Consider the following 72089-nt stretch of genomic DNA (forward strand, 5'->3'; position numbering starts at 1 on the left):
TGGGAATGATTGCTAGAGATAGGCCTGAGCTAAAAGCCTCTGGAGCCTGGGACTGAACAAGGTTGAGAGAGTTAGACCCCAGTGCTGGGAGCCAGAACACACTCGGATCCTGTTCTTGCTGTGAAAGGTGGAGCATAGCAACACCTTAGGTTTGGAGTCTCTCCTTCCTCCTCTCCAAGCAGGACAAACCTAGACCCAAAAGCCCTTTGCAAGCATCTTCCTTTCCACAGAATTAATCAGTTCTGCTTCACTTTCATACACCATACTTGAGGTAATGGGTTTATAAGCCTTAGGAAGAGCAAAGCTTAAGTTTAGTGCCAAAGAAAAATGTCTCTATGCTTTCTAGAGGTGCACTCCATCAGCCTGGGTCATCCTTACCTCAAAGCAGAAACTGAACCCTATTTGATGGTGTAAGTGTGGCCTTAGTTTCCCTGAAAGGTTTTTTGTAGCCAATTGAATCAGTTTATTCACAAGTACTGAACACTGGAAGACCCTAATTCAGCCTTTGCAAATATGTTTGAGTGGCAGCCCTTGGATTCAGTGGTCAGCAACCTGTTTGAAAGGCAGATGTTTAATCTTGATAAAGGATTCATGTGCCAGAAGTCAAAATCACTTCTGTTCCATGCTTAATGGCGTGGCAGAAAAGCGAATCAGTGAAGTCCCTGCTCTGTTCTGTCTGGGAGTGAAGTGTCGTGATTAATGGCTTTCCTAGGAGCAAGTGACAGCATATAGAAGTTTAGAGTTGAAATCTCACGTTCCAGGTGTCTAGAATCTTCTACCATTGAGGACATGACAATTACTATTGACTAAAAGATGTCACAGCTCTGAGATCTCTACTCCAAGATATTCAATACTTCTCACAACTAAAGCATGGATTTTCAAAGCTGTTTATGCAAGTGCCCAGGTACCTGGAAGTTAGGGCCTTGTACCTTAAAATACACTGTCATCTCTTGAGATTGTATCTCCAATTTTCTGGGCTTTAGTTGCATCATCTGCAGAGAACTAGAGACTGCTTTGGCCAAGCCTAAGAGGTGGCCAGAGAGCCACCTTAGAGCTTCAGAAAGTTAGTGGAGCTTTTTTAGGGTAAGACAACAATCAGCACATTAACTGTGCCTGGAGAAACACATTAAGATTTGCTACAGGTGTTTTAACTAATGAGGAAAGTAGCAGCGTGCCTTCATGCATTCAAGGAGTTTGCTAAAGCAGGACAAGCGAGGAGCCCACAGACCTCTACAATGGTACAAGATACAGAGAACTAGCAGTCCCCTAGGCAGAAGAGGTGTCTGCAGTTACAGTACCTCCCCCGAGCTGGACTTCTAACCTTTCCTATGACACAGAAACTATCCGTGAATGAAGTCTAAAATCACTAGGGAAATATAAAATTTTATAATGATATGTATAGGCCTAGCGAGATTTGAGAAGATTGCTTTTTCACAAGCTCACAGCCCTCAAGTGCCCCAAATGCAACACAGATCTCATCCTGTGAGAAGAACAGGAAAGCGTATTAAACCTCAGGCCTAGTTTTCATTCTTGCAAGTATAGGATTCATTCACATGGTGGCCTATCTGAATGTAGTCATCTAGTAGTTCATCAGGTATTGTTCAAGACACTCTTACCAGGACAATCTACAGCAAAGCTTCAGTTATTTGAAAAGTCTCTCCAAAGATGTGGTACAACTAAAAAAACTTAAGCAAAAATAAACAATAGCAAAATAAAATTCCTATATTTAATTTCCTTCTTAGCTACTAGTTACCCAAGATATCAAAAGAGTTTTCCCCTCCACCTCCCTCAAAAAAAAAAAAAATTTAAGCCCTGCAGAGCCACTTATATAGCCAGATACCTGATGCTGCATTAGTGATTACTTGTGCTTGGCTGTAAGCACACCCAGGGAATGTATAAAAGGTGGGTTCCAGGAGCTTCTCTCTTATAAAAGGACTGAGATGGGGAAAAAGGATGAGAGGAAGATAAATGGGCTGTATAAGTCTTATTCTTTTCTGAATAATAATCTTTTTTATATGAGTCTGAGAAGAGTCTTTCTATTGTTTCTAAGAGGCTTTGTGGTTTTTTTCCCTCATTCTATCTCCAGAGTTTCCCCATGTCTTTGCAAGTTTCTGTTTTAGCACAGAATGGGTTAGTGTTCTCTAAAGCCAAGTGGTGGCTCTCCTTGCTGAACTTCCTTCCAGAAGGAAAATGCAGTGGGGTTACCAGGAGGGCTGGCAGCAATTTCTTAAACAGTCTTTTCAAAGTTTTTTTTAAAAATAAAAGTCATAGCAAATAACACATACAAAGATCTTCAGTACTCCCGTCTCCTTGTACAGGCTGTCAGAAATGCTGGCAGCTGCTGCGAGGAGCTGAAAAAATCATCATTATACTGTAGGCGGCTTAAAATCAAATAATATGTGCACACAAAAGGTTTTCATTTTGGAGCTATTGTGCCTGGCCTGTTTTGGAGGAGGGGAGAAAGAGACCTATTGTCTCTTAAAAAGCAAAATAGTGGCCTGGTTTTAGTTCTGCAGGAATGGAGTGATCTGTGTGCTATTAGCTGACAGTAAAGACATCCTCTTTGCAGAGCTTGCTCACTGCTCCACTTAGTTTGCAACTGGTAACTGCCAAATCCCCACAGGGTAAGAGGCCTTGCACTCCAGCTGTTGGAGAAGTAATATCCCCCCCTGCTCAGCATGATAGGAGAGTAATAAAAACATCATTTCTAATAGGAAAATGATGCTTGCAGAAGCAAATAGAGGCTGGCTTGCTTCACAGAGAGGGGGCTTTGGGAAGGACAAAGCCATCCTTAGCAAGCTTGTGGATGAAGCTGTGAAGAAGGCATGAAGTGTCACAGAATCCCTCAAATCTAGGCAGATAGTGAAACTTTACAGGCATTTGTAATTGCTATCTAAAGGCCTGTTAAACTTTTAACAGACTCTACAATTCTTTATGAAAAAGATGTTTAGGAGCTTTCGAGAAGAAAAATACTCCTGTTTTCAAGCAATTACTGCAACTTTTCTCAGAGCCTCCCTTTTGTTCCTGACTCTACTTTTCTAAACAAAAGCAATTATCAGAACTACTGGCTGCGGGCACAAAGTATCCCCAGTATTTGAGTTCTGTCTTTGTCAAGGACTTAACACTGATCACAGCTATGAATACAGAGCAGTTGAATGACACTTTTATAAGTCAATTTTTCATTACACAATCTTGCTCGGGTGCTCTTAAAAATATATAGGAAAGATTGTACCAACACTGTAAACTTCATAATTATTTCATCATGGCCTATCTTGCGCAAGCCTGTTCATAGAAGCTCTCGTCAGGTTCCAAAGAAATGGATTTGTTAGGGAAAAAATTCCCGGAGAAGGGAGAAAATTGAGTTTGTTGCATGTGCTTGGTACAAAAGCTCGAGGTGCTAATTCTAAAGCAATCTCTCTCCAGCTGCCTCATGCACTGAGCTGGTCTCCAGGAGTTGCTCAACATCCACATGTTTCATCAGTTAGGCTTTGGAATAACACACATACGCAGTAGGCTTCTTTACCCTTATCTGTCCAGGAAGTCCCTTTGCAGAGAATTGCTCTTGGCAGGGAAAGTGTCAGCATAGTTCGTGCTGATGAGATCACTGCGAATTAACCGTTGGCTTTGATGGTATCCCAGGCTGCCTTTTTGCAAGAGAGAGAAGAATTGCGCCCACTGCCATTTCTAGAGTTTTTATACAGATAGGTTAGATAATAATTCTGTATCGATATCTTGGTGAAAAGGAAGGAAGTATTCAGGGGGCCTTGCCGACTCTTTTTTTGGTTAAAATACAGAATTGAAAATCCTTCTTGAGATTTTCCATAACCTAACTCAGAAAACTTGAGATTCAAAGTGTTTTGGAGATTTTGAGTGCACTTTCCTCTTGCAGTAAGTACTGCCTTCTCAAACCTCATTAACTACGAGGTGCCACTAACTATAAACAGAAGTGATTCAAGCTAGTCTGTGAGTCTCTCCGCTTAGACACATTTAGTGCCGAAAGCATTTTTAACATCTTAAAAAGATACTGCCTTTTTTCCCACTTAAATAATCTCAGCTGTACATAGATATTGATCTAATAATTAGGGAACAAAGATATTAATCCCTTCTATTTGTAGTCAGCTGGTTTTAATGAAGGATCTTAAGCATAGTATCAGGAACAGTTTGGACTCCCTAAATGTATAATCACATGGTGTCTCTTTCCAAACAAGGTTCACAGAAGCTGTCTCATTTGAAGCACCAGGACAGCAAAAAAATAATAATCCTAGAAAGAAAAGGAAATAAACTGTAGGATGTTATGTTTTTCATTGGTCAAAACATGGTCATACTAAGAAAATGGACAGGCTGAAAACTAATGTTTTGAACTTCTCAATACCAGGATAGAACTTCTTTCTCTGAAACGCTGGGAATTTGTCCTTTGAAACAGAAACAACTACTTCAGCAATGAGCATTAAAGGATCTATTATGATACTGAAATGAACTGGTCTGCTTCCATTCAGCTGAGCACAATGGTATAGGCATGCACTAGTTGTTCATTGTAATGCCGTCTCTAAACCCGGATTCATGTACAAAGTGGTCTGAAACACCCGCCTCTCTTCCTTCTGGGATACTGATGCAGAGCTGTTTTAGGGAAAGTAAAAGAATCTTGGTGTATTTCTGACATCTGAGAATGATGTGAAAATATCTTTGGGTCAAGCTTGTCACTTACTTGCTTCAGACTGTTTCATATTCAAGTTTTGTGAATCATGGATCAAACGTGTTGCATTTCAGACTATATCTAAGTCAGCATCAAAATCCTTAAAGTTGCATTACAGATCTCATACTCAGGCATCTGTAACGTACCTTCCCTGATGTTCTGAAACGTTCTGCTATGACTGCAAGAACAATGTCGGTAGTAGGGATGGGGCCAGAAGTGTTTCTTAAGTCAGATGTTTTGAAGGATAAAGGACAAATAAAGTGCAGTTAAATACTGAAAAACCCCTCAAACCCCCAAAGAGTCGTTCTATGGATAGAAGACCTACAGAGAGAGGACTGGAATTTGGTAGCGTGGAACTTCTGAGTTGATGTGACCAGAAAGCCTCCAAATTATATGAAATGAGTAAGTCTCATACATAGCCTTGATTGTTTGAAAAACGCATATCTTTTATAAGATATATAATTTTTATAATGCAGGGAAGGGACATTAAGTCAAAGGACTGCACCTCCGTAGTATCCTGTCATTGCATAATTCTCTCCAGAACCATACTGAGTAGTAAAGACTAAAAGCCATGAAATGGGTAAAGTCTTTGTAATGAGTGACAGAGTTCAGAAGTTCTTGATTTTGAAGATATCAGTGAATGTCTCTGTTTTTCAGAATAGAAGGGTAACATACAGTTTGTTTTGATCATCGTAGTGTTTTGTATGAACTTACATTAGAAGCACACGATGAAATTAAAACTGCATTCGATGTGGAATTCAAAAGAATTCTGAATGATCTTCTAATGTCATTAAATACTACAGAGATGAGTTAGTTTTGCAATATCTGACATAGTTGTGAAGAGCACTAGAACATTTGTAAGCTTAAATAGAGCTGATATCAGTCAGCCTGACACTGTATTTATTTATTCAAAGGATAAAGTTATATCCAGAGAGTCTTCAGACTGTTGCTCAGTGTAGTACCTCAAAGAAGCAATGCTGAGAATGACCTAACACAATAAAACGTGTGAGCCCATGAGACAAAACAAAATGCTTGACATATCCAGAAAACCCAGGTATTGCTGATAATAGCTGAGAGCAGATTTGAGGTTTTAGAAACTTGTTGATAGTGAATGAGAGATTTTTTAGAAATATAAGAGAAGAAACTTGCAGCTGAAGCTTTCTGTATAGAAGCTGAGGGCTATTGCAGAGACAATTATTTGTCTTCAGAATGAGAAGCCACCTTATGCTGAGAATTACGAAAAAGCTGAAGGACGAGTTAAATGATGCACCAGATAATAAAACACAGTAGAGATGACAGAAGAGAAGTATTAATAATGTGAATGCATTTTACAAGAATATCCATGTGTGGAGGACTGAGTGAGCATGATTAAGGACAAAAGTGGAAATTATAGTGTAACTATAAAAAGATAGAGAAAATACTGTGATCTCTTTAATAGTGAGGTGGAAAAAAAGGTTTTGACTATAATCCAGACAGCTCAGCTGTTTTGTAGGAATACCACATTTTGAGGAGCTTTGAGAGACAATTACAATTCTCAGGACCAATAAAGCACCAGGGGCCGATAGTGTTCCTGCCGCATTATTGAAAACAGGAGGTCCTACACTAACTCAAAGTCTTTAGAAACTGATTTGGTTTGGAAGCTTGAATAAATTCCAAGTGAATATGCCCAATTCTGAAGAAGGGAGAAACCAGAATGGAAGAAATGTTGCAGCTTTTTCCCTTCTCCGTACAGCCCATTACGTCCAATCTGCTTTATAAAAAAAACATGTTTTTCACAGAGGAGAGAGACTTGATCCATTAGGTGCTCAAGAGAGAGCAGGAATGTGATCAGGAGAGAGAGATCTATATCTGTGCGTATGTATGTATTTTTAGCTGTAAAGCTAAAAGCTCTGTAGCTTTTAGGGAGGTTTAAGAAATCTTGTGTATTTGTCACAAATAGACTTTCAGCAGAAAAAGGATCTCGATAGCTTGAAAAAAGTACTAGAAAGGTGCAAATGTGAACGGGTTGAAATGGCAAAGGTTACACATTCTTCTCTGCTTGACCTCAGTGAAGGATTAAGCTAGAGAGATGCTTAAGTATAATTCCTGATACTTTTAATGTGGCCGTGTAGGGATTAATACGCTCATTGTGAAATTCTCAGAATGGTGTGAATTTAAATGGTCTACGTTTTCTTTTTGACCATGCCAGTGAGTTAACTCTCATGAGAGAGAAGAAATATAGCTCCAAAGAGAGTTGGAGATCAGAAGGTATTGCAAATAAAAAACCAAACTCCAAACAGTGTTAAAATTTGAAGAAAATAAAACTGAGTTGTTAGCTTAAGATCATCTTGGGAAAGCTTTTCTAGCAGTCAGTAAATACACTAGATTATGTTGATGTTAAATGGTTTGAACACCTCAGAGGAAACTAAGGCTTGTTAAAAGCGAGAATGACGTTACTTTTTCTGCAGGTAACTCTTAGGTCCAAAATAGTGAAAGAGACCAAGCTGCAGAGATCCAAGTTGTTGGACCTCTTCATAGATGGAAGAATGACCACTAAATAACTTGAACAAAGCCCTGAGATAGATTTTTGGAGAATGTAAGGGAAAATGTGTGGAGAAGATTTAATAAAGATGAGCTTGAAGTCTATAAAGAACCTAATATAGTAAAGGTAATGAAATCCCTAGCCATTTTGTTGGCAGCGCCTACATTTAGGATGATGGAAGACAGAACAGCTGAACATTTCTTGGAAGGCTGTTCTCATGGTATTTGACCTGGGTGCTGATCAAAGGGACAGCTATTACTGAGCATGATCAAGGGCCCTTAGTGTGAATTAGTAGCAATAGAGAAAAAATGCCTGTGACAGTCTTAGCAAATTATAAAAAGAGCCAGGGATTTTTTGGGTCTGTAAAGCTAGTAAATAAGTAACTAGCACTGCATTAAAAGCTGGCTGTCATAACAGTGTTTCTGTAATAGCACATATGATGCAGTAAAAGTGCACTGAGGATTTTGCATCGAGTAGGTTGGAGGGTAGATCTGACCCAATTATTATGCATCAATGGAGATATGAAAATCAGGGCCAGTATACTTGGGAGGATTTTAAAAAGTTGGACTAACAACTGTGAGAGAAAGCATTTTGGCTGGAAGTCTGGACAGTGATTATTGGATAGGTTCTGATGGCTGCAGTTTTGGTTTTCATGTGAATTCTTAGATAAAAAGTGTCCCTGCTATAGATAAGGAGCTGTAAATGCATGAGGCTTGGATAATTCTGATATCATAGAATCATAGAATCATAGAATGGTTTGGGTTGGAAGGGACCTTAAAGACCATCTAGTTCCAACCTCCTGCCACAGGCAGGGACACCTTCCACTAGACCAGGTTGCTCCAAGCCCCATCCAACCTGGCCTTGAACACTGCCAGGGAGGGGGCAGCCACAGCTTCTCTGGGCAACCTGGGCCAGTGTCTCGCCACCCTCACAGGAAAGAATTTCTTCCTCATATCTAATCTAAATCTCCCCTCTTTCAGTTTAAAACCATTCCCCCTTGTCCTGTCACTACTTGTCCTTGTAAAAAGCCCCTCTCCCGCTTCCCTGTAGCCCCCTTATGACTGTTTGGCCTTAATCTGTTTCTTCACTTGCTTTTGTATTCTAACCTTCTCAACTACTAGCACAATATTTTTATGACTTGGATTTACTCTTCATGCTTTTCACTTGTAAGAGCACTTCTGTCCTTAGCTAGCCTGAAAATAGCTCTTCTGGGATATGAGCCAGAGTTCTCTGATGCTCATGGAAAGACTTGTAGATGAGGCTCTGTCTTATGGCTGGTTCTCAGGACCAAAGATTTTCATGATTCTCTGCTAGGTTCAAACTCTAGATGTTGACATAGTTCGGTAGAACTGACCCCTTTATATTTTTAATTTCTTAAAACTTTTTATTCTACACTGACATGTAGTCAAGTCAACAGTAAGTGATTACTTGGTGTTCCGAGAATATGTGTGATTACATCTTTTGGGAGCTGATATGTAGACATTTCCCAACTCCAGAAATACTTTGGTTTAAATTCCTTGATGTTCTGTGATTGTAGGTCAGTCTCCCTTCCTTAGTATCCTTGCTTGGCAAAAAAAAATTATCATATGTATGTATGTATTTATGCATATATATACATATAGAAAATGTTCATACATATGTATATGCACATATATGTACATGCACATATCCATATGCACACAAGTCTCAGTTCATTACGTTGTGATCTCCCTTTCAGCTCACCCTGGCCCTTTGCTTCTTCTCTGTCACGGTCCCTCTTGCAATGGCTTTTGAACTCAGAACTTTTCTCTGCATCCCACTTCCTCTTTACAGATTTCAAGGACAGGCTGTTCTTCCTCCAATGGCTTTTGTTCCCATGACTCTTTCTCAGACTTTTGCTTTAGCCATTAGTATCCTGTTGCCCCTGATAGCTCATTGAACTTGGGCTTGAGTCAATGGGCTTGTTTTGAACCGATTAGAAAAGATTTCCTTTTCTTTATCAAAGCTAAACAAAAACAAGGAAATTAAATTAAATACAAATCTATGTTTAAATAACAGTAGGGTTGTGACATGAGGCAGGAAGCTCAATGATAAGGCTGGTGATCTGCCCAGAACTTCGGTGTGGAGAGGCACTGTTGCAGGAATGAAGGCCAGAATGTCAACCATCGTATAGCATTTTTGTGGGGTTTAATCAGTTGTCTGTCAGAGCAGTGATTGTCTGGAGTAAGTAAGAAAAAAGCATCTATCAATCAACTGGGCTGGGAGGAAGGGGACATGTAATCTTCCATTGCGCTTAGCGCCGTTGCTCCCCGCACGCTGAGATCTGCATACCTTAATGCAGGGAGTACAGCATATGCACCGTGGGCAAAGATGCAGGAACCATAGTCATGAGATTTAAAAGGGCCTCTGAATGACTGTCCCCACAGTGTTGCTCATTCATGAATTGATAAGATAATGTCTGTTGGGCATTTCAGGCTACTTCTAGGGTAAGAAACATTGCTAAACTGAGCATCTTTTGCTGATGTTGGCCAACAGCTTTATTGCTAATCCTTTCCAGATACTCTTAAAGCCTTGTACAGGGACAGAGGGAAAGCATCAGTTTATTCTATCCTTCCCTTAGTTTCCTTGGTGAAAACTAAAAATTGTGTCTGTACTTGATGTTAAAGGAGTTGGATTATTCCTATGGTTGAAAACCTCTTATGTTAGTAACTTGAGTATGTCTATTGTAGATTAATTCAGATTAGAAATTAGAGTTATGAAGTGACCATTTATCCTGAACCTTATGGAGATTGTTCACACTTCCCCTCCATGCTGGTGTCTGCTGATTTGTCTCTGACAGCCTGATAGAGGAGTAGTCGAATGTGATGGCTTGAAGCGTACTGAACTGTCCTGTAGTTTCACTTGCTGCAACCTCTGTCCTAAGTAGAAGCTATGATGCTCACACGTTCACCAGCAGACTGAGAGACACGTTCAGAGTTGAAGAAGGCCAAAAGAAAACTGTTCTCTCTGCTAGCACATCCTTGGGCACAGAAACATTGGGGGAAAAAAAATGTAAGTAGCGCACAGTAAGCACTGCAGGTCTTTTGACTTCCATCTATTTTCCTAAGGCATATGGTAAATCTTCCTTTTTCAAACCTGAGTCTCTCCATCATCCTTACTTTATGTGAGTTCACTTAAATTGCACTGACTCTAAATATTTCTTTGGATATTTATTTGTTTTTAAATAATGTGTTTAAAATTCTCTGAAGAAACAGAATATAGGATTAAAATTCAAGGGCTGTCCCTCTTTGTTGGAGTACTGCTGACAGACAGCTGTAAGGACAAAAAGGCCCTAGCTCTGGTAATAAAGATAAAAGAAACTGAAAACATGAGCTGACTCCCTCACTTGCTATACATTCAGTGTGGTTTGTTTCTTTCAGATCAGTTGAGCACTGGCAACTTCCAGTGGTTTCTGTTGGGAGGTACTGCAGATATTGTGCCTTGGAAATCTTTTTCTCAATTAACCATTTTGGTAAAATGTATGGACCTGAGAGGACTATGGACAAATTCAAACCTCATATAAATATATATATATAAAAAAATATATATAAAGCATGCTTTAAAAATGTGAAATGTTGCTGGAATGCTGGCTAGTCAGAATACACTGGGGCAGGTTCGGTAAAGAGATGTGTCTGGCACATCTGATGTTCCCATCCAGCATAGTTCAAGGCTCTGGGAGTGGACATAGGAAGAAAAACTCTGCAGCTGACAGCAGAGTGGCAGGGCTTAGCCCTGTGAGTGCTGAACGTGCCCAAAGACAGCCCCGCTTGGAGCTCTAACATCATCCTGTGCAAAGCAGGTGGTGTCAGGAACTAAAGGTTCTTTGCCCTTGTTATCTGTGGCTGTTATCAGGTGAAGCCATTGCCAGAAGGATGGATAGTGTAAAAGAATACATACCAGTGACCCTTAAATTATAAAAATGCCTAAAGCTTGGGACCACCTGGAAGATGATGTTTGGAGAGGAACAGAGATGACTGATTACTTACTTCTTCTTTTTTTCTCTGGTTGCTGTTGTCACTCCAAATGCCAACCCTTCACAGCCTTATCCTGCTCCATCTCAGCATTAGTTTAACAGCATGGATGGTTTCCTTTGCCTCTGGCAATTTAGGGCTCATCCATCTGGAAAGACCTGCCACAATGTGTGTGAGAATTCATCTTGGCAGGAAGGTGTACCAGTTACTTTGCCTTAATGATTGACAGAGTCCCTGTAATTATAGTTACACAAGCTGATATCCTCTGTGCTTCTCCCTCCGACCCCCAACTGGGATACATCCTGTGTGTTTGTATGTGCAGTTTCCCCCCCTCACTGGAACAGAGAAGGGAGTTGTTAAAAACCTTTTTTGATTCACTCTTCTTCCTATGCAAACCACTGTCTTCTCCTTTATGGTATTTGTTCACAGAAGATCTTTTGAGGCTGAAGAGTAGATATGTTTTTTTAGAAGATAAGGCCACCTTGTTTTTGTTTGCTTAGCTGTTTCCCCTGACTACAATACCAGAAGAGGGATCCCTGATCTCTCTCCCTGATCCTTCTTCTGCCAGCATCAGATTTTCTTTGCATGACTTGAAATTCCCTCCTGCTATGCTTCTTTGAGTCTTTATTCTCTTTTGGGCATACAATGCAAAGAAGAGACCAACCATGCAAAAAGGAGACCAACAGCAGAACCACCTGATGGAGAAGTGGAGATGACTGACCCAAGCAGCAAGCATCCTCCTTCTTCTGTCACAGGCAAAAAAAAAAAGAAAAAAAAAGGAATCACGTGGGAAGTATCCCAAAGCAGAAGCAGGGAGTATTTATGAATTAGATTCTCCAGAATACTGTTGCTGTGAGGTGGTGACCAAAAAAGCTCTTTAAACAGCAGTGTCATGTGACAAGCCCAGAGCCTGAGACTGTTCCCCATTTGGTTTTCGTTATTTAGTAGAAGTTAGATTGACAGAAAGCTCTTTAATGAAAGGTCTTAAGAAAGAACATATTGTTGATCTGGAAAAGCCGATAAACAACTGGCAGCCATGCATGGTATTTTCATGCTAAACCAAGATAAAAAGATTCCCTCCCTTTTTTCCCCCTGCCTCCTTGTTTCTTTTGGGGATAATGTGAACATATGTTTTGTCCCCATGAAAGGGACGTGATTTTGATCAAGGCTTTGGCATGTCCAGCGAGCCTAAAGCAATTTTGGTGTTTGCAAATAAAAAAATGATCTTTTTGAGATTGGCAGCCTCCCACCCTCGCACGGAACAAACCACCTCACAGCTTTTACTGTGACACACAGGCTGGCGGTCGGCTTCCCTGTGAGCCAGAGGGAGTCTGCATAGCACCACTGAAACCTGATCATCTCCTCAAAATGAGTTTTGTAACCAAAGCAATGGCTCACTTCCTCAACTGGTGTCTACAGTCAGATCTGGGAAGCTCTAATTCTTTACACCAAGTAATAATCAGCTTGCCATGGCCTGTGTGACACTTAAAAATGTCTGTACCAGTACCTAAAGACTCATCACTGAGTTTCTTTATTTCCAATTAAAATAAATAAACATGTACTAAGCAAATACTCACTGCCGAGTTCTAAATGCATATTATTGCACTGTGCTGTTTGTCAGGCCTTGTTCTGGTGCATGTTGCTTATGATCTGCCCATGCGTTTGTTACATTTTCCTCTGTAAGAGTGTTTAGGATATTTCATCAATCATGCGTGCAGTTCCTTTGTCGTCTTTTGAAAGAGTGATGTGGTTTCATTTATAAGAACCATATTGAGAACATGTTTCCTTTTAAAAAGTGAAACCTCTTCTTACCAGTACTTCATCTGGAACTAGCAGGGACAGAAAACAACTTTAGCTGGTCTTAAGGACTTTTCTCTGCTCCAGAAAGCTTATCAGTTCTTCAGGTAGCCAGCCAAGGCAGCCTTCATGAATGGGTCAGTATAGTAATTAGGTCACTGTATGTGGATGCCACAAACTGTAAGCAACTCTGACAAAGTCCAGGTCTAAACATATGGTTGGATATTTTCCACTATGCAGAGATGGAAAGAAGCATATCAGTGATCTAGAACATGCCCGAAGATACTCAAGTTGATTTTAAGGAGGATGTGAAAGAATTCCAGTGTTAATGCGTCATCCCCACACAGTCTCGGGGTGCCTGCCCCTATGTATTGTGGGGGCAGTTTTGTTCTGCTTTAAGCCTCAGAGAACTTATTCTAGTCTGGTACTTTGCAGCATCGAGGGGTCAAAAGCCAGGGTCTTCTCAGTCAGACCTGTTGCCATCATCTCACTGCACATGCTGCACTCCCATCAAGAAGGTAGTTACCCAGCCTGTCATTCTTTCATGCCCTTTTCCATGCCCAGCATCAAGGGACATGAACTGCTCATGAGACTGGGAATCTCCACACCTCAATTAATTATAAGTGTAGATCACTCTGTAAGACAATGGCAAATAGTTGATCTGTGAAATCTAAAGCAAATCTTACTGACATTGTAGTTTTTCAATTCCAGATCTGCATACATGGTACCTGTGTGGTGAGTGGATTGTAAAGAATGGCTTATACGGAAACTATTGATTAAGAAATGAACTGATCAGGTGCCTTCCCAAGCAATGATTGTGAAGCTTCTCTGAATGTCTGTCTATATTGACTGATACTTCAATCCAGAAATTGATGGGAATCTGGGCAGAACAGAAATAGAAGATAAAAGGTGCTGTGAGATGCCACATGTCTTGGCACATGGCTTTTGATATTGGCATTGAGACTGGGAGGCTGTGGCTCACATCAGTGTAGCTACATGAGCTCATGTCTGTGGTGTTCACATGCTCCCACTTTGCAGTGAAACAGGAGAGGGTGCGTTGGCATCACATGAAGAAGCTTTTTTGTCTCTTTCAAATGTCAGCTTTGCCTCTGGAGACTTGTTAAGCACAAAATGACAGTGTCCCCAGGTCATGCATTACTCAGCAGCAACATGAGGTCCCCAGATGTGCCATGGCTCCAGTTCACAGGATGTTATTTGTCCAGGGGACATTGTTCCAGTTTCTGGGGTTTTTTGTTTTAATGCATCTGGCTAGAAAAGGCAGGAGCCAATGTACCGATTTGACTTGAACTTGAGGCATCATTCTCAAAGACAAAGATCCTCCCATTTCCCATTCTGTCTTCAGCTCCTGAGAAGAATAGGGGTTTTCCCCTTCATATGGGCATTAAAGACATGATCCTGCACTGCTGTCCTTCGTGACTGGAGTGTGCATAGAAGTCAGAATGTATTCCATATCCTAAGTAGTCATTGGCATCTTAGGCTATAGCTGATCCTTAGAGAGCAAATGAGTTACAACAGACCAAATATGTAAAAGCTTAAGGCGTCCTCCATTCTGACAATATCATAGCAATTTCCCATGTTGAGATGGCTTTAAGTTGTCACAGTTTGCAAACAGGGTGAGTGAGGCTGAGATGTGGCAGTTTTACAAAGATCTTCTTTCACTTCAGTTTGAAATTGTTGTAGCAGATGGACATGTTTAGGAATTGCAAGAAGGATCACCGTGTTTTGTAATAATTGTAGATTTAAAAACTGAGTTCCCTTCCAGTTGTACATGTGTGAAAGGCTTCTCAACTTAAAGATTTATCAGGCATGAGAGCACACAAAGGGATATTTGTACTCAATCCAAAACTTCTCATAAAGCATTTTAGTTGCCCAGCTCTGTCTCTTCACTATGAATTCATACGCCTACAGTGCTCTGCAACTTCATACACAATAGTGTGTGCCAGTTTAACTCCATTGATTTCAACAGAGCTTCGTTGCTTTTCCCCACACCAGCACATCCATATGGCATAAGATTTTCTTGCTGTCGCATAAATATAAAATAATGAAGTAAAGCCTAGAAATGTGCCAGTTAAAGCACAGTGTGCCTCATATGAACTCAAGATGTCAGCTGTCTATATGGAAAAAGGAAGATGGATTTTGGCCCAGTTAAAGGTACTCCATTAAAAAAGACATATGAGGGATGTTGCAGAATTGCTCTGGGATGCCAGAGCAAGATAATTTATCTTCTTACTGGGATGCCAGTAAGAAGATAAGTTGATGTCTTCTATAAATGAATCTTTTCTATTAGAGAATGAATCCTGAATTCCTAAAGACCTATGAATTGCTTAGGACTCATTGCGAAGTACCCGCAGTGTTACCATCAGCTGATGGAAATCACTGGCTTCATGTGTGACAGGTTAGCAGCGTGGGCCGTGCGTCTGTCGACACATGAATACTCTAGAATGCGAGCAGTTATTACTCTGTGAGCATCCTTGCAGAACACATCTTTCTGCAAAGGTCTTCAGTTGTAGGCAGAGTTTTATAGGCCCTTCTTCCAACATAGGTGCTATTGTATTGCCTGATTTGGGGGCTCTCTGTAGGCGTGTCTCATTGCTCCTGCTGATCAGCTTTTGAGACTCTCAATCATATGTCTGTGCTGCTGATGGTATGGAGTCTTAATAACTGTACATGGCCAAGTAAAGGGGTAAAGTTGCTTGGCTTGTGGAAAAGATTATGAGATCAGGAAGGAGATACAAAAGTAAGAGGAAAGGACTCAGAATGGAGTTGTTTTCCAAGAATTTTAATAGCTTTAAAAAGTTATTATTTTTTAAAGATACAATAATAGAATATTTTTAGGAAATGTTTCTAGGAGTTCAATAAAATGAGGACAGGAAGGCACTAAAGCTGGAAAGAAAAGGGTCATTTGAGCCAAAAAGCATATTACAATGGAGTGTGTTTCTGTAACAGCTAATAGAGCTGAGAGGATTTATATTAAACTTATGAAGAAATATGTCCCCAGTTCATGTGAGCGTTTTTTATCCTTTTGTAGAGAGAGACGTGGTGAGATCTTGTCTAATAAAGATCACTGATTTGGATAAAATAAACCTTTATGGGGACTACGGTCAGTAGGATCAGTCCATTTATGAAACCTCATTGCAATGTTGACCCAATGAACTGTGCAACAGGTGCAGTATCCAGGCACTCCATCATCAATAGGCTTCGATGTCCTGGCATTGGAAAATGTTCAGCTATCTCAGTGTTCTTGACTGGGTGACAGGCTTGACTTGTGTGAGTAGAAATCTAGAAGACATTTGAAAATCATGTAAGAAAAAACAAAATATTTTCTAGACGTGGGTTCATAAGGAGCGTGGGCTGGGGATCATGTCTTTGTCTTCCATATAGTCCATTTTATCTCTACAGAATGGTATTGCGAGACAGCTTTTCTCTCTCTTTACACATCCCAAATTTGGGGATTAATGGCCAGATGTAAAGTTAGGAAATAAAATGAACTCTTTCCCGTTAAGATTACTTATTACAATTAAAAAAATCATTAGCTTCTCAGCTCTTTCGTATCTGGTCATTAACTGATCAAAGTAGCATGGTATTGTCACAGAACTAATGTCTGCTGTTTCAGAATGTCCAGTCTCAATTGAATTACTGTGCTAGAAGAACCCATGGTTTTGAGTTCTTTTATTATTATCCAAAGTCATGTCTCCCAGCCCTGCAGCATCAGATCCTTTGAACTATGAAATGCTCAGTTGGGCCCAAACTGCTGAATTTTTCCAACCATTTTTATCAGGTTGATTCATGACACTTCTACCCAAGAGGGAGGTAGTAACAGCCGTCTGATGTGTCTGACATGGGCTCCAAAAGGAAATCCCAGGGAAGCAGGCATTCTGTCCTGTCTTGTCTTCTATTTTTCTTTTCAGGACATATGAGGCTACAGGAGCACAGTCTGTATTAGATATGGGGCATTAATAAAGATTTTTCTCTTGGAGAAACTGGTAGTGAGAACTCAGCACAAACTGGTCAAATAAATCCCAGAAGCCACTGATGCAGCCCCTATGAACATTAAAATAGATGTCCTCCACATGAAAGATGGGTAAAACAGAAGGGGCTGGCTCCCTTTTTTATAATGGGTATAATTCTGAATTGAGCTTCTCTTTGAATTTAACGACTATTGGGATATGCTTGTTTTTAGAGGAGTCCCATTCCCTTTCTAGATTTTTTTTTAAAACTTATTCACTAAATTTTATTTTCATCCTTTTGGAAGCTAGATTGGTGTCATGGCAGCCTGCTGTGGGTCCATGATTTCAGTGCTCCTAGAACTGGATTAGGGATGGAAATTGAGAGTCAAGGGTGAAAAACACTGAAATTCAGTATCCTTCTGAGCCTGAGCTCTGGTACTGGTGAAGTCATACACAGAAATTTCTAAGAAATAACTGCTCTATGAGTGTTGGATATGCAAAGAAACTCTGATGGTACGTACCATGAGAAGCAGATTTGAGCCTCCTCAGGCCTGTGTAGACACTGAAGTTTAGTCTGAAATCTATGCTGGTATTTTTTTAAACCTTCTCCAAAACCTACAGGAAAAGTTAGGTATTTTAACAACTATTTTAAAACATTTTAAAGGGAAGAAAAGAGCTTATAATTAACATCTCTGTCGATCTCCTGTTTTTTCTTTTAATTTAAAAACATCTGGACTCCAGTGTTGACAGATAAACTCCTTAATCTCTTTACTTATGCTAAATGTGCTCTCCAAGTTATATTTTTCACTTCTAATTTTGTGGCATCTGAAGGGTGTGGCGGGGGGCAGGGGGAGAAGTGAGCCAAAAGCTGAAATATTTGCAGGAGAATCGGTGCAGTGACTTTATTGTTGAAAACACACCTAAACAACAGATGCCCACAGACCAACCTCCTTTTGGCTACCTACATCTGTCTTGGCATCTGGTGGTGGGTGAAGTCTTCTCCACTCACAGAAATCAGGCTGTAAGCAGGCTGAGCATGCAAGGACTAGTTGTGTCTAACATTGTCGAAGGCACTGAATCCATGGAGTTTGCTCACGTCTGCTTTCCTCCTGAGCCTACCCAGGGCTGGTTTAAAAGCTTTATAACTAGTAGTATGTTCAGCTAATGGTCCTTCTATAGATTCCTGTGCAAAACTAGTTCTGTATGGACAATTCTTCGCTGGCCTTCAGTGAACTTGAGCTGCTGTGGATGAACCCAAAGCAGCTCCATTCTCATGGGAATCACTTGTAACGTTGCCAAGAGAAGCAAACTGTTTGTTTAGTGGCAGTCACTTTTCAAGGGTTTGTGAAAGGCCATTTGGCATATGACGCTATTAGTATCTGAGGTTTAATGGAAGGCTGGATGACAAAAATCTGGCATATAATTGCATTTAGAGCTGTGAAATCCAAGATTACTTGCTGAATATAAGCCTGTTCTCCAAAAAGTTTCTCCCATGACAAGCAAGCAGTGTGCCCTGTTAGGAACCTCCCGCATCTCTTCAGATGGATTTTGTTTAGTCATATTTGCTTTGTGGTGGTCAGAGATGACTTGGTCTGCAGTAAATCTGCTTTCTCACTTAAATGGAGAAAGGGATATAAAGTCCTGATTATGCTGTGAAACGTAACGGACACACCTCAGTACTATGGGTAAAGGTTTGGGTCTGCTTACCACTTCTGGAGTTTTTTCCTTAAAGCACCATCTCCTGGAATCAAGAGATTCTGCGGTGCTTTGGCTTTTGGAATTAAAAGTTTGTTGTTCTCAAAGTAACAGGAAAATGCTTAAAAATACAGGCTCTGTGAGCCATATAAAACAAAAGGAAGAATTAAGAATATGGTGGTTATTGGTTTTGGTTGGTCTGTAAACTGAATGATTTCCTTGGGAGTTGTAAAGGAGAAAGTGTCCTGACTCTTGAGTGCTTGGAGTTTCCAAGGCTGAGGAAGCAATTCTTCATGGAGTGCGGGGATAGCAAAAGCCTTTGTCTGGGATACGTGGTAGAGAATGAAGATCGTGAAGACACCTGCACTGACATTTTTAAGGCAATATCATCTCACTTTTCACTGTTCTGTCTCACACTTCATAAACGAATAATTGCAAGCCATTTTAGAGAGTCTTCATTTCTACTTCAAGTCAGATGGTACGTAAGAAATGGTGACTAGAACTGAGCAAATAGGAAAAAATTGTTATGGATATTATTTCAAATTCCAAAACGAATTTGGTTGGCCTATGTTCAAAAGCGTCACGTTAGCTTTGTGGAAACACTTGGGTACCAGCATTTTTCTAGCAAATAAGTATTTTAATGCTCAAAGACTTCAGTGAGTCATTGGTAATTTGGACTGTCTAATTCAAATTTTGCACTGTGTTAAGCACCACGTTCATTCAGGTAGCAGCGTCATGATCCCGAGTTCTTTGCATTTCTCTCAGAGAACAGTTGAATGTTAGTAAACAGTCGCTGGCACTCAGAGGAAATTCAGAATTCTCTAATTTGAAATAGTGGAAGTTTCAGATAGTGAAGCTATTCCAGGAGACAGTGGGCTACTGTCTGTGTAAAACTTATAATTTAACAGGGTTAAGAAGTGTACCGCTGATGCATCTAAGGCAGTTACCAAGGAGCTGACAGTGAGAATGTTAGAGAAGCTACAGGCAGTTCTTGTTTTTCATAGAAATGTTATGCGTGCAAACATACATCTCTTGCTGGTATCCGTGCAGCTAAGATGTGAAGAACAAAACCCTGCTCATCCAAAGGCACCCTTCTCAAATATTTAGCTCTGGATGGCAGCAGATTCAGTAGGGAAGTTGAAAATTGTGACAACTCCGGTTTTATCAAGCGACTAACACTTAATCCATGCCAGCTGCCTGTGGTTTCCTTCGTACCACTGCCAAACCAATACTAAATATGGGTTTCATATTAGAAATAAATCTTTTAGTATATTACAACATGGTCACGTTTCTTGAAGCATGCAAAAGGATGAGGAATCAGACTAAACTTTGAGTGTTGTGGACAGTTTTCTTTCAGAGTAAAATTTCTGAATTTGGACCTATATTACAGTTATTTGTCACCAGTCATGACTTAATGGGCCATAAACCAGGAGGGAAGAAGACTGGAGTAGAGTCTGCTGTAGTGATAAGAATGTGTATGGAAGGGAGGGAGAAAACATGAGTAGCAGGTATGTAATGATTTTATATCTAGAAACTGGTTGATGTCATGGATGAACAAGGGTGGTTGTGAGAGTTGAGACCATACTCAAGAAGTACCCTCCCCAATCTCATTGCTTTCACTTCCTGCCAACCTGTGTGCCAGGTGGCCTAAGGAGTCCTTTTGTCTCTACATGAAAAGTTTTCTCCCTTGCTGTCTTGGGCTGAACTGAGCTGAGCTGAGTCTAGAGAATCCAGAGCTGAGCACTCTTCCCAAACCATGCAGCTCCATGCTGGCCAGGAGGGACAAGTAGACATGAGGTGAGGAGTTGGAAAGGGTGAGAACTGAGAGTGTGACTAGGCGAGCTACTTCACTCTGGGCTTGTCAGTTATCTGAACTATTGCACTGCCCTTTGTGCAAGGAGACAGTTTTCACTTGTAATTTCAGAAACAACACCACCTGCATTTAGAAGGGGTGGACCCGACACAGGATCTCTATGATGGCACATGGGTGGAGCAGGAGAGCCATGGAGACCGTTGCCTTTTGTAAATCTTTCTGTAAAGCAGCGTAACTGCAGGTTACATAATTGTTGTGAGCAATCCTGGTGTTTACACGATCCATTACGAAGTTCTTTGGCAAGTGCCCACCTGCCACAGCTCAGCCAACGTAACCAGCCAAATTCTGATCTCACATCCCCACAGCCCCACCGAAAAGGCTGTGGATTTATATGGATCTGAATGAGGTCAGGACCTGGCCTGGGATCCACAGGGATGGTCGAAGTTGGTATGTGGAGCTGCACAAAAATCCCTGCCTCTGCGCTGGTCATGCAGGCTGTGAATCCTTTTAAGGCTGCATTGCTGTAACTTTTAAGTTGATCTAGCAATTGAAAAATATTATTTCTAGTTGTCAAAACAGAAAAAAGTATAAGAAATATGGATTTCACATCCTTGCACAGAGCTTCTGGCAGCTAGTATTCTTTCTGCACTTGTAATGACAAATAATATTAACCTTAGCCATTTTGCTTGGCACTTGGGATTGTGTTTTTTACACTCATTATCCCTCCAAGAACAGGGAACAGTTTGTAATCACTGCTTCAGTTTTTCACCAGCCTCATTTCCAAAAACAAGGCTGAAGCCAAGGATTAAATGGTTTTTTTGCATGGGAACAAAACCCACAAAAGTCACAGGATCCTCCAGGTCATAAAACACCTTGCTTCGGAAGACACTAGAAAATATCTCCGTTCTCTCACAAAAATGGCCTGTATTGGGAGCTCTCGCAGATGCCGGTACCAGGGTTTTTGGTCAGCCAGGCACTGTCTTTGGATTTCTTCAAAACTGACTTGTCCTGTGTCGCTCCTTTTCTTCACATCTGATCGTCTGAATTTTGCTCCCCAGAATTTGTTTTGCTGAGGGCTTGCAAACAAATAAAAGGAAAGCAGAATGGAACAGGAAAGATCTTCAGGATCTGCCTGCTGTGATATCAGTGAGATTACAGAAGTTTTAAAAGTAGGCCAGAGAGCTGCTCATATTATGACAGTGACATAAGGCAGGCTATGTTGTCTGCTACTATGTCATTTATCACCTTCCCGAGAGGCCTGAAGTGACCCTTCTATTTCAAAGCTCTTAGTGTGTCCTTTTCCACAGATGCAACCAGACACATCAGTATTGGTTAATCTTTGAGACATGGTCCTTTATGAACTCAGTGGGCAGGTAGGCATGCAGCAATCGAGGGGACCTCCTTGGTCCTTGAGTCCATTCTTTGCATACTCCAGGATAAACACTTGTGCTCTACAGTTTCATTCATAAATTCATTAAGCTGAAGTCCGTGTGCACAGTCAAATGATATCCTGCGTTCTCAGCGCAGGGTGGTCTTTTTAGTTTTTGGAAGAATACTTCAGAGAGCTTTTTAACAAAATGCATGTGATATAAGCAATTACTACATTGAATATTTCATTGCTAGACTTGTAAATATGCAAACCCATCTGGTTGGACCATATTTTAAGAGAGTATGGATACTAGCTTATGTTATTACAAGGAATGGGAGCATTATGCTATGCCGTAAATTCAACAGTGAGATCCTACACAAAGAACTTTCCTTCCCCATCATGTTGTAGGTGATCTCTAGGAATACTTCTTAGAAGGAGAAAATAATACATATGCTGGACCTAGAAAACCTTCACTGAAACTGACCTAACGATCACCCCCCAGCTATCCCATTTTGCGATAACGCAGAAGCTAATCAAATGCCATGGAGCTGTTCAGGGTGCAGGGAAGTCTCCCACGTACCACAGGTATTTATTGAACAACCTTAATATCTTGAATCAAAACAAATGGGACAGCTTTATCAGTAGACTTTCTCTGCTTTTCTAATCCTGTTTCTCATGCAAGCTCATTGTAATAATCCAGGCTGGATGTTGTCCAGGCAGCTGGTGGATGTTGTCATTCTTCCATTGACTTGACAATGGAGGTGCTGGCCAAGAGTGAGAACCTGGAAGAATAATTGCCTTGACCACAGAGGGGTGGGAAAAGGCATCGCTGGCAGTTTTGGAAGTAGTATTACTAAGAGTCATGCAAAATCCTCTCCATCTCTTTCTGGATGATTGGAAGGATTCAGCTCTGCATGCCATCACTGGGTTTTTTTGGCTTGGAGAAGTATGTGGAGGTTCATTCATTACTTGTTATGATCCCTCCCAGTTCATCTGTGCTGAAAGTGGAATATTTACATTAGAAATAACATCATCACATCAGCCAATAACTGAACTGCCCATTGTAGAGCCGGTGAGGGAAATGAAAGCTTTATAGTGCACTTTGCCATTCTCTTGATCACTCAGAGTTTGCTCCCTTGGTACTATAAGGTATGTGTGACCTTCAAAATAAACTATAAGCACAGCCATCTTCTTACGATATAGAATTAGATTTTCAAATGCTTCCCTTTTGAACTACCTACCACTTGGTTCTGTGACCAGTTTTTGGGCCTTCTTGGCTAGGTCTGCTCTCTTCAGACTTTGTCTTACTCTCTGCAGATTTATATTGCCCTGTTAACACGATTCGAGTCCAAACACTACATCACAACTGTGGGCTTTTGGGCAGCTCTCCAGCAATGTGTTGAATCTTTTTCTTTTTCCATGCTTTTAATAATTCTATTATACGTGGACAGAGCTGCTGCTGCTTTTAATGCATGTCTTGTTGAAGCTTTGCAGGCTCCTTCAGATTTACACAGGACTATTATAAAAGGAGAAACTAAATCTCTTATCCATTCCACTCCCAAATCTGTGTGTTTCTCTTATTTCCAAACACTTCATTTAGAAAGCTGGCCAGAGAAGCCTGAGCTAATGCCACGTGCCTCATGCAGTTCAGTTGTTTAGTCCAGACAAGCTTTACTTTTGTAAACTTTTTTTAGAGATATAGAATTAAACGTGAAACATGAGTCAAACAGTTTTTGGATGTGTTTAACTTGGAACACTTTGTAGTAGTGATGTTCTGATTCAATACAGGAGAATGTACTTTTTTGCCCTCAAACAGCTTTGTAAGATGGCTATCAACTGAATAGATATGTACTTACTCATCTTGCTCCTGATTCATTTGCTTTGGTTACTGCATCTCCAGCAGGGCAAACCAAGAAACTTTGCCAAAGAAACTCACGTTTCTGTTTCTGTGATTTCAAAATTAAAAGAAAGCCCAGATCTGTAGGAAATATTCCCATTTTTGAAAGACTTTAGAACAGGCAGGCACAGAATCTCCTTTGGGCTACCACCGTAGCAGAAATGCTTTATGCAGACTAGGTATGAGCGAATGGTTAGGTAATCCCTGAACATATCCATGTTATGAAACTCTCATCTAATCCATAAACCTGTAGGCAAACCCCATTCCTGTTTAATATCTGAAGGGCCACCTGGGGATTTGAAAGACCCTTTAGTCCAGGTTTGAGTAATTCTTTACCCTGATTCTTTCACCTTAAGGGTCCCTTTGTCCCAGACTACTCACATTGATACCCCAGTGGCTGGTATACCATTTTGCAGCCCTGCTGCTAAGTGCTGCCTTTTTATCCCTCTGGATTCATCTGAATGACCTTAGGTTTACTCTTTCACTGCCAGGCCTGGCTTGCAGACCTCAATCCATGCAGCAAGTGAATATCAACAGAGTATGCACATCACTTCTGGTCAGCCCTGCTTGGTATTTAGGGCAAGGGCACATCCTGACTTCTTGGGAGGTTGGTCTAGGCAAAACTTATGCTTCATCAGTCGGTACCCAGTTTGGGGAAAAGAGGCTGTCAATGCAGATCAGACCACGGCGTGCAAAAGCAATTCCTGCCTTCATTTGGTTTCCAGAGACACTCCTTCTGGTGAAAGGCAAACGGACCTCCCCTCCTTGCCCTCCAGCAGGTTTTTTTCCTTTTTGTGTGTGTGCACCTGTTTGCTAGCTGAGCTCTCCAGTGCAGCTTCAGCCCACGGCCAGTTTAACCCTCTGTTCTGTGGGCTGATGGCACTTCTGTGGTTGATCGCTTTGCACCATCTGAGTGCTAGAGCAGGTATCCACAGGGAGTCCTCATGCTGGGCTTTCCACAGCTCTGTCAGAGTGCATTGCTGTCCTCCTGGTAAATTGTGTTGTAATGGTTCCCCTCGAGGTCTTTGGAGCTTGTCTGTGCTGGGTCAGACAGTGGTGCCAATCACTGGCCATGCCCTCGTGTTACAGAGCTTTACACTGTGTGTAAACATTGCTTATCAGTGACTTCCTCTCTTGCAAGCACGGCACGAAGAATTGGTTTTGGCATGGAAAAAAATAACGGTAATCTACAGCCGCTGTATCTGTCCCGTATCAAGGTCAGAGCATTTCTGACCCAAGTTCTGGCTCAGATGGCTTGGAGCTCTGTGTGTGCTACATGGTTTAAAGGTTTTCTGCAACAAAAAGCTATTCAAAACTCCGATGGAAAACACAGAAAAAGCAGGGCATGGTCTGTTATCCTAAGTCCGCTCGTGGAAACTTGTTGCCAATTGAGCCAATATTTTCCACTCATCTGAGATAGTAATGGAGGTCAATGTTCATTTATTACCTCAGCTGGCCAGAAATGTCACCAGTGGTTGTTTATCTCAGCTATGCACCTCATGCAGCTACAAGCTGTAGCCTTGGCTGCTTGACAGTGCAAAACCAAGAGGGACTCTGTCTGAAGTCATATTTTATTCAGTCACCTCTGGCCAGATTCGTTCTGTTACCCTTGCACGGTCATGTTATTTGTAACAGTTGGCCAAAGATGCACCCATGTACATCAGGAATAACTCAGAAAGCCACAGAGGAAGAGGGAAGATTAACAGTAAGGCCTGGTGTCTCCTCCAGGAGAAAAGAAGTTGTGTCCATAGGAATGGCTCTGTGTTGGTTATTCCCAGATGCTGGGTCCCCCCATGAACATTTGAGGTCCTACCTGGGGTCTGCACTGTCTGCATGAAAGAACGCTGCTAATGATCAGCTTTGGCAAGTTATTGTGTCAGAATTCTTGTCATAATCCAAATTTTTAGTTCAATAGTCACCTGGCTTTCAATAAACCAGTCTCTTCTGTGGGAACAGAGTTATGTGCAAAAGATCCAATTAAAGACTTTTTTTAAAAAAACAAACCCCCAAACCTGTTACTAGTTGTTACAGTAAACAACTGAAATTCAGGTTTCAGCCTAAAAGCAAGCTTAAAAACATTGCCTTTTGGAATTTCATATTTCTTCTCCTATTGGCAAATGTACAGATCCCATTCCCTCAGCTCTGCACCCAGGCATGTTTTCTTCTCATTTCTGGAGCTGTAGACACACTCCAGACTCTGAAGATGCAGTGTTTGTTCTACCCTGGAAATCTTCGGAGATGGACAGAAGTAAAATCTCTGGTTCCTCCAGATATTGTCAAAGTTTGGATTTATGTACAGACAAAGAGCTGGAATTTTACTCTTGTGATTGACTTATCTATCTTTTGGAAACAGTTCTAAAATTGAGGCAAGCAGAAACAGAGACTCTACAGGTTGGACTGCCCTGAAGATGTTTGGGGTAGAGAGGTTCACTTGTTCTCTTGAAAGGAGTCCAACATATTTCCTGCTTAAAAGTCTTCACTCCTCGAGGAAGAGCCTGGCTTAGTTACTCCCGGATATATTTTTTTTAGAAATCTGATATTTGAATGTATGGGAGCAGAATTTCCATTTCAGCTCAGACAGCTCAGGGTGTTTGCTGCTCTTCCCATTATTGCTTCACTAATTTGTACCTCTTCATGATTCTTTTGCATCATACTGCTGAGTTTTGCCCCCCTGTGACTGGTATGCAAGATCCTTGCTTTACATTTGTGACCATCACTCTCCAAAATCCAGTTCATTAGTTTTAACCGCTGTTTAATCTCCTGTAGTTTATTTCCATGTTCATTTTAATATCTTTCTTGGTTGCTCCAGGTTTAATCCCTTCAAAGCTTTTTCTTCCTTTCTTCCTTTTTCCTCTTATGAGTGATACATCAGTTTGTGACCAGCAGCTGAGCAGATCAAGCCATCATCAAACCTGCCCGTGGTTCTAGATTTGTAACATACCTTCACTATGGAAAGTAGTGAGCTGCTGAGCAAGCTGCTGAAGGGATTAGTGGTTGTTCATTAGATCAGTCTCAGCCAGTGATTATGAAGGGATGTTTTTCTAACCTTTTCCTACCTGGGGTTGGAGTTCTGCAGGGGTCACTGATGGTTTTTTGGCCAGCCAAGATGTTTATCATCCAAGGTTTTTCAAAACAGTATGAGAATCTCTGTCATCGGAGAGTTACAATAGTACGTTTGTCACTCTCATCTGCTGGCATCTGTGGTATGAACAAGACAGGGCATCATGAGGGGGGTGTTTCTCTTGCAATATTTGCTGTCTTAGTCTTGTGTGGTCTTTGCCAGTGTGTGTTTATTTCCCTTTTGATAGCTAATGTGTTTGTATTCTCCATTCAGAGTAATGTCTGACTATCTAAAAGTGATATTTTCTTTCACCAGTATTAATTCAGAGAACGGAGAGAAGGTTAAGCTGAGAGAGAACCAGGAGTTTTACTCCACTACCTTTACTTTCCTTCAGTGATCCTGAAATTCTTTAATGAATTCTTCCAACATAGTGAGAAAGGAAACATGAGGCTTAAATTCATGCACACACAGACAAGTACAGGTATGATAGTTAAGTCATATAGACTTTTGTGGGCATTTCCCGTTTGTTGGCTAGGATATTGATTGTACCTTATTTTCCCAGAGACTCCATTGCTTACAGACACGTGTGTGATGGAGGGAAATGAAAGGTACTTTCCTATGCAGAGAGAGAAGGGTTGATCCAGTTTATACTGGGTATATATGCTGAGAACTCGGTGTCAGAGGGGAAAAATCAGTCCTCCAGGATCTTCTGAGGCAGCCCATGCAAGACCATGGGATGCTTCTGCTGGAGTTTTTGATGGGTGGGTAATCATGTTTCAAGTAGAGAGAGCATCTTTCTCTCATTAGAACTACATTATGAATATTCAGTCCAAATCATGACCCTATTTCTTTTTCTCAGTTTTTTTGGGTATAGAAGGGGAAATAACGGGAGAAAGCCAGAACCAGAATAGATACCTCCTGCATCGTGTGGTGACCTAGAACAAAGCTCAAGGTGTTGTATGAACTCCAGAAATTTCACGTCAGGACTGTAGTGCTCCATCTTTGTCCTTCCTCATCATTACAGATTTATCTGCTACCTTTAACTACAGTGGCCATCAGAATAACATTTTCTTGGTGACAGCATATTTTTCTCCTTTTTTTCTTTCACTTCTTCAAACACAACTTGCAACCCACAACCAGAGGGAGCAAGCAAAGTTGTAAAGCACTGAGCTGTTTGAAAGGTAGCTGTGCTTGGATAACCATCGATTTATCTCAGAGCCCTGTGTCCACACTTGTCCTCTAAGATCAGGCCATGTAGAAATCCATCCCTTTCCCTAAAACTGTACCTGTCTGGCTAATGCTTGGGACATGGATGCAAAATGAAAGCATGTACAACTCCTGAGAAGCAGGGCTGTATCTGGTACTGACTAGTGGTCTAGTGGTAAATAAAATGTGGGCAAACTGACAGAAATTCAAAGTGGAGTAAACCCCATTTACCCACATTTTCCTTCAGCTACACTGCTGATACTGAAGTGTGGTCTGTCTCTGCTGTGGTAGTCTTACTGGTGAGGAACTGGGGAAGTAGGGAACTGTAAACCCATTTGGTTCAGATAATCTGTTACATGAACTCTGTAGTTGAGAGGGAAAAAACCAAAATATTTATTTAGAAAGCACAGCTTGTTCCCATTTGTGACCAAGCAAATTAAGAAGATTGAGCTTTGGGGGGTATTTTAAATGAGGGAGGGGGAAACCCTGTAATCATGAAAGTCGGTGAAATGAGATTATTTTTTCCCAAGGAAAAGAGCCCATTAAGAAATTTTAATGTCCAAGCCACGTAGCACCATAATACTGACCTCTCTGCTCTTAGCCTGTTCAGTTCCTTCTGCAGAGCTTTCTACCTCAGTGTCCATAGGTCTTCTCCCACGGAGGCTCCTCCCTTTACCTCTCTCCTCTCCTTCGCCTTTCCTCCATTTGGGGTATGAGGGAAATGAAGCAAGGGGTCTTCCTTAAAAACCCAGCTCCCTGTGACCTCCCACAAGACTGAGGCAGGCTCTCGCCTCTGGCTGGAAAAGAGGCAGCTGTCACCTCAAGCAGTGAGAAGGGATCAGCAGGTGGGTGCAGGGCATGATGGGCTGGACCTCTGCACCAACAAGAGAGGGCTGAGTCAAAGCAAATGTCTGTGGAAAACCTGTGGCAGACCAATCAAAATCCTTGAGTTCATAGCAGGAAATGCTAGGTGAAAATTTATGGCCTGGATTGTACAGGAAAGTAGAGTTTGACAGACAAAGTGTTTCCTTTGGCCTTAAAAGGTCCGAAGCTCTTCACTTATTGGGGGAGAGCTAGCTTGAAGTAATATAAAAATGTTAACTGCAAGGGCTTTCAGAGGAGCTTAAAAGAATTAGGATCTTGACTGTCAAATATCCCTTCATATCTGTTGCAGGAAAATGCTGTTAAACAATTTATTTCCTGCCAAGTTTCACTCTTACACTTCTGGGAGGGGTTAACATTTTTATGGTGAATTAAGGTGTTGCATACTAGAGAAGAAATATATGGGTCTCCTTCTCGGGAAATGTACTCCTTTGTGCCTTACAAATGAGTCAATTCATTTAGATTGAAAGCGCATAGGTGTCCTTTAGGGACATACAACCACCATGAAACTCAGCAGAAACATGGGATTGCAAGAAGTAAATGTAATATTGAGTAATTACCACTGAAAGAGAGGGCTCTGTTTTTAACCTAGTTGGGGAAATTGATGGTGCGGTATGGAAGGGGGAAGAGGACATTTCATGAGCTATTCCCATAATAGTTTTGGGTTGGGGTGGCCTTTCAAAAGGAGCTGTTTTAACCAATTCCTTCATCCCCACAAACATTACATAAGAGCCACTGGCAAAACTCACACACACACGCTTCTTGTACAAAGGACTAAAAAACCAGCCCAGATGTTTACAAAGCAACCACAAAAGTCCGGAAGAAAAACAAACATACAGAGATGTTTTAAATGCAGTGCAACCAACAAGCATAGGAAAAAAAATCTATGTTCCTGGCAGTAGCTTTTGCACATAATGAAACCATTTGGGGCAACCCTCCTTTCAACTTGCCCCGGGGCAGGTTTGAATTATCAGTTATGTTTTCATTCATCACTTAAGGTCGAAGACTTCATCTTTCAGTATAGGTCTGCCCTTCTCTAAAAAGGCAGATGGAAAAGATAAGGCAGATCTTCATCTATTTCTTGACGATTTGTCCTAATTGGTTTACCCTGCTTTCCCCGACTTCCCTTCTTCTGACAGAAGCTCTACAGCAAGGACATAGAAGAGGGTATTCCTGTCTCAGTTGTCTTCCTCTTTGAGCAAACCAGCACTGCTCATGCTTCCCTGTTAGCCTGCAAGCTACCTAGGGATATGAGCAGTCCGGACCTTTGCAGGTCCAAAAGCGCATACTGCTGTATGGCCGCTTCCTTCAGGCTGACGTTGTGGGCCCTTTTCTGGGGACTCCTCAGGGGTTTGAAATGTGAGAGAAGATCTGACTGGAAACACTTTCCTCCCAGCTTGAAATGTGTTTCTGCACCAATTTCTTGCACTTCCTTGCCCAAAGTCACTACCCTTGCGATTTTCAGGTCAGAAACAAGAGCTTTTTTCTAGGAGGTATTTCTTTCGTCTCCTTTGTTTGCTAAACATGAATAGCTTGGAAATGTATTGCATTTGGACAGATGCTTGAATTCGTCCAGTCACTCCTAAAATGCAGCTTACATTTTCCAGATGGCTTAATAACAAAGCTAATTTAATATTCTTTCCACATATATAAAAGTATTAAAGGATCTCACAAATTCATGTGCCTAGGTGAGGTGGTCCTGAATCCAGGACTGACAAATACATGACTAATTTGGATCCATATGCGAATTTCACAACTTTGACCTGTTGCGAATTAATGTGTTCATTAGCCTGTAGTGAAGGTACCAGAAAGGGTTTGTTGAAGGAGACTGTGTAACTAAGCACTACGAAACACTGTAAAAGCTGTTTACTTCAGCTTCTGGTGTCCTGAATTTGCTGAAGAAGGTCATGGCTTTTGTCCTCCTCTACCTACAAGGCAAAAGGCTTAAAGAGAAGAGGAAAAATGCTCCTTTCAGGCTGGAATGTTGAGGTTGCAATTTATCGTATGGGACTTGAAAGAGGAATTTTCAGTTCCAACTTGTTTGAAGAGGAATGGGCTGGTGAAAGAATTTAAGGGCACTTCTGAAATGCAAAATGTTGCCTGTCTATAGAATGGCCCAGAAAGGAAACATCCGTGAGGATCTATGGCTCAGATATTCCACACTGCCTGGACAGAATAATGAAACACTTCTCTTGAGATTTACGAGCCTGGAAAATAGACTGCAGACTTCCATCAAGGCCTGAAAATACTAGAGACTGTAGTTGGAGTCTCTAGTACACGTCTTTTTATATAAACAATACAGGGTGGGGGTGTTGGGAAGGAATCAGAGGTGAAGTGTAAATGCAAACGCAGAAAATAAATATATTCTTTGCTGTCATGAGACTCCCAAGCTGCAATTGTGAAAGAGGTTTTATCTTTCTAGTGCAAATTCCCAGTTCCTTTTTTTTTTTCTTTTGTAACTAAATACTACCTCCAACTTCCTACCATTACACTGCAAGGCGAGGTGTTGGTGGGTGAAGCATGAATTCTGTTGGAAGCTTCTCTCTCTTTAGCAAATGCACAGACAATGGAGTTGGTGAGTTCAGGCTGCTTCACTTTCCTCCGTGAAGGCCAGGGGCTGTCAGGAGCACACTGTGAACGCTGTTCCTTTGCCTAATGTGAACGCTGATCCATACCTTCTGGTCGAGTAAAGGGTGAGAGAGGCAGTGACTTTCCCACTGCAGGATAATGCCATTTCATATGAAAGAGTAGAAATCACAGCAGCATAGAAAACAAGATCTCGAGGCCAGCCCACAGCAATCTCAGCTCTTAGAGGTGTGTGATGGTTGTTACTCTGTGCTGTTCCTGAAAAATTACAGTGCTCGAGATCCCCAGCCCCAGTTTGCTCTAACTGCACAGCTGAATTTTTTTCTTGGCTGTAATGCCAGTCTCTTGCTGCAAGTGTTTTCTATCAAATGTGTCATAAGCCGTGAAGTAGATAATGTTGTTTGGCAGTCACATCTGCTGGCAGTGTTGTGGGTATTATTATTTTATCACTGCTATGTTTTTTTACGAGTTAAACCTACAGGTTTGAGAGTGATTTTGGACGTGAGAAAATCTTTGTTGCCTGATTAGATGCGTCAACTCAAGGAATGAAATCTCACCCACCAGTCCCAGATCTCAGTTTTAGGAGCAGGGACCAAACCCTCCTCCGTATGCACTTAAAGAAGGACTAGTTTGTGCTGTCACTTCTTGGCCACCTTTCTTAGGGCCAGACTCTCAGTAGACCTTGAGAGGACCAGCTCTGGGCTCTGCTGAAAGCCCAGCTATCAACTTGGGTGTCACACTGTGGAGCTGAACTTCTTCAAAAATCCAGTGCTGAACCCTGCTATAAAAAGAACCCACTCTGCAAGCTTTTCCCAAATGCACCCCAAAAGAGCCTGTGGTCTGAGCAAAGAAAATAAGTCAATCCTGATCTATACCCGTACAGCTGAACAGGATCTGGAATAAAACAGGAGCACGCAAAAACCATGAAGAGGAGCACACGCTCAGCACTACAATTCTCGTAAGGTTATAGATGGGACTTTTTAGTAGTTATGTTATTTGCTTTCATTTGTTTTCCTAGGACGTCTGCAGAGGAACAGAAATAGATTTCAGTGGCTCTTTGGAAGAACTGCATGTTAAGGGCAGGAATCGCTACAGAGGTAACGCCTATCTCTTATTCATCGTGTCAGTACGTTGTTGTCAACCTGACGCAAGCTGTTTGTCTACGGCTCTGTGTTCCTGAGAGGACCTGACTGTATAAACTCACGGAGTACGTGGCTTGACTGGTGATTTCCCAGTAAGGCGCCATGTGCAAGGACAACCCCAGCTGCATTCGCAAGGAACTTTTTTGTGGGTAGAGAATTAGAACAAGTGCCTTGTGTGCGATGATTGATGCTGCCAGGCGGACAATAATTATGATTTACACATGATTTCTTTATTCTTGAGGGGAAATCCCAGTTGCCAAGTATGTTAACGATGTATGTAATGGTGTGTTAACGGACACCATTAGTTTGCTGGACAAAACTGAGCCCTCTGCCAAAACAAACCTTCTCCAATGGTACATTTTATGGATCAGCAGATTCTGAAAATGCTTCAGAGTGGAACTGAATTGCGGGGCACATGCTTCGGGAATGGCTAACAGTTTCCTAACCGCAAGTTTAAAGGTATCTGTTAGTAATTAAATGCACTCAAGCATTTTGTTAATTTCAGCATCGTACAGTTTCTCTATGAGGTGCAATAATTGCAGTCCGGAAATAGTTTGTTTTAACGTTATGACTAGATTAGTACGGAAAGTAGTCCCAGCTTGCAGCAGCTCATGTTAACTTCCGTCACCAGGACCAAGCGGCTTGTCCGTGCTCAGGAATGCGCTCATAGCCTAAGGCATGCGGGGAGCCGTACCTGCTCAGACCCTGCCTGGTGCCAACAGGACCTGGTGCTGTGGTTGTGTGAGGTTTGTGGGGGACGACCCTGATGCACTAGGAGCCGCAGTGAGGGGTCTGGCAGACCCTCTGGCTCAGGGTGATTTCTGAGTGTCAGGGAGGCTCTTGGTTCAGCCGCTTTTGGAAACACTGACAGCAGAGCTGGTCTGCAGGAGCAGCTGAAAAACTCCTGCACAGATGGAGTCAGGGTGGCTCAGCACTTTTTAAGGTCTGTCAAGGTCTGGGCCAGCGTGGCAGGCCTTGGGCTGTACCTGAACAGAGTCAAAAATGCTCGTGGATACAGGTGCATGTTCTCAGTGGGAGCTGCCTACAGCTTGGCAAGAAGACTTTGTCCTGTGGAGGCATGCAGTATCACGTACTCCCAACCCGCAGTGCTTTTCCTGAGAAAGGCTGATCTCAGCTTCCAGTTTGAGTTCTTCCGTATAATCCATGGGTCACAGAAAATTTTGTTGACTGGGACTTTTCTATTTCCAACAAAACTGGTGTAATTCAAATTGTGGGGACTTCTGCAGTATCAGATGTGTAGCAGAGCAACATCCTGGAAGTGTTGTGCCATAGTACTTGCCCCAGGGTTTGGACCAACGGACAGATATGAACTGCCTGCAATCTCAGAAACCTCCAAAGCACTTTTTATAAAACCCAAACTATGCAAGCCATTTACTCCAGAGCAGAACTTCTAGGCTCTCGCTGCACGTCTTTCTTCTCAGCCATTCAGCATAGTTGTACTCAATAAAGCTCATTAAAGCAGTTTATGGCCTCAGTTATGAGCCTTCATGTATTAATACAAGAATTTCAGAGCACAAATGTGCATTAAATAAATGGCTGACAAGGCTAGAGCAATCCAGCAATGATGCTGTTTCTTCTTTTGAAAGGTTTCCATTCATCTCAGACATGATATAGTCTAATCTTTGACCGAGACAAGAGTTTTACCTGGATAGTATCCAGTCATGTTAATGGGAGCTGTGAAAGCCCTGTGCATATCAGCAGCAGAAGTGGCCCCTTTTTCAAAGGGAATGGTTTTGGTTGTTTCTTAGTGCATTACAATAACCAGCCACCAGACTTAATTGCTTTTTGTACCACTTTCCCTCCCCTCCTCATATCTTTATCTCTTCATGCCATAAAAATACTGCATTTTAAAACGAAATCAAGGAGACAGAAAACAGAAGAGACATGTTTTTCATAACAGAAGAAACATGTGTTAGGAATAAAGACTCAAAATGGGCAAACATATTGAAGACATACATGCCTTCCCCCTCCTTTTGCATCCTCGCAGTCAAGCAGGCGTGAAGCTGCTCTCGTGTCTCGCCTCGCTGGGAGGGGCCTTGGTTCTGCCTGCAAAATCAGCCAGCCATCATCCCAGGAGAGGGGTCACTTGGGCTTGGAGCAAAGTGGGAAGTTTATCCAACTTGGGCTGTTCCGTGTGGATGTGAGCATGTTCTGGTACTTTTATTGGAGCTGAACACACTGCTGGCACAGGCAGGTGAAATTCCTCTGGCAGAGCCAGCGATGACCCTGGATGGTTTTTGAAGGGAGTGAATTGTTCTCATTGCTCCTGGGAAGGACAGAGAGGCCTGGGTTAATCACGTTCATCCTCCGTGATGATCCTGCTTAGGACATTCAGTGTGTGCTTGTACTGTAATCAGACATGGGTCAATTTTAAGTGAACTATGGTTGGCATGGGTAATCCAGCATGGGTTACACAGCTTTCCCATGAAAAGGTTCAGGTGACTCACTCTAAAAAAACCTACGTACTGCTGCTGACCTGCTCCCCTCGCCTGAGCTGGGGTCTCAGGCTGTTGCAGCTGTGTCTGTGCTGTCCTGCAGTGATGCCAGGGCGGGCAGAGCTGAAGAAGGAAGGGCTTTCAGGGAGTCTGACTCCACCTGGGCCTGCTCCTTCTTTTCTTCTTTGCCAAGAAAAATAAAAATATATTCCCCCCACCAACTCCTTAAAAAGGGGGGGAAACTACAGAAATATTTGAAGTACTTGTTGTTTTTCCTAAAGGGAAAAAAATGCAATGTGGTTTTATTCTAGCCATGCAAATATTTATGTGAGCAAGAGAGAAGCAAGATCAGAGAGAAAATCTGAGTTTGGTTGTGACACAGGCTTTGGTGCCAGAGATGTGGATTTACTCTTGGCTCTTCCAGAGATTGCCTGTGTAACCTTGAACTGGTCACATTCACCTCTGTGCCCACAGCTGCCCATCGACTAGAGCTGATGAGAACCTCTTTTTATTGTATTAGCCACGTGGGGCTGGGACACCTTCAGGGTAAAAAGGAGCTTTTCAACTCAACAGGAACTTCTAAGCACTTAGGCGATGTAGTAATAGTGGAAAATTATGGCAATTTGAGCTGGGGAGGGTACCTCCAAAATTTGTACAGTACCGTGCACACTATGCTTGATTTGCTGGAGTCTTCTAAGTGCTACTGTAATGCAAACAATGGTCTGCATTCAGCAAGTAGCTCCTCAAATTTCCTGTGGATATCCCCAGCAAATCTGTATTTAAATAAGCAATAGTTTCTTAATCCTGGACTGCAAGTTGCCGGGGCAATTTGTACTCAAGGTGAATGCTGAGGTTAGGGAGATGTTGAGATGTATAAAAGAAACTTGCCCTCCAAATTGTTTCCATCTGTTTTCATTATGCCCCGCTCCTGCAGAATAAACCAAACATTTTAGATTTCAGTTATTTCCTTCTGGACTCTCTAAAGCTACCTGTTCTCAAAAGCATTATTTGGTGTCTTTAAGTGCTTCGGTCTCATGGTTTTACAGTTGTATTCAACCAGTCAAGAAAACCACTTGTAAATAAATGGAAAAGCAATTTGATTAAATGAAAAAATCCGTTCAGTTTGCATTGTTCAAAGCATAAAAATATTTTGGTGATACATCATGGATATGCTAGAATTTCTTGACAGTTGTGTAATTTTGCACTTTTTTCCCACTTCTCCCCTGCCAAAATTGCCAGGGCCGCAGAATTTAGTAAACCGTGTATCAGCTTTTGCCCAGTTTCCTGCATATTTCTTGTCATATCTAACTGGATACTTCAGCCCAAATGACCCAGACCAAGGCTCACACCTGTGTTGCTGGGGCTGTGGGTGACACATCCATCTCCAGTCCTAGCAAAAATGGGTAAAAATGTGAAATCTTTGTTTTTATTTCTTTTTGGTCTCCAAGGAACCAACATTTTGCTAAATATTTTCATGTAGAGGAGCGGTGGGAGGGCAAATTATGTCAAAAGTGTTTTAAAGAAATTTTTTTGACTCTTGCTCCAAAACCCAAAGCAATTTAGTGTCTGCTGCAGTCGTTCTGTACCTTCCTCAGATCTTAAAGACCAGAAAGGATCAGATCTTTCCTCCAGAAAGAAGTCTCTCTGGTAAATGAAAATATTTCTTCCCAGAAGTGAAAATATATTATGCCCTTTCTTTTTAGTTAATCTAGTTGTGTTTAGCTCCGAAGAGTGATTTTTGTATGCTAGTTGCCCAGTTGCCCAGATGTGTATATTACCTTAAAAGAAAAGTAATTGATTTTTAGCCAAAAGGACAGGAGAAAGGTTAGGAATGTGCAACACAGTTTCTCATAACTTTGGAGGAGGCAGATGTTTCTCTTCTGGTTCCAAACTTCGTTTTCTTTGCATGAAGAACGAGTTCTTTAAAACCAAATAAATATCCCTTTGAGAAGAGCATGGTTCCCACTGTTATTCTTTAAATTAACTCTTTTGTAGCTAAGGCAGGGCTTAGCTTGTTGATTTTTATTGCAAAAATGGAACAAAAGAGAGAATATAGTGTAATTTTTTTCTATAAATGGCTTCAATTATTATGCTCGAGAACTGGTCAAAAGAGTAACAACAGCAACAACAACAAAACCTCTGACATCTGGCACTGAATTCTCATTACTCATTCTAGGTAGTGTAAATATGACTAAAAATACGTTTTTCTTGCAATTAAGATTTCATTTAAACTTTAATAATTGCAAACATAGCAGCACATATTTCACATTTATAAAGATAACAGAGAGGCCAATTGTATCTGCTGGCAGTAACCAACAGGAGACTTTGACTGATGCAGGCAGAAAGGAGAGACAAGTAAAGGTTGTTATTCATGGTAAAAGCGCACAGGATGGATGTCGCCTGTCCCTGACTGAAATGACTCCTCTGTGCTTGTAGGACATGCCATATGTGTGTCCTGGTGATGGAGACAGTAGGATGCCATTCACCTCCTCGGGCACTGGGACCAAAATTGCAAGTAGGCTTAGAAAAGTCTCCAACATAGAGAAAAGTGGAAAATGTCTCATTTCAGGTTAATATCCTCCCTCTGCTGACACTGGGGATGCCCCTGAGACTAATGCAGCTAATTCCGTGCTCTGCAGCCCCCGTTTCCCAGGGAAAAGCACCGAAATGTTTACCAGGGCAGAAGGCCTGGTAGGGGAGAGTATCTGTGTGTGGCTGGGAATGGACACTCGGAGATCTCTAGGGCCTACTGAAGCAAGGCCAGAGGCTGGGGGTCACTGATAAGGTAACCTTGGCCATAGTTTGGATGTAGTCATTTGTCTTCATAGAGTCTGACTGATGGGAAATGCGAACAAAAGCCTTTGTGAAGTTCTGCTTGCCATATGTAGCCGTGCAAGGCTACTGGGGAGGCTGACCTGTTTACCTACCAGGTCTGCGAGAGGCATTTGGTTCCTAAGTTTATAAATCAACATGGTGACCCCTTTCCAGGGAATGGGGGAATGGCTGAGGAATTACAGAAACCGATGTCTGAAGGGTATGTGTGTTTGGCCATGATGGGATCAATGAACTCCACCGTCTTCCTCTTGTCCCTGTTCCATGCTGCGTGCTGGCCAGTAAGGACTTTCAGAAGTCTCCACTGGAAACTCCTGGGAGGAAGTTTAAAAAGTGTCAAGGAGGGGTGAGACAACGGTTGCCTCCAAGGAAGCCTGTTGTAGTCAGCGAAGCAGAACTAGTGTGCTGAAAGATGTGACATTCCTTGCATGTACTGAGTTGTGATGGGAATTCGGGCTAGCCAAAGCAAGATCTAGTGGTGTAATAGCGTATGCAGAGTTGAGACTAAAACCACATCATCCAAGCAAGACCAGACTTGACTGGTTCAGCCAGTTGTCTCACAGACCCACAGGCTGCCCTGCCCAGGGAGAGGTTTACGGTTTGTGAGACCCTTCTCAAGAAACCTGTGCTGGGTTAAGATTGAGAGAGGAGGGCAAAACTGGAGGTTTTTCCAGAGGAGAAAGAACGCTTTTCACATTTGAAAATCACAGGTGGCTCTTCAGGGCTGCCCATGATTTATTGTTTCCACATTGTGTGAGTGGGGGGCTCTCAGCCCACCCACACGCAACCTTTCTTTCCTACAACAAACAGAAGAACACAAAACATATGAGTGTGTCCCACATGTTTGTACTCAACTGACTTCTTCCTCACCTCTGTGATCAGTACTATCCATCTCCTGCTCAGCTCCATTTTCAGCTGAAGGAGCATTTGGTAGAGAAGTACTGAGTCTGCTGGGACTTCTGGGGACATTTATGTGCCTTTGCACATGATCACAGTATCACAGACTCAGCTAGGTTGGAAGAGACCTCTGGGATCATCGAGTCCAACCATTGACCTAACACCACTGTGTCAACTAGACCATGGCACTAAGTGCCACATCTAGTCTTTTCTTAAACACCTGCAAGGATGGTGACTCCACCACCTCCCTGGGCAGCCCTTTCCAATGTCTAATGACCCTTTCTGAGAAGAAATGCTTCCTAATGTCTGACCTGAACCTCCCCTGGAACAGCTTGAGGCTATGTCCTCTAGTCCTGTTGCTAGTTGCCTGGGAGAAGAGGCCGACACCCACCCCGCTACAACCTCCTTTTAGGCAGTTGTAGAGAGCAATAAGGGACAAAGTGGTTCAGTTCCCCATCCAAATGCGTCTTTATCTTACCTTTTCTTCTTCTAGAAGGGATTTTCATGCTGGTCATAGTTCTGGAGGTTTTAGGGTGTATATTTACAGTATTTTCCCCCGCCTTCTACAATCCCCTAAAGACCCAGTATTTCATACCTTTGGTAAGATCCTACCGGTTAGATATCAACCCTGCTGATCAAGGGGAACCTGGAGCTCAGTTGCCCCATTCTGCTCAGTGTCAGCATTTTGCATCTGGGGCTTTCGTGTGTTCTCACCTGAACTCCTGCCATACTTTAGCTGCATGCAGACCGGGGCGTTACTGCCACTTCTGAGTGATATTTTTCATTGAGCCACTTGAGAGTGAAGAGCTTGTTTCCTGTTTAGAGCTCAGAGAGCTCAGCCCAGCCATTTCCTTGCTACGGGTTTTGGAAAGGAGCACCATTTACACCCTTCCAAGTACTCTGAAGGCATCTGAGTTCACATCTGACAAATTGGTACAGACAGATCTGCTTGTTCCTGCCTGCATTCTGCCTGAGTAGGGTTGGGGATCCTGGCCAGATCCAGTGCTGTGTGAAGGGGTGGATTAGTGCATGCATGATTTCACCCTACCAAGGTATGTGGCTTCTGGCCTGAAGCTGCTGTGCATCCGTAGAATAGACAGCAGGCCTGTGTTGGTTTACACGTGTCCTAAGTAAAGCCAATTTGGAGTCCTTATGCTCCAGTATATGGGGATGATGGGCCTGTTCCTCACATGATTAGCAAAAGACCAGGCACGAAGTTTGGGTTCCTGCTGCAGTTGTCTTGAAGGCAATTTTCTATGCATGAAGTTGTACTGCTCCAGCAGAAGAGAGAGGATGGTTGCATCTGAGGCTTTTGCATGTGGATGCGCCTGTGTCTGTTTAAACCTGGATAATTTCTGGCTGGTTTACGTCAATACTTTTACAGCAGGCACTAATCCTATATAGTCAGCGTGGAGTATCTTGCGTGTGTTACCCCACAGTCTGCATTAGCTTACCCAGGGCGGTTTTCTGAGTGCTTTGTAAGGCAGCTGGTGCAAGAGAGCTATGCAGGAAAGCTGAAGAGGTGTCTAGTTCTGGCTTTGTTTTGCACACTGAGTCTTTCCAGATAACATATTTCTAAGGCCCAGTGCAATATACTGAAATGCCTTACATGACCTCTTCTGGAACAGGGGAGGTGGTCTGGTTTCTCAGAGCTGCTATCGAGATACTGTACGCCGTAGTCTTACCATCAAAAGCTTTCCATCTGCTGTTGTATTGCCAGCATATATATTTCACGCTGCTGTGAGGCAGTGACAACTTCCATTCTCCTTCAGACTCCAGGAAAAATTTCTGTGGAATTTAGGAGAACATCTGATAAACCTTTGGGTGTTGCCACAAGCTAACTGAAAATGGGCATCCTTCCTGCTCTGACAGCAGAGAGGGACATTTCAAGTACTTTATAGAAGTCACTTTTGTACAACTCCACCGATTTAGTTCAGTTTCATACTAAAGGATATTTCTATTTAAGAGAGTACTGCCGATGCTGAATAGGTTTAGGGTGTTCTGGAATTGGAGGAAGTTCTTTAGCATACAAATATCTTATTAAACCTTGGCACACATCTCTTAGCAGGCAAAAAGTCCATGCCCCAAGATCTGAAAAAAGCGTTCTGTTGTAGGGGGAGGATATTATATTCAATAAATCATATGGAACTATTTATCAGCAATCACTTCTTTAACTTTTCCACAGTCTTCAGTTTCAAAGCACATTTTGAAGTGACTGAAGTTTGTACAGAGAAGTTTATTTAAAAAATTATTTTAGGAAAATTACCTCAGGGTTGATTGTGTATTTATGAAGGATTTCTCTTTCTTTTTTTTAAAAATATTAACATAATGTAAGAAAATGGCTTTATTAAGAACAGTAGAAAAATGTGTAGAGAAACAGAAAAGATTTTGTGGCAGACAATCTGCAGTGGGAAAAGTTTTGCTTGTCGTGCAGTCACAAATGACAAAGTCAGTGGAAAGACCCTGATTTCAATGGGCTTTGAATTAGGCTCTTTACTAGCATGGGATTGTTCACTCCAGAGCCTTGAGTTGTTTCTGGTTGTGTCTACGTGCTCCTAAGTGAATGTATTTAGATTTCTCTTTTTCTCCCCTCCTATTATCAGTGATTATTTTTATTAACCTCATTTAACTGTCTCATCCTCCTTTCTTCCTGCCTTCTTCTTAACCTGAATCCTGTCCTGATCTTCAGTTAAAAATGAAATGAAAATGTTCAGGATTCAACCAAACAAGTGGTTTTTACCCTGCAACAGTTGTTGCATGATCTCTTGCAAATCCACATTGGCCACTTTCTGATCCTGACATGGTTCATTCCTGGAGCAGTCATGGTCTGCTGCAGTTTAATTATGATGTCTTTCAGGACACAACACAGCATGGTGCTTATGGTGATGACTTAGTGATTTTCTAATGAAATAAATCTGATTGTGAGTATTTGGTGTGTGGTTTACAGCCAACTGGATTATGACTTTTCCCAGCGCAGTCAGTTTTTTTATGGTGAGCCCACAGGTTGGCGTAGAACTAGTTTTTTGCTGTAGATTGTTGTGGGCTTTATGGTTGTTTTTTTTTTTTTAATAAAACTCAGTGTTTTCCAGATACTTGCCATCTGTTTGAACCGTGCTGGTATTCCACAGGGTATCCAAAGATGAGCTCAAGTGTGAAGGCTGCATGAGCTGTCCAGGCAAGGTCCACGCTCCTTCATGTCGCGGCCTCAGCAAAGTGCTGTATGAAGCCTGCTGACTGCCCTTAGAGCTGGGAAGGCAGCAGGGAAGAGGTGTCTGCTCAGGTCAGTGCACATGCAGGGTTGGAAGTGCATGTGGGAGCCCTTGGACACGCTGGGATGTCAAGGTGCAGTTTGGATTCCATATCGACAGACAGGAACCTTTCATGGGGATCCATGACTGATGAAAGGGAAATAGTTTGCAGTGATTTGGAATGGATTAAGTAGACAAAATATGAATGTTTGAATAAAGTAGTTGCCACAGCTCTTGTGTAGACAGTAAACAATGGTTTATTGACAGTAAACTTGTGCTCTCATGGTAAAATGTCTTGAATCACTTATTTCCTGAAAGGCTCAGGCAGGGTGTCTTTGGTCACTCACACATGTTTTGTACTTTATCTCGAATCAAAACATCCTGATTTCCAGTCTCTGGAACACATTACTTGTCCATGCTTCCCCTGTTTGAATAAAAGGTGGCAATCCCGGCTGTGCAGTTGTCAAGGCTGGTTTAGGTAGCATCTGTAAGTTAAAAAAAAGCCATAGAGAGATGAGACCCTAGCATTTGTTCAGCAGAAAACATCCTTGGACTGGGCTTGACAAAAGGGAGTTATGCTGTTGGATAGCTCTTCCTAGGCCCCTTCTGCTTAGACTTTGATGTGATTGCTGTGAAGGAATAGAGTGTTTTATCTCTCAAGTAGGAGCCTCCAGTTTCTTACATGGCCTGGTTAAGCTTCTATGGCTTGAAGAACTTCCCTGAAGGTGTCTGTTGTGTCACAGCACTGCAAAGGGGAGCCCACCTCCGTTCCTTCACAGTAGGCCTGTCTGGGTGGGCTGCAGATATTCACCTCTGTGTCAGTTTGGTGAGTACAGCAGGGTTGCCTGGTGGGCAACAGTGTGCTACTGGTTGGTGTTGAACCATTAAGATCTTCTGAGATTGAGTCTTTGCTCTGGTCTAGAAACTGCTGCTCAGGTTCAAGAAGGCCACTGTTGGCTCAAATGAGTCCTGATAAGTGTTCAGTCTCTCTGTTACCTTCCATGAGCCCCAAAGTTTACAATAAAAACCTCAAACAAGCCTTAAGTCCAGCTAATGTACTGGATAGAGGGGACTGGTCAGACTTCTGCAGGACAGAGCATCAGCTGATATCCACTGTCTCCTCAGTACAGCTACAACAGTTAGGCCCATCTAGGACTGTAGCTGTGTAGCATCTTCTCAAAGGCATGTCTCACCTGCATGTTTCTCAGGCAAGCTGCAGGAAACCTCAGGGAAATTGTTAGCAACCAAAAACAGAGGGACAAGATTCTTCCTCTGTTCATATTTTATGATGGGTGCAATAGCAGATCCCAAAGTTGCAATAAGTGGACAAGGACTTCTTGGGAGGATAGTTTACCTGCCTCATTATCAGTATCTGGAGAAAGGATAAGGGAATTCAGGTTAAGAATGTGAAGGACATAAGAAGGACATGGAGCTGTTGGAGCGAGTCCAGAGGAGGCCACGAAGACGATCCGAGGGCTGGAGCACCTCTGCTATGGAGACAGGCTGAGAGAGTTGGGGCTGTTCAGCCTGGAGAAGAGAAGGCTCCGGGGAGACCTTCTAGCACCTTCCAGTACCTGAAGGGGCTACAGGAAAGCGGGAGAGGGGCTTTTTACAAGGGCATGGAGTGACAGGATGAGGGGTAATGGTTTTAAACTGAAAGAGGGGAGATTTAGATTAGATATTAGGAAGAAATTCTTTACCATGAGGGTGGTGAGACACTGGCCCAGGTTGCCCAGAGAGGTGGTGGCTGCCTCCTCCCTGGCAGTGTTCAAGGCCAAGTTGGATGAGGCTTTGAGCAACCTGATCTAGTGGAAGGTGTCCCTGCCCATGGCAGGGGGTTGGAACTAGATGATCTTTAAGGTCCCTTCCAACCCAAACCATTCTATGATTCTATGATTCTAAATATTAAATCCGGGACGAAATGAGCGATGGCAGCAATCATGATTGCCTCATATGTCAAATCCTCTCTTTTTTCCCTGGAGTACATTGAACTAAATAACTTATTTTCTAGGTGATCTGTTAATAGATGTAAATCCATTCTGCACACAATAGGGTGAGGTTGTCTGTACCTAGAGTTTGTTTAGGGTCATTTGGTCCTGAGACAATGCTGAGGAGTCTTGTTCTGGCTGAAGATGAGTTCACTGAAGAGGTTACTGGCTCCCAGCCACATCCACTTGATCTCTACCTGCCCCAGCCCCAAGCGCGCAGATGTGGCTGCATAGGTGCTTGCTCTCTACTCTGATACTGTCAAAATGAGTCAGAAAAAATCATTCTACTAGAAGCTGTTGAGGGATCTGATCATTTTGACAGCATTGGCTTTAGGATTGATTGCACCATCAGTTGTGCTGGCAGATCTGATGGGAGGGCAGAGGAGTAACCAGGGATGTGCTGAGAATAAACCCAGGCAAGCAGAACTCACTTGCTTCTACCCATGCAAAGACAGACGTGTGAAGGAGACAGACGTGGGCTGCGAGCACACTGGGTGCTTCCTGGAGTGGGTGACAATTGCCCTGTGGTACCCAGTGATGCACTGACTCCTCTGGCCTGTGCACAGGTAGCACGTCCATCTTCCAGAGCACAGCAAAATGACCCACATGACTACCCTGGGCTGCAAAGAGCTGCACATCAGCCCTTCTTGCAGTAAGGGTCATTCAGGGCAACTTGCTCATCTGTGGGGCAGTGCTGGGTGGCTCCAACACAGGTGCTGTGCAGGTGCCCTGTGCAGCGACAGAGCTCAGCTGAGCCCCTTTGTTAGGAGGAGAGCACAGGACAGAGGTGAGGAGCTGGAGGGCTGGACTGGGCTGGCAAAAAGTGATGTGCAGTGGGCAAGGCAATGGGAAGGGACCAGGGAGTGGGGGCTGCCTCGTCTCTTCCTCTTTAGAAATGAATTTCTTCACTGGAGTCTTGCCTGTGGTCCTGAATAGCCCAAAGCCTGGTCTGGTCACTTCAAAAGTCTTTCTTGCAGCCCTCAGCATTCAAAGGACTTAAATCTGTGATACTTCCAGATTTCTTTTTTTCCAGTGAGGGACTTGCTGTGACCCTCTCTCGAGGGCCCTGGCCTCAGGAGGTGAAGATTGCTGAGCACTGTGTCAGCTGTATCTGAAGTGGTTTTTGTTTAATGGTCTCCGCTGCTGTTTATATTTTCTAATGCGCTGCGGCTGGCATTTGTTGCCATTAAAACTTCATTTGTTTGGAGGATCTTTTCAACAAACTGAAATCCAATAAATCATGAGTAAAATATTTATTATTTCAACTGGATAAGAAGGGGAGGGGGGAGCAGACAAATTTGTATTCCTTCAGCAGCATGTTAAATGGGAGACCATGGGGGCATGTTAGCCACAGGACTTTGTCCCCAGAAGAACAATTAGTTGGCTGGACAGGACTGGTTGAGTGACAGCTTCAAATTTGGAAGCAGAAGTGGAGCAGAAATACTCCGAGTACTCCAGCTTTATCCTGTCTACCCATGTAATCACATCCACAGATGACGGCAGTGAGCTCAGGGCTTCTGGATTAAAACTGTCAAAAATACAAGCCTCTAATGCCTGAGTTAGAAATCCTGGGCTAATAAACTGGTCCCAGTTATGTTGGTGGCAAAGCTGCTATTGTCTGAGGTCAGGATTTCACTCCAGGTCTGTTTTAGTTCACAGACAGTAGCAGACTCCAAACTCTTCATCCTGCTGTAGGGTATGTTACACTGGCTTGTGGTGGGACAAATGACATGGAGATCTGGAGCAGGATGTGGAAAATGTCATCACAAGCATCACTACATTAGGGCTATGTGGCTTTATTTATTTGTTGACTAGTGAACTCAATTAAAAATAGTGTGGGATTTAGGGCTCTTTGTGTACTTTTGCGTTCAGCCAGTGACTTTGACTGAAAACGCAGAGGGAAATATGGGAAAGTCAGTCTGTGATTACAACATTTCAAATACAGAATACATTGCATATTCACTTGGAAATGATGTTTAATTTTTAATGTGACCTTTTTTTCAATGCTAGAAACATGAAATAATTTTGCTTTTGGACTGACCTGAACAGAAATAATTCTGAAATCTGTCCATGGGACTAAGGCAAAATCTCTGCATCGTCCAGTTGAAGCTCTGAGGACAGACAGGTGTGAAATGTGGATCCAAATGATTAGATGAAGCAGGCTTCATAATAAACTCAACGCATATATCTAGTATTTCTATGAAGAACTGGTATATATGTATACCTGTGACAGAATCTGTCTTTTCAGCGAGGAAGATGCCCTTCTGCACCTGTAAACCAGACCCGGGCTGTAAGCAGCACCAAAATATTCATACCGAGAGTTGGCCTCAAAATTTTACATGAAATCCAATTCCTTCATCCCGCATGATAGTTTCTACCCCACACAGTCCCAAAAGCCATTTCTGTCACTATTAAGGCCTCTAGATGCTACTATAATACCATAAAAATGTGGGATCCCAGATAAAATAAGTTAGTGTCCCATCTGTCAAAAACAGGACGTGCGGCAACCCTTCCCAGTGAGTCATCTGTTCAGCATTCTCAAGTCTTTGAGACCTCTGCACTCACCAGGGAGCTCTGACATTTACCAATGTTATCTTTCTTATTTCAGTTTTGGCACCTTCTTCCTTTCCTCAGGGACCGTACTGGGCAAAAAACACATGAAACGAGCAGCAGACATCATCTGTCATTTTTCTGAAAGGTTACTGGGCTTGAGTGTGTTGTTTGGCCACAGATGATGGTAACTTCACCAGAAAAACAACAAAAAAAAACCCTCCATACAATGAAGGAATTATCAGCTGGGCAGAGTTGTACATGAGGGGTCCATTTGTTGAAAGGGAAGAGTAATCCTTATTCATACTGACTTTTGGGATGACTAAACCCTCAAGAAGCAGATTAGAAAATGTTACGAAATGCTTTTCTTACTATCATTTACTGCAAATCAGCAATAAAGTAGTCACCCCGTTGGCAGCGTTCCCACTGAGGTCAGTGGAGCCAGGGTTTCTCCCCTGGAAGTCCTGCTCTGCAGGAGGGGCTCTCCTTCAGTCTGTGTCCATCCGTTTTCACTTCTGTGAGCAGTTGTGAGTCTGCTTACAGTGTTTCATAATACAGGAACAAAGGGGTTATTCAATGAAAATGAAGGAGGGAGAGATTTAAAGCAGATGAGAGTAAATACTTGTTGCACAATAATGTCAACACCTGGCTTTTTATCGTCGGTAGACGTCAAAGTACTTCACAAGAGTGATCAGTACCAGTACCTCTGTTTAACAAAGAGACGAAGAAAGATAACACTACCTGTTCAAGGTCAACAAGCAGACAATGCCAGAGTCAGAGTGGAAAATATCCTCCTACGCCATGCAGTGGCTTCTGGTTAAAATCAAATTACTTTTATGCTACAGAGCTCATTGCTCCAGGTCAGCATGACACCAAGAATTCAGTGGCATGGACTGTTAATGTGGAGAACAAGCACGTGGCACTGGGAACATGTAAAAAAGATTTCAGGTCAGACAGCAGCTCCTGTTTTTGTAGTGATCTGTCTGATGCCAGAGAACAGGAGACTCTGTCTGGGTGACATGTTTCTTTTTAATGATAATGCAGAGCACAGAGCTGGCTTCTGGCAGTCAGGATTTCTTGAAAACCTTGCTGACTGTCCCAAGTATTTGGTGGTCCATGTGGAAAGGCAGCTGTCATTTTGGAAATCTACCCTGTCCGGGGTGAGCAAAGGTGATGTTGGTTGTCACCAGAGATATTCCCACATAAGGGTAAAAAATGACCCAGTTTTCCTGGAGTTATTCAGGAATGGGCAATGGACTGAGTCCTAAGCTAAGCATTCATGTGAGGCTTCAGGGTTTACATCAGGCAGGGCTCATGGATCCTTGCACCTCCACACCAGGTCTGATGCTGTCTTTTCAGATGCATTCCAGGAGGCTTTTGCCAAACCCATACTGAGTGCAGTTGGCTCAGCTGAAGATGAGAGGGTTGTCCACCCTCTCAGAAAACGCATCCTTCCACACCCGTGGATAGTCATGCAGTGAGAGTGAAGTATGTTCTCCAGCTGAGCTACTGTCCCTCCTTTTACCTCCTCAAGAAGCATGAGCCCCCAGCAGCCCATTAACCCTTTCCAGGCTCACATGGGTTTGCACATGTGCTTTTTAGTGGCATAATTCTTGGCAAGAGAGGCAACCTTAATATTGCTGTTGGACCTATGTGCATGTCTGTTGTTCATCATGTGTAAATTAAATGGACTACCCTGAACTGGAGAGAGAGAAACTAATGATTGCCATATTGTTTCCAGCAGATGTCAAGCAAAAGAAGCTGTTTGAACTTTCCCCCAAAGATGCTTCTGCCTCTTGCAGTGATTTTAAAATCTTGGGTTTCTACCCTTTTCAAGGTGATTAATTTTGTAATGATGCCTTTGCTACCTTCCCCTCCCCAGGGCAGTGGGCGAGCAGGGGGAGGGAGGTAGGACAGGGAGAAGGAGATTTTCAAAACTAACTCCATGTGCAGCAGCAAAAGGCATGATAGCTGCTTCTCTTCCTCTCTCCTCTAGTTTCCAGCAAACTCCCATGTGCTTTCAGATATTTCATTATGTTTTGGTTTTCATTTCTCTTCAATGCACATATTGACATGTTTCTTTCCGTCTATTTCTGTCCTCCTTTACCCAGTAAAATGATCTTACTGGGAAGACGAAGGTCCAAATAGAAGGTGGAAGGAAAGAAAGCATCTTTCCTCATTACTGGAAGCAGACTGATTGATAGTGTGTGACTCTGAGGCAAAGACCCTCTCTGGGGTGGAGATCATAGCCTCGTTCTTAGCATAAGGACAGGCAAGAGGTTGGAACTAAGAATGGGGACTGCGTTTGGAACGTATGACTAATTGTGGTGCTTGTCTGGCCCTCTTCCCAAAAATCAGGAGAGAAATGCTGTAGCAGGCGTTGTTTTCGTCCTACAGGATATTTCAAGTGCTGTGCTTTGTGACTAAGGAAAAGACTGCATCCCGCTACAACTGGCAATTAGAGCTGACGGTGACCAGAGCTGACCTTCTTAATATTGCTTTTGAAATCTGCACCTGTGTGTATCTTGCTCCACAACCTTGAAATGGACAGTAGGAAAAAGCAGCAGAAAAATGAGAAAATCTCTCACATTGTTTGGATGGTCAGTAATAAATCAGAGGGAGTGGAAAAGGCCTTCCTTCTTGGTAGGGTGGTCCCATCATCTTCATATAACAAAGAAATTTTTTACAGTGAGAACAATCAATCACTACAATAATCGATGAAACCTCCCCAGGGATGTGGTAGAGTCCCCATCACTGGAAGCTTTCAAGATGTGATTGGACAGGGTGCTAGATAATTTCATCTACGAAAAGGTTGGACCAGATGATCTTTTGAGGTCCCTTCCAGCCTGGCTGTTCTGTGGTTCTATGATCATCAACATGTTGGTTGGCTGGGTGTGTAATGTTTTCTTATTAGAGGTGGTCAGCTGCTGTCCTTCAGTTCTTGCCACAAGTGGATCTGTGCTGTTTGCATGCCGTTCCTATATTATCTAGTTTCTTTACAGTCTTACCTTGCAGTTTTAGGGGTAGTTGGGAGTCCACTTTAGATTATCTACCTGGCTGCTCTCTGCTAGACTTTTCTCTGAGCTAGCTCATTTGATCAATGATGGGGCTCTGGAACCTGCAGTGAGTGGAAAACCTGCATTCCTGCATGAGAACGGACTGTGTAAGCTCACCTTCTGAAGGAATTTCCCTTGGATCAATACTCTGGCTCAAGCTGGTGGCTCCCTGGAGTTGGGCAAAGGTCAGAAAATACAGAGGTCTGAACTGTACCTCCAGTGCTGCTGTATTCCGTAGCTCAGCTTAACTGCATATAGAACGTGGGTCTGTGGATCACTCCGTTGTCTTCAGTCTGATAATGCAGAATACACTGCTAGAATTTCCAAGGACAGTTTGGTTCAATATAGAAAATTACAAACGAACACCCCCCACCCCCCGTCACTCCCCTTTGATTTGATTTGAATCAAATTACCAATGGTCCTTCCGTTTGCTCAATATGAAGCATTCTCAGGAGAGAAATGTTGGAGGGCAGGATCATGAAAGCTGAGACAAGATGTAAAGGTGTCATAAACACGGAGGCTGAAGTGGAAGAGAATAGAGAGCTGGCCAAGAAAACGTCATCCGTGACCCTTGTGAACACTGTTTTGTTGGAATAGGGAGGATGGAAATCAGCTTGGAGAGGATCCAGGATGCTGGAGACAGGGAATACACCTGCTGTGCTTATCTTGCCCTTAACCACAGATGAATCCAGTTCCTCCAGAAGCTTCTGAAATAAAGTAGGTCCCAGAAGACCTACCACTGTGAACATTTCAGCAAGGACCTTTGTTCTTTAAATTGCAGAGAATTTTGAAATCTAACACAGGGGATAAGTCAGCTGCCCTAGTGGGTTTTCAGATTTTTTGGTATCATTATTTGATTTTACTAATATGTGTTGTAAAGATAAACCAGGCCACGTCTCAAAAACTGGGCAGCCAAGTGGAGGCAAGGATGGCAGGGAGAGCTGACAAGCGTTGTGGGAAAAAACAGATCAAGGGGAAAAATGAACAAAACTGATGGCAACTATAATATGATCTGATAGCTTAGGTGGCTAAAGTGTGTGCTTCGAAGGGGTCATGAATTTCCTGGCTTCACAGGAGACTGTGAAGACAACATCACTCAAAGCCTTCTCTCCTCCAGGATACAATTTCCTCCCCATTCTACTGATGGATCCTTTTCTGCGGTGTGTATTTTTCTTTCAACCAACTCAGCAAAAGTACTGAAAACTGGCAAGGCAGCTTGGAACAATAAGAGATCTTGTACAAATTCTTTCTTCCTTCACAGTTTGTTGAGACATACTGTAACAGAAGATTACAGATAAATATGGCATTTTCTGTCAAAGATAATAAAATATTTCCACAGCTGACCCAACTGCAGTGCATTTGTCCTGGCAGGTCCTGAAACCAACATTTTTATCGTTCTCTCCAGAGAACCAATTAACTTGAATACTGGCATAACTAGCATGATAACCTTGACTTCCTTGCTGTTAATGAAAGAAGGGCTTGAATGAAAGCAATGGGTTGGGTCATTCATCTTGGTGGCTGTATGGTACAAACCTCCTGTTACTTAACATGGTACTCAGACCTTCTGTGTGTGAGTCCTTATTTACCCCTGCAGACAACACAGACCCTCAACAGACTCTCATAAATTTCAGTGGGAAATGGCTATAACAGACTGAGTTCCTGAAATCATTCCTTAGGGTAGCTCTTCCCTGAATGCAAGCCCAGCAGGAATATCTGCTTCATCAACCATAACTAGTCTTGGGATCTTGTGGGCAATGGAGTCATTGTTATTCCACACTGCTCTGCAGGTCGGGGCATTTGCTCTTCAGCCATGTTGCAAGTGCAGACCTTGAATTTAGGTTTGGCTTTTAGGGTATGCGTAGGTGAATTTGGGCTGTGGCTCGTATCCCAGTTCAGATTTGCCTACCATGCACATTGCTTAGTTTTGTAGAGAAACTGCTCAGCTGGGTCTGAAAGCCAGGCTCAGGTATGGTACTCCTGGAAGGGGTGGTAGGGTGAGACTCAAACTGTCGTTAGAAGAGACCTAAATTCTTCTTTAAAACTGGACAGATCTAGCCTAGGCAGGCAAGAATGTCAGCAGATGTCCTGAAACGAGCTGTTCCTTAGCCTAAAATGGTTGCTTTCGGCCTGAACGGGAGCAGTGTGAACAGAAGGTGTGTGCATGCCTCGTGCAAAAGACTGCTCTACGGTCCTGCTGTGTAGACACAACTTTCTCTACACAGTCAACAATTAATGTGCTAGCTGTTGCTGTGAAAAGCTTGCCACCTCAGAGTTCATCCATTCTCCTCAGTGGATGTCTTTATAGTGTTATGTCCTTCTGAGAGTAGAAACAGCAGACATTTTGCTTTCATAGGTTAGGAAGGGTATAGTGCACAGTCATGGACAGCTGATTGCTTTGAGAACAACTCTGCTGGCTGAAGAAGTACTTTTAGCTCTTTTGAGGGAGGAATCATTTGAATTCCCTTCTGAGTACTGTAAACAGCCATGGTTGGATGTAACCTCAATAAGTGAGTCAGTCACATGTAACTACTACAGATGCCGCACTCTAAAATCAATACGGTTCCTTGTAGTGGGGGGTCCCTTTTACCGCTTCGCACTGTGGGCAGTTGGTTCCTGGCAAATATCCCTGACCTCCTCCAAACGCTTTGAACAGACGCAGTTCTGCTGCCGTCTCTCCTTTGGGCATCAGTGGGGCAATTTGTAGAGAGCGCCTGTGGCTTCTCAACAGGAATCCATACCGCAGTTGTAGGGTCTCTCTCCTGGCCTCGTGTAAGGCCTGACTCCTGTTTGGAATAGTGCGTCATCATGAGCTCATCTGAAATAATTTCAGGTTCTCCTTTCTTCCAGCAGAAGGTTGGATGAGATGACCTCCAAGGGTGTCTCTCAACCTACATTTTTCTGGGATTCCAGGAGTGAACAATAGCGAGCTCAGGACCTCTGCAGCACAGGCTACTTTTATTTCTACCTAGCGTGAATAGGCACATTGTGTGGATACCCAGAGGCTCTGACAGACAAGCTCTGGTAGTGATCTGAGCTTTTACTGTCCTCAGCTATCAGCCTGTGTCCCTGCCAGAGGATATCATACTTGTAGCAGCAGGAGGGAAGGTGTGAACTGGAGCAGCTGAGGATGCTCACGTTGTTTGTTCCTACAAGCTGTGTGTCATGGGCCAATCATGTTTTAGACCACGGCAGTCAATTGCTCAGATAATGGGAGACAGAGCTCTAACTTTATGCAGCCAAGGTTGGAAAATGAAGCCAAAGTGACTTGAGCTTGACTTGAGTGGGGAGAAGGGATGCTGCAGTCCTCCATACCATCTGAATGCTGAACAAAGCACAACGTGGCCCAGAACCCAATGCTTACACAGTCTCCTACTCTGAATATTAGCTTTGAATTGGCTTTGTTTTTTATTGCATATTTGTCCACAGCAGCTGTCAGAAAGTTTAAATGCTGGAATTACTGCTGTAATAAATATATCCTTCCAAGCCCTTGCTATGGTTCTACCCGTTGGGAGTTTATGTAACATACTGAGTGGTACAAAAAATATGCAGAGAGAACATTTCGCTTCCTGGAGATTTGAGCTTGGTTTGACAGCTCAGTGCTGACTCACTGTCAGGACCTGGGTTTACTCCTTGGTGTTGCTCTGTAGTAAAGCAGCGAGGACTGCTGCCTGGGAAGTACAGCTATCGACGTTGCCACAAATGGATGTGAAACCAGGCTGTTACCATCCTAGGTGACTTTTTTCCTTGGCAGTGCAAATGCCATGGCGTTCAGCCAGAGGCCAGCTCAGAGCAAAGGCTGCTTTCCTGCACCAGTAGGTGAAGAAGCAGAAAAGACCCCAAAGTGGTCTCAAAATGCTATAATAAGATGAAGGTTTCTTTTAGTGCTATTTTTATTCAATACTCTAATTTTATCTAGTTTCCTTACGTAACTTTCAGAGTTACAGCTGAATAAACTTCCAGGGAAGAGAAATTTTTCTAACAGAGCTCTAACTTTCTCCAGATTGATTCTCTGAAATCATCCACAAAAGGCTTCCAGAGCATGTACGCAGCATAGGACCTTTGTCCAGCAAGGAAAGGGGAGAGAGAGATCCAAGCCCCATAACAGTTGAGTTTGCCCCTCATTCTGGAGATGGCAAAGAGAAATTACTTTGTCCTTGTTGTTTCTGGCAAGAAAATGCAGTTTACTGATGGTGATGATGGAACAAATTCAGCATGGGTTTAGTTAGACGGGGTTAGCACACCAGGAGCACTTCTGCACTCGTTCTCCCAGGACTACCCTGCCTGGCCTCCTGGACGGACCCTGCTCCTCCTGCCCACATCTCCTTGAGCTCTGAGCACATGAACAGCGAGCGGAGGTGCATTGTGGCTCCATCTGCCTCCCCTCCAGCCAGTTCAAGCTCTAGCAGTGGGAAGAAGGGCGATCTGGTTCTACTGCCTGCCCCAAGCTGGTGGTTGCCCCAGGCAGCTGCCTACTCTGCCTGTGCCTGGAGCAGACCTTTGGTACTGTGAGGGTTAGGGTGTAGCTCAAGTTAACTGTGTTCTGGCTCTTCTCTGTTGTTCAGGGGCCATGTGAGGCAGATCACGAATTAGCAAAATGTGAGGATTTTCTAATGCTCTCTAGGGACCAGGTGGGTCCCTGGCTGCTGCAGGATATGGCCTGAGAAAGGCTACCTTTTCTTTTCCCAATTCCCTTTCCGTGTTTACGTCTGCAGGAAGAAAACCACCAGAATCCAGGCCAGATGTCTTCTCCAGCCCCTCCCTGCATCTAAATGGGAAACGTTCAGTGCGGCATCCTAGAAAAGCCAGTCTGCTGACCAGCCAGGCATGAGGGATGGGGAAAACAAGGGCTTGAAGAAATGTGAGCAAAACCAAAACAAATGGAACTTTAAACAGGAAAAATGGCTGGAAAGGCAATGCACCTGCACCCCTGTGACTCTTTTTTCTTTTTTTTTTTCCAAAATGGAGAGGAAACTGGGGTGGTGGTATTCACAAGAAATTTTGTTGGTCAATCTTTTTTTAAATAATTGAGGAAAGTTATTAACAAAAATATAAAGCACAATGACAAGACTTGTGAATTAGAATGTTTTCTAGCTGTCTGTCTTTCCCCAAAATGGAGGCTACGGTTGGCTGGTAGTTGGACAGTGGGGGCTGTCTTATGCTAACAGCATAAATTTGACTAACGTACTCAAATAACTAATGGCTAGATGCAAACCCCAGTGGAGCCAGCGGGAGGTTTTCCACTGGCTTCTTTAGACTTTGGATGACTCTTAACTATATAGGCAAAACAACATGCCAGAGTAATCAACATTTGCCACTTCTTGGAAACGCATCAGCCCAAAGGGGCCGTGGTCACGTATTTGTTATTGCATCTGACTCTGACACCCTGTAAGGAAAGTGCAGATCATCAAAATGCGATGCGGCGACGTTTGAGATCTTGGACGTGGAATTGTTTATTGAACAGTGACAGACTGCAGCACATCGCTTGTAATAATGATAAGGAAAGGTTTATGCAAGCACACATCTGCACTTGGCTGGGTACGAAGCACGTTAATAATGTCATGTTCCTGATTAGCCATAAATTTATCCGAAGCACTTGCTGAAATTAGGAGCGCCCACGGTGACTGATTTCTGCTGCACAGCTTGTATTGTCTCCACTGCTCCAAACTTGGTGTGCAGCAATGAAATATAGCCCTGTATAATTGCTGGTTCTTTTTCTTCCACTCTGTTTCTGTTACTCACTTTCGCTATGTTGATGTTGCTTGGACTCTGCCAAGAACTATGATTTTTTAGTCCTTATTAAAGATAAGTGGGTGAGAAATGTTTTCCTAGAACCTTCTGATCTGATGATCTGTGCAATACAGGTCAGTGTCCAACGGCCCCTTCAGTGACAGGTATGATGGCTGAGAATGGTGGGTGCTAGCAGATGCAAATCTGTGCTATCGTGGAGCTGGAGGTGCTGGAGAGCGTATCGTAAAGGCATCCCAGCTTACAGCATGTGAACTGGCTCGCCTGTGGGTGGACCATCTCTAGCCTCGTGCTGTGCCTGAACCAGCAGTCCCCTCCCCGAGCCATGCTGGACAGGGCTAACACAGTGAGGCTCCATCTGACTGGGGCTGTGTGGTTCTACTTGGTCTTTGTGTTCCTGTTTGCAAAGCCCTGCCTCTTCCTTGTTCTGTCACGACCTGCAACATCTCTGGCTATTGAAGTGGACTAACAACATTCAGGACTTTGGCAGCAAACAAAGGCAGGTTTTTCTCACTGTCACTGGGCTGGGTCTCTCAGTGGTTGTAATAGAGATTTCAATAGCTTTTGTGACATATAATCCCAAGAGGATTTTCTGTGTAATGTAGCTCTCTGAAGACCAGCAGTGATTTCCTTGGGGCGAGAGGTAACAAAGACTTCTTGCACTGTGAAAGCCGCCTTCTGACATTAGCAGCAGGGCACTGGCATTAGATCTTGCCCTAGGAACATAATTGCAAAATACATATATCTGTTCCCTGGTGTGTCTTTATATCTAGATTATTTCATTATTCACTGATTTTTTTCATGGTCTCCTGTTACCTCCCAGATTTTGTAGGATGCCTAAAAAATGGCCAGGACTTAAGGCAGAAGGGAATGGGGAGCAAACAGCAGTGAGGGCCGAGAGTACTGTTTCCTTCCATAAAGTATGTCTACTTGCCCTGACTCCAGGGATAACAGCTAGTCTGACATACCAATAACATGTGCTGGCTTTCTGCCTTTTCCAGAGGTAACTTTGGATCCCAAATACGAATCCTGCACAGTGAAAAGAGGAAATAATAATTTCTGTCCAAATGTGCTATATCATTTATTGAAGCTCACCTGATATGGCTCCAGCTTATGCTAACTTTGATCTTAGGTATCTGAAGAGAGTCCCCCAAAGAGTCCTTCCGGGTGGGAAACGCAGCATGAGCAGAACCTGCGACCATCTCGGGAGGGGAAATTGAGGTACTAGGACACTGATTATTTGGAAGCAAGGGGTGAACTCACATGTTGTATGTCAGTACCTTTATTCTTGCAAAAGGCTCAGGAAACAGCCAGTGGTATGTGCAGCCTTTTCTGCATTTGAAATAAAAACGTAGAGCTCCTCTGTATGAATTAGAGCAGTCAGAGCAAAACTATCAGCTAAATCTGAGAACGAACTGAGGATCAGAGAGAGTCCCCCCATGGCTCCCGTTCAGCAGCACTGTATATTATTTTAAAGGACCCTTATGCAAGAATTATGTTGCATTCTGAAAGGAGAGATTGTTTTACTTACTTGATGTGGGAAGGCCCTCAAATTACAGCCCTTCCTGCTTATATTATTACATTCTAGGGTTCATCCTGCTGCAGTTACCCTGTGCTGTATGGGAAGCAGGATCCATGGCAGATAAATCCACAGCCAAAGCCTGTTGTTACAACAGAAGTCTCTTGCCAGAGAGCTTGAGCTATTTCAGACTTCTCATTACAGCTGAATGCAATTAATAGCTACTTGGTTGTGCTCTGGAAAAAGTGTGTGGGAGACAGGTCAGAGTGTCCTGGAGCACAGTCACTGTGCAGCTGCAGAGTAGGTAGAGCATCGAATGGAGGCCGCGGTGACAGGGGGTGGCTCTGAACTAACATTGGACAAAACACTCCTATCTGCATTCTGCCTAGAAGATTGAGTTTTGACTCATCTCAGTGATCTACTTTCCAGGGAGATTAAGGGGAAAGAGGTAAATTTTATCCAGCAAGCGGAATGACCCCACCCAAAACTATGACTGTAATCTTGACCAAGATGAAACATTTGTGTCCTGAAATTCTCATTCATGGGTCTGTGTCCTGATTTCGTGAGGATAAAATTATAGAACCACTTTTCTGTTACATTTTGTTTCAGTCTGTGGCCAGCCATGGTGATCAGGGCCATTAGCAGTAAGCCAGGGCAGCTGCCCCAGGCTGGCCCACAGGTGTATCCTATAGCATTAACATCAGGCTCACTATAAAAGGGAAAGCTGCTGGGAAGCAGGGGAGGATTTTTGTTCTGTTCTCTTCTCACTGGTTGTGATCCCTGGAGGAACCTGCTGCCACTCTATGAGCTGAGTATAACTTTGTGTCTTTTGTATTAGTATTGATATTGTTTTTTTTTTATTTTATGGAATATGTTTAAATTTCAACCCATGAGTCTCTCTCCTATTCCCTTTCTTGGCTGGGGAGGGGTCTTAGGTGATAGAACAACAGGGTATGGTTTAGCCCTGGGTGTGGGCTAAATGGGGACAGTCTGCTAGTCCTGACTGCACATGTCCCTATTCCCACCGGTGGCCAGGCTCCCTGGGTGAACTCCCAGCCATTCATGTCACTGGTGCACCACCCTTTTCACTAGTAGGGGAGACCACGGCATGGTATGGGAAGTGCAGTCCACCACACTCCTCATCTATTGAGAAAATAAGGGTGTGATGCAGAGTTGCGTCTCCCACGAGGCATGAATGGCATTTGGGCTCTGAAACATTTTAGTTTTGCCTCAAAAACTGTTATTTTGAGGAGGAGATGAAGGAGTTTCTGACCCACTTTCTAACCTGATGTAGTTGACTGTTAAGTGTCATGATCTCGGCAAAGAATGGGGGAGTTCACAGAGGCATAATAGCTCTCTGGTTGTCCAAGAAATAACAGATAAAAATCATTTGTAAGGAACCTAGCCAAGAACAGTCTTGAGAATGCATTTAATGGAGAATAAGGTCGGAGCTTTGTAAATCTCCTGGGATTGTCTCCTGTCTGTGAAGAACATGGAGAGAGCCTGGGGGCCCTTGGGTGAGGAGCAGAGGAGGTGGGTGCTTCCAGGCTCGGGTCTGGTTTGGAGTTGGCTGTTGGCATCCTTCAGTGGATAAGGGCTTTTGCATGCCTGCTCTGACAAAGGTTGCAGGCTGCTTTGCTGCACAAACAAAAGGTTAGGCTGTGTGTGGAAATTAAAATGTAGTAGAGCGGAATCAAACCTTTTGAAGCAGCCAGCTCAAGTCAAAGATGCAGCTGTTAGGCCTGGTTGCAGATCCTGGTAAGGGACATGTGCCTGGAGCCTGGCACCCTCCGGCTTTGGCTGCAGAGTTGTTTCTTTGCTGGGCATATTGCACTTCTCGGGCCGCGCTCCGGGCAGGCCATGCTATATTTAAATATATTTTGCTGGTGAGGGACTAAAGGGCCTCCAGAGTTGTAACTTCCTAAGGGCTATTCTGCAGATTCCTTCCTCCTTTCTTTTTTTGTTTTCCTTTAAAGGAAACTCTCAGTCTTCTTAGGAAATAATCCTTTGTTTATGTCATGAAAAAACCTGTTCTCTCCTGGCCGGGGGTGTGGAAGAGCCAATAGGAAGAAGTGCCACTTGTGTGTTTTGATACAACCAAGTGTGTCTTAAATAAACACTTGTTTATTTTTCTACCTTTCTGTTGAATTGCATAGTTGCCAACAGAGAAGGTAAAAGTATTCAGTTCAAAGAAGGCGACCGTAAGCGTAGGCTGACATCCTGTCGTAAATATAGAACTGGCCTCATGACAATGCCTTGCTCGGGAACAATGGGAGCAGGGCTGGGAGACAGAAATTTGTGAATTAACACAGCTGAGGCAGATGATTAACAGCTGATGGAGGAAAAGAGCTGTGGGCAAGGCTGCTGGCTCTCAGGGGTGAGCTGGCCTTTGCCCCCTTCGTAGAGCTGTGCGATGTCTCAGCCTTGCTCATGTGCCATCAGTGATGCCACCCCGTGTTACCAAGGACATGGGAGGCCCTTCTGTGTCAGACCACAGAACAGCTTTCCCTCTCCCCTCATTCAGGCTGGGGCAGAGCAGTAACTTTCATCCACTTTTGCCTCTGTCCTGCCTTGCCAACAGGACACCCAGCCTTGGAGCAAGGGCAAGTTTCTGCCCTTCCCAGTACTTAGATCAGCATTTGCAGTGTTTGGGGTTTACACCAGGAGGGACCAGCACTGGGGAAGCTGCAGCCAGACTGAATCCCTGTCCTTGGGACAGCCCTGGCGAAAACCCCTGTGGGCCAGGAGATATCCACCCTCCATCGTGTTGCACTGGAATGGGAAGTGGAGACCCATTTCCACAAGCAGGATGAGAGTCCCAGGCACTGCCAAGACAGAAATGAGAAGGTTCATCTCAATCAGGCTTTGCCATGAGGAAGCGGAGTCCCAGGTTGATTAGGAACCTTAGTAATACTTTTTGTGATACCTGAGAAAACCTGTTATGACTTAATAAGAACCAGTCTGTGGCTGTCAGTTTTTCTTGGCTCTGACTGGGGACCAACTTCTGTCTCCACCAAGGAGAAGCAGACTGGGAGAAGACAGGAGCCACATGCATCTATAGCTGGTCTTCACATTTACAACACACTTGTGGGGATTTCTTCATGACCTTTAGGGAACCGATGGCTAAAGTGGGTGCGCTCCCATGCATCAAGGAAAAATTTTCAGTTTGGTGAATCCCTTGTATAAACTGGATTGAGTTTTAAAAAACTCTGCAGAGAGAAGCCTAGTTTAGCTTAGCTTCATACTTGTTTTTCTTTGATTAACTACAGGGTTTCCACTTTCATGTGGAAAATGATGGCTTGCACTGAGACTGCGGTACTCACTTCACTTGTGTCCTAAGCCACCTTCAGCTCCTGGGCTGAGCCAGCAGACCAGTGTCCACAGCGATAGCAAATGACTGTCACTAGTTTATCTTGTCTAGCACACAGAGTATGGCGCCCAAGACTTGAAGCACTGGGTCTTCTTCTTTTCTCTTTCTGTGCAGTACAGGGTGTGCCCCATTTGACCTAAATATTTGTGAAGTTACATCCTTGGGACAGGCTGACGAAAGGTTATAAACTCATTTGTTTTCATCTTTTCCTAGGTCAGGCAGGCTGCAGTGAGGCATGACATCTTTCTCACATGGGGTCCTTCACACCTTCCTCCGATGCATCTGGTGCTGGCCACCATCTGAGACAGGACATTGGGCTAGATGAGCCATGGACCTGATCCACACTAACAATTCCTGCTTCCTTACCCCGGGAGGTGGCTGCTGCTGCCTTGTCACCTTCTGTAGGCACAGACCCCTGGGCTCTGGAGGTGCCATTTGGGTTAAGAAGCAAATAGTGTCATGGGAGATGAGGTGTCAGCTCTGTGTTAGAGGGACTCTGTCCACTCTGGGGTTTGATCCTCAGCTTGGTGAACCAGTGTGAATCAGCACGGTGCTGTGAGGGTCAGGATTTTCCCCCTGACTTCAATGCCATTAGGTTGCTTTGTACCTGAACCATCAGCTGTGCTCATCTTTGGAGGAAGGTAGGGAAGAGTAGGTTTTGAATGTTAGTGGAAAGAAACTAGGCAGTTTAATCCCAGAGGTGAAGCCTCTGTACATAACACCACCAGTTTTTACCATATCCCCAGCACTGTTTAACAACGGCTGCATTTAATTGTGGTTGTGGCACTGTTGCTTCTTTTAGGCACAGAGAGGAGTGAGGTGCAGTCTCGGTATTCAAGCATAAGACGGAGTGGAAGGGATTTGTCCACTCCACTCTTGACACTGACATTGGTCAAATTCCCCAGCCACTTCCAGAGCCTTTCCTAATGTGGGTGCCAGCTGTGCCCACATCTGGGCTCCCTCAGGTGCGAGGCTGGTCCTGGCTGTGCAAAGATGCTTGTGCATGTAGCAGTTCCAGGTGCTGCATGAGGAATGTTGCTGTATTTCAAGCCAGTGCTACATTACAGACCTGTGGACCTGGGCAGAAAGCAGCGAGTGTCTTGTCGTTCACAGTGTATTTTACTTTTTAGGCTGCAGCATCTTTGTGCTCAGCTATGGTCGTGCACCACTCCCTAGGACACTTAGAGAGCTCACTCATGCTGCCCTATTGAGCAATGTCTCTTCTCAAAAAGCTGAACAAATCTGCAGCCAAGTGCTTCCGAGTTAGTGCACAGTTTCCATTAAACACCCTGGCTGTGCTGGACTTTCGAGTGCCTGCTCTGAAACAGCGTGTTCCCCTGGTTTGTATGGTGTCAGTGGGCAGAGGTTCAGGGGAACATTGGGGTGCATGTCTACAGACCTGTCAACTGATGGGTAGAAGAAAGAGATCCCAAAGTATTCTCAGGGGTGACAGGTGAGTTATTGCAGGAGTCAGTGCAGCCCAGAAGCAGAAGCGTTGTGCAGGGTACGAGGCTGGCACTGTCTGTGCTGAAGCTGGTGATTTGCAATGTGTAACCAGCAGTGTTGTGAGCCTGATCCCACTGTTTGCGTATGCTCTGTTATCAGAGCCTCTCAAATGTTTTCCATCAGCTAATCCTTAACCCTTTGCAGATACAGACCAACCCTGTGCTGGAACCAAGAGCCAGATCAGAAATAAATTCTTCCTATTCTTTCTTTGGAGGCTTTTTGCAATGAGTGCCCCCCCCCCCCAAAAAACATGTGGTAATTATTTAGAAAGAAGCAACAACCAACAACTGTGTCCTCTCCCCCAGGGGATATTTAGCAAGACAAGGACAAAGTATCTGTCCCTAAGCAGGTCAAAAAGAGCTGAGTCCTTGATGGGTGTAGAGGACTTTCCCTATCAAACTTACAAAGACTTACTGAAAAACTACATGGATATAATGTTTCTGAGCTCTTGTCCAAGTGCTTGACCACTCTCAGGGCAAAATTATTTTTCTTTGTAACTGATCTGAATCTCCCTTGCTGCAACTCGTCCTTTCATTGTGAATCTTTAAGAGGCCGGGATTCATCTTCTCTGTTACCACTCATTATGTACTGCAAGCTGCAACTCCCCATCACTGTCTCTGCCCCAGTCTGAACAAGCCCAGTTCCCTCATCTCATTTCATGTGCTTTGGCCCTCGGACCATCTTGATGGGCAAAGCCAGGCTCACTGACTCACTATCCTTAGTCAGTGTTATCTCCTGGGGAGCCCAAAGCTGGATGCAAGTTCCAGACTTGGTCTTATAAGTGCTGCATGCAGGGGAAGAACCATTTCCTTCAACCTGCTGGTTACGCTCTTGCTGTTGCAGCCAAGTATGGAGTTGGACTTCGTCCCTGGAAGGGCACATTGCTGACTGAGGCTCAGCTTGCTGCAATGTAATAAATATCCTTCTCTTCTGCTGGCAGGCAGACCTAAAAAAATGTCCCTGACTGACCTCTCATGAGTCTATATAGGCAACAAGGCCAGATAAGGACTTGAGCAATCCTGTATACCTTCTATTTTTTGTACAGTTCCACCTTGCATCCAGTTTCTGATTGACTCTGTACATCAAAGCCTTGCTATAAGTGTTTGTAAGCTCACAGGAAAAGCAGCAGCAAAGGCAGAAATGTGTCTGCTCCATGAAATTACTTTCCCAGGATCTTCTGTTCCCTGAACGCTGGTTCAGATCTCTGGGCAATAGAAAGATCTGGGAGAGGTTTCAAGGGAAACAGTGTCCTTCACGTGTAGTCTTATTTCACTGATCTCGGAAGACAGACTGTTCTTGACCACTTTGATTCCTACTACTCACTCTAGTTGCAAATGAATAAACAGGAATGCAGCTAGAGCAAGAAGTGAGTAGGCTAGAGAAACTCCTGTGTAAAAGCTTCCCACCCCAATGCATATCGATAATTGCTTGAAAAATATATTATTTGTTTTGCCTGGAGGGGCTGGAGAGCTGAGTTGCTAGGAGGAAAAGAAGAGTCAATGGGGACTGACACAGCATTACTGTTAAGTCTTGAACCTACAGCCAAATCCCCAGCTCCTGAGCACCAGTGAGACTCCATTGACTGACTGCAGACAATATCCTGGGGTCCAGCCGTGTATGAAGGGCAGAAGCACAGCTAGATATTTTACTCTGTGTTTAGGTGGGTCCTTTTTGGGTTGTCCCAAGGCCATTCATGTCATTCCTTCTGCTTCTGCCCAGCTGCTCTGTCCTAGTTCTGTGCCTGGGTTACACAAGACTCTTCCTTTGCTCTTTGGCCTCAGCCATGTGTGTGCTTCCAGCTGTGCTGTACTACCATATCTGGTGGTACTGCAGATGGAAGCCCCACCACCCATCCTCATCAATACCATGGAGCCCACGATCCCATCAAGGCCATGCTGTGACCTCAAATCACCCATGCCAGCAGGAGGGTGAGGTTGTGTGTATGAGCCAACCAGGTGGCTCTTGGCCTAAGCCCTGAACTTTCGCACCATGCTGAGGGGAAGGTGGGTAATTTGGGGGTTGTGAGAAGCCTGAGAATATAGCAGCATTCCTGTATCCAGGCTAGGTGGGGCAGCAACGAGGGGATATTAGCTCTCCCTAGCAGTCAGTGTCTGAAACTTCCTTGTATTGTTTGTCCAATGCTAAGAGTTTCCCCCAACGCTAAAAATAGCGTTTTGTTTGTAAGTTCACTTTGCATTCAAGCTTCCTTTCTTGGTTTTCTCAAGAGGTTCATTGATGTCTTTAAATTTGCTTTAACCACAGGAACAAAAGGCAGCAAAAGTCTCCCTGTGTGAAGATGGGGAGGTTTTCACCTCAGAAAGAGAGAGGGGGAGGCAGTTTTTAATATCTTTTTATATTTAGTGCAAGTTGGACTGGTGAGAGCAAGCATCATGTTCAGCCTTTATTCCATGTACCCAGTAAGAGCAGAAAGGGAACGCATTGTCCTCCTGGGATCCCAGGGAGTAGTTGCCAGTGGTACCATGCCGCGAAAAAATGTTCTCAAAAACACTCGAGCAACCCCCAAGCAACAGCAATCACTGTGCCTCTTAGCTCGAGCCCTTGGCAGCTGTTATCTGGACCAGATGTTGTCTTAAGTAAAAGGGAGATGCTGTTTTCTGGAGCAGAGGGATATATATTTTTTTCTAACATTGTTGCTCAATTGATTTCTTTTAAAAATAATGCCTTGTAGAATGTTAATAAATAGCTGTTTATTTTGACAGCAGTGTCAAGAGCATGCTAATGGGTTATTGTTTGTACTGTGAACACTTAAGACATATAAAGGGAGTTTGTGTTGCTGGTTCCAGGGAAGCAGGAGGGTTTTGCTAGTGGTGGACCTGGTCCAGAGAATGTGCATTACATATGGGTGTTTATATCTTGCTCCGTCTGTAAGAGTTCATTTGGTTGATGAAAGATTGTTTGCTAGCACTCCAGGAGCTGGCGGGATGGTATTTATGCCATTGTCAATTCTGATAAAAGTTTCAGATGCTACAAAAGCTCTTAGCTTAGATTGGAGAAAAAGAATTAATTAAATCTAAATTTCTTCTAAAATTTGTTTGTATTCAAAAGTGATCTGCCTTGCAGGCCTTTGAATCTGGACTGATCTACTCAGTTTCTGTTGCAGTGAATCCGTTTTGAAACCAGGTGATTCTGCAGCAGATGCCAGTCTGACCACAGCAGCGTGGAGCTTAACGTGGCATGGAAAACCACAGGGCATCAGGTAGGGCAGCTCATGCATTAGTTACTTCTGATGTACAGCAGTTTAGATGTGTCTGATAACTCGTGCTTCCTGCGGGTAGATCCCAAAGTGCAAATCCTGGGTGTAAGTGTGAAATCACAGCGCTAGAAAAGCACTCTTAAAAAGTTACCTCCTCCTTCTCTCAGCTGTGGAGCTACACCAGCTCTACCCACATCAGTCCTGGCTCACAGCTGGGATGGAGACACTGCAGCCTACCCAGGCTGTCTGATGCAATCTTGTACTGTCCTCACTGCCTAGAAAGTTTCCTCTAAGGTACAATCACAGCCTTTCTGGCTTCAGTTTACTTCTTATTGAAACTACAGTGGATGTGATGATACTGCAGCATGAATACTCGGGTCTTCTGGAAATATTGTGCCTTTTCTGACTGCCTTTAGCTAGCAAATAGTGCAATGCAACCACTTCTAGAGTGCAACGTTATTTCAGTATTTATAATATACACGGGAAGGGAGATGAGATCTGTGAAACAGAGCCCTTTCTTCGTATCAAAAAAAGTCCTGAAGACGTGTGAATATCAGTTCCTTGGTGAAGGAATATATTCTCAAGTTGACACTGGCTGGAGCAAGTGCACAGTGCATGGTTGAATCATCTTCACCTCTCTGAGGGTACGCCCCACAGATACCACGTGTTACAGCAATAGGAAAGGTTGCATTTCTTTGCCTTTGTAACATATAATGCATTGAAACAATACTTCCTCTGGAAAGGTCAGGGCACTGCATTGTGCAGCAAGCCTTATCAACAAGTAGGCATATTATATATGAAATGTTAGCGCTCATACGTGTGAGAATGTTTCTTGAGACAGCATCTGAATTTATGTTGTGTTAGTAATAGGTGGATACATTTTCCATTAGCAACAACTATAATAAAATCAGATTGCAACTGAAACTAAATGCTAAATTGAATCATAAAAATAAAATAAAAATGAAGTGCTGGTGGACTCCCATCTAAATCAGATTCAATTAAAGAAACTATTGAGGCCAAAATTATGCTTGGAGCAATTGTGAAGGACAGGCCCTTAATGCCATCTCTGAGTCAACATTCAAATGAATTACTAGCCCTTGGAGGGAACGAATTCCACTTGAATTCACACAAAGGAACAGCCTTTTCAGCTGGTGTTTCTGAATTGTTCTGCCTGTCTACATGCACGGTCTCAGGTTATTTTGGGCTGTTGGGGGCTGGTGCGAGGCTGTGAACGGGGAGGGTGTGCAGCAGTGCCTGCTGAGATCCCTCGAGTCCTTTCAGCGCTGGGTGCTCTGCTCACTTCCAGGACAAAGCTTGGCACAGCAGGGTGGGAATAGAGGTTTTCTGCTCCAGATAATCACAAAAAAAAAGGGTGCTGAGAACAAATGATCTTTAGCCCACCTGGCACGTGTGGCTTCGGGATGGGGTATCTTTGCACTGAGTGCTGTTCCCACTGACCATGTTTTTGCTTGGGCTTCTACCAGTGTCTTGAAATGAGTGATCTCTGGCTTCTGCAGGAGCAGTGCCTTAATGAATTAATGTTTTAAAACATTAGTTTTTATTTAGGCGAGAATCTGCCAGGATTTTTTCTTTATGCTCTGACTGGGCATTTTCTTGCAGATGTAATTGTGTAAAATGTCTGGTGGGGAGTTTTCTGACTGGGTTTTTGTAATCATAAAACAGTAATCTAGCATAACCTGCCTGTGTTTGCATGTACGAGGGTCAGTTCGGTAAATCTCCCAGTCCTGAAAACGCTTCCAAGTGGTTTCAAAGATGGAAAGCATGAGAGCTGGATGGTTTTTTACAGTTTTATCTTGCTTTGCTGTTGTCTGTAGCATTAAAACCAGAATGAACGTTTCAGTTGATCCATTCCATTTCCCCTCCTGAGACAATCCCTTTGCAAGAATTTTGAAGCTCTGATTTTCCATTCCATCTCAGGGCAATAAAGAACTCCCCTGACTCTGGTCTTACGTGAGTACAAAGATTTACTGGAGCTTTCTGACAACTCAATCTGAGTTCCATTTAGATGGAGGAAGACCTTGCTGTAGGGATGTCTCAGCTGGCTACGTTGCCATTTAGCACTGTATTTTTCCTGCTTTTCTGGTTGTCAGAGTCACGGCAGTTCTGAAAGCTTTCAGACATTTTTTACCCCTGGAATAGAGCAGTAGCCACTCTTTCCAGTAGAAAACCCACCCTTTTCCTTTTAACCAGGCTCTTTATCATGGAACCTAAAACTGGTTTTGATGGACCTAATCTGGTGGAAGGTCATGGGAGCAAAACCAGGAAAAAAAAAAAAGCTAAAATATGATGTACTGGTGTATCCTGCCTTTACTTGTCCCTGCTCTGTTAGAAGAGAAACATATAGAAAATAGCAGAACACTTAAAATAACAGTGGAGTTTGGGGGAACAGGGGTAGAAGGGAAGCAAAAGGAGGATGGAGATGAAACCATCCACAAAGATGACTTTGCTAATCTAGACATGCTTGAATTAAGCCAGATGTTTCCTTGGAGGCAGGTTTTTTCCAGAGAGCCACAACTCTGTGTAACCTGAGTGACAGATGCCAGTTGAAGGGACTGTTGCCTCTGGAGGAAATCATTTACTTTCTGTGAAGGCCTGGGTCTGTTCTCCCCTGCTCTGTGTGCCAGCACATGCTAAGAATTAAAGCAGTGGACGATGCAAAGCCTTTCTGTGCAGAAATCCTTCACTGTCTCCACAGAGCCCGTGTGCTCTCCGGGGCGATGGTACAGCTTGCCACAAAGCACTCGGCGACTCTGCGTGCGCGTTCAAGCTCAACCCGAGAGGAAACACATCACTGTTGGACTTGTATCTCGCAAAGGGAATTCAGTGTTGGGAGCTTTCTGGGTTGCCTCTGCACCCCTGTTGAAGTCAGTGGCCATGAGGTCAAACCCGTCTGTGTGTCTGATGCCTGTGCCGCAGTCCCAGAGATCTCTGCGGAGGGGGAAGGACACCGCTGCGTTATCCAGCAGTGCTGGTGATTCAGGTCATACGGACCATCCCGGGGAAGAAAGATGAACTTGCATTTTTCTCCAGTGATGATGGTGATGTCATGATATGGTAAACAAAGTATTTCATCTTTTCTCCTTTTCTTCACTCGGTTCCAGGAGCTAGTCAGGGTTTTCTGCCAGAAAGCTGACTTTTCTCCTGGCCGAGGCTTGAGGGCCCATCAGTGCTGAAACATCGCTGGAATGTTCTGTCCTGCAGACACAAGGGAATAAAAACCTCTCTGGAGGAGGAAACACTATCCCAAGAGCTACAGGCTTTGTTTCTGTACCTGTCACAGTTATTTATTATTTCAGGCAACTTTTGAATTTATATAGTGCTCCTGAAAAGCGATGCTGAGCCTTGAATAAGTAGATGAACAGACTCTCAGCACCTCACTGTTCATTTTGGCCAGCAGATGGAAAGCGCTGTGATGGAGCGGAAGGTATAGCATCCGAAATTACTGGGTCGTGTAGCAACAGCTAGTGATGCCTTTAACTCCTGCTGGTACAGCTTTGAAAGCAGCTGTTTTGGGGGCTGAATATAAAGGCAGTTTGTTTGCAATTAGGTTTGTTGACTTTGCCAAAATGCATTGTCCAAACAAAACCATGTGCGAGTGTGTGCGTGCACACACAGTGCTCATACACACGTGCACAGATGCTCACACAGACGTATTCTGGCACGAGCCCACTCCAAAATACAATTCTTCCTCTCAGTTTAGTACAACACTGTTGCTCCCCAAGTATTCTGCTTGGATTTGAACGTCATGGTCCTTCTCTCTCCTATCACTGCCTGACCCTCGCTGAAAGCTGTATTTTCAGAGTACTTTTCCCACTAGTAACACAAACGTCAAAAGAGCTGGGATGAGGTCCAGGCTGGTGCCCTCTGCTCCTGCTGTGTACCCTCTCCTGGCTGTGTTCCCTTGCTTCTTCCTCCTCCTCGCTCTCGGCTTGCTGATGATGCTTCAGGATAAAGTGACTCAGCAGAGAATGGCAGAGAGTGAGGCTGACTCAGATGCAGCCGTCAGTGCTCAGGAAAGGGTTCAGACTTCTGGGAACCTCTGCTTAGTATCCTCTAACTATGCCTAATATGGCCGTGAATCTACTTTTTGGTTTTATGGAAACTGTGTGTGGCACCAGGCTCGGTGAAGCAGGAGGCTCAGGGCAAGAGTGGAGTTAGTTGTGGGTCAGATGTGTATGTGACGAATGGATGCGGACGCATGAGACTTCTGCACTGCAGGGTTGCAGAGGCCTCAAGACCCATAAATACTCTGGGAAATATTCCCAATGTGGGTCTCCATCCCATCTACAGAGCCAGCCTTTTTCTGTCTTCCCAGCAGTTCCCAGTTACAGGGGGCATTTGTAAGCAGGGGATCAGGCACAGAAATACTGGTGCCATGGTGCTTCTTGTGAGGTGTGGGAGGAATCCAGGAGTTGCTGAGGGATGAATCCCAAATATGTGCACATTTCCTCACTGTGTTTGCTGGCAGCCGTGGATGTGCTGCTATCCATCAGGGAGGTGTGAGAATGCCAGAAAGGAGCCCCTCTTCTGAGTCAGGTGATTTTGAGGTGGGGAATCTTGTTTTCATAAAATTCTCTGAAAGTGGCCCCTGACAAGTGCAGTATGGCCAAGAAAATTGTGCCTACTTGCACATCTTCATGTCTTCTGCTTCTGAACGAGGAACAGGCATGTTAAAGATGGGGGTTTTGGTCAAAGCTTCTGTGTGTTTGTGCTTAGGGTGGAGAAGCTGAAGCTGATTATACCTCACAGCATTTTTTCATGTTATATAGCTGCAACGTAGCAAAAAGAAATATATTTCTCTGTCAAGTATATATGACAGCACTAATTCATCTTTGGGTACCTCCTCGATCTTGTGCTGGGTCAGCAGCTGGATTTTTGCTGTCACATTCAGACCTGCTCCAAACACGTAGCTTGGATAGAAGTTAATTTAACTTGCCCTCCTGCAGCTAGAGGAGTGATTTGTCCACATCCTAATTCCCCTAGGTAGGTCCTAACTCCTTCAGGCCTTTGGCATTGCCCAGCCTGCCCTGTGTGGGGTTTTGCCTGCTGCCTGCCCTGTCTGGCAGGGGTGGGGGGCAGCAGATGGTGCTGTCGGACCATGGCTGGGTTTCTTCTGACCATGTGAGCGACAGGCAGTGCTGGGGAGAAACAGAGTCTTGGGCACACCACACTGTGGTTTATTTTGGAGGAGGCTGTTGCAAGCAGCAAAGTGGTTTCTTCTCTGCCTTAATCTCAGTGGTTAATAATCAGGTCTGGGACAGAGTTGCTTGCTGGGAAATATGGTTTGCCCTAATGTTTCCAGAAAGCATTGATAGCAGGCACACAGACTGTGACCCTGTCCCCTAAGGACTTGGGTGTAGAGCATGAGATAAGTGTCACCAGCTCTATAGGGCCCACTCTGCTGAAAAGCAACAGTCTGTTGTACGATAGAAGACGCTGTGTGGTTAAGAAAGGAGAGCCTGGAGAGCTATTCCATTTACTTGGCATAATGTCATATTAAAATAACCCTTCCCTTTCAATAATTTTTAATTATGTAACAGAAAACTAAAGTAGTAAAGTCATGGGGAGTGGGAAAAACCTCTAGAAGAGATTTTGAGTGGGTTGGGCTTTTCAAATTCAAGCTGAAACAGGGCCAGCATAGGAAGCCTGAAAAAAACCCCTGGAATTTATTAATCAAAGCCCTTTTTTTTTTTTTCAGGAAAAACACAGTTAAAAACATTACGCTGTATTGAAAAAGAGCCTCTCAGTCAGCCAAAGGCTGAAATGAACCCTGTGATGCTATTTGAAGTATGTAGGTGGCATGTGTAGACACTTCTATTTACCTTTCTACTCTAGTGAGTTTATAAAACAATTAAGAGGTGTGCTAGAAATAATGAGATGAAACATGGGCAATGAATAAAAAGTTGAAATTCTTTTTTTTAAAAAAAAAGAAAAGGAAAGATATATAAGCAAAGGAATGGGTCCCTGTTGAAAACTGATGGAAGCTTCATCATTTGGATCATTTGAAACCGGGCTGCACACTTCGCTAAAAAATATGTAAGGGAAACAGCTGTAGGTTTGTTCCCCCAGGGAGGGGCAAGACGACCTAATATATCTTCTTAATTTCATTTCTAATTTCTATGCTTCAAATCATGTAGACAAACCTTGAAATATAACCTACAGTCTGCTAATTCCTTCCTTTCTTCCTGTCTAGAGAGAGATGTTGAGTTGAAGGCAATTGCCCAACATTTTTGACTATTATTTTTAGCCTCGTTTCCTAAGGAAATGAAGCTTATGTGAACATAGTGTCACCGTGTCTGCCTGCCAGGCCCTTCTCTTTCCTCTTCCCCCAGGAAGTTCTTGGCCAAATTTCAACAAAACTTAGGGGAGAGCTGAGGACTAAAAAGATATTACAGTTCTTCAAGATTTAAGGGTTGAGGAAGCTGTAGGGAGAAGGAAGTGCACGTAGCATCATTGGACAGAGACTGCATTGAAGGTTAGTCTGGATTTGGCGTCCGACAGTTCGGAGTGAGCTCAGCCCAGGGGTATGAGCCCCAGGACGCTGGTTGCCTTCTGGCAAGGCAGGTCCACGGGTTAGCTCAGATCTCAGCAGAGATGAGGCTGTGTTGGGACCATTTGGCCAGAGTAACTGGAACGGCAGCTTCTCACTGGTTGCAGCCTTGCAGCCGCTTTTGCGTGGCTGCCTCTGCTGCACTAATGCTTTCCTTCCCGTTTTTATTGTCTCTCTGGGGCGTGCTGGGGTGAACTGCTGACAACAGGGCTCTGCCACACGGCCTTCAGGCCAGAAAGCAGACCTTCTTGGTTCTCACAGGAGGGCTTTTTCCCCTTTCTCCTCCTTTGAAGTCCCCTCGCCCCACGCCCGAGGAAGCTGATGTCATCGGAGGATGGGAGGCCGTGGCCGCTCTCGGCCAGTTCCCACCTTCAGAGGAAGGAAATTCCTTGGGGCACTGCTGTTTATCTGTTGGTCCCCAGAGAGACGGACCGAGAATTGATGTGGCTTTCTAAAAGCTGTGGATTTTAGATTCCCCCCTTGCCTCCCCGCGCTTGCTGCGCTTTCATTGTGCAGGT

The sequence above is a fragment of the Nyctibius grandis genome, chromosome 8 (genome assembly GCF_013368605.1).
Source record: "Nyctibius grandis isolate bNycGra1 chromosome 8, bNycGra1.pri, whole genome shotgun sequence".
Classification (NCBI taxonomy): domain Eukaryota; kingdom Metazoa; phylum Chordata; class Aves; order Nyctibiiformes; family Nyctibiidae; genus Nyctibius; species Nyctibius grandis.